General features: G+C 47.9%; 2 protein-coding genes and 1 long non-coding RNA gene across 5 annotated transcripts; 1 reads left to right on the top strand and 2 right to left on the bottom strand.

The window, feature by feature from the left end:
• Positions 1–4,013: 4,013 nt before the first annotated feature.
• XKR5 (XK related 5) lies at positions 4,014–24,393 on the bottom strand. Of its 3 annotated transcripts, none has more exons than XM_037893869.2 (7): positions 24,113–24,393; positions 21,294–21,477; positions 16,472–16,653; positions 13,744–13,953; positions 12,862–13,031; positions 11,880–11,991; positions 4,014–8,478 (listed from the first exon to the last, which is right to left on the bottom strand). In XM_037893869.2, the coding sequence occupies exons 1-7, from the start codon at positions 24,168–24,170 to the stop codon at positions 7,166–7,168; spliced, it is 2,229 nt and encodes a 742-aa protein (XP_037749797.1). In that variant the 5' UTR covers positions 24,171–24,393; the 3' UTR covers positions 4,014–7,165. The 3 variants fall into 3 exon arrangements, with proteins under 3 accessions (XP_037749797.1, XP_037749799.1, XP_037749798.1); XM_037893871.2 differs by lacking the exon at positions 24,113–24,393 and adding an exon at positions 23,027–23,572 and having other exon boundaries at positions 4,075–8,478; XM_037893870.2 differs by lacking the exon at positions 24,113–24,393 and adding an exon at positions 23,351–23,572 and having other exon boundaries at positions 4,075–8,478.
• LOC122464900 lies at positions 23,542–36,073 on the top strand. The gene is made up of 2 exons (XR_006289316.1): positions 23,542–23,795; positions 35,210–36,073. It is a non-coding gene; the product is annotated as an uncharacterized LOC122464900 (long non-coding RNA).
• A 3,069-nt stretch (positions 36,074–39,142) lies between these two features.
• LOC122465286 (gallinacin-7-like) lies at positions 39,143–43,035 on the bottom strand. The gene is made up of 2 exons (XM_043544237.1): positions 42,981–43,035; positions 39,143–39,355 (listed from the first exon to the last, which is right to left on the bottom strand). Exons 1-2 carry the CDS (start codon positions 43,033–43,035, stop codon positions 39,216–39,218), a joined length of 195 nt encoding a protein of 64 aa, XP_043400172.1. The 3' UTR covers positions 39,143–39,215.
• Positions 43,036–60,948: the final 17,913 nt, after the last annotated feature.

Genomic DNA, 60,948 nt, shown 5'->3' with positions numbered 1-60,948 from the left:
TCAGAAGTGATGAGCACCTCCAACCTCCACTAAAGTTGGATAGGGTCAACTATGAAAATCAGACCCATGATTTGTAGTGTGACAATGTCCCTTTAAATATACAGGGGTCAGAGTGGCTGTCCTGGTGATTTTGGGATCCAATGTACCCTTTGTTAGGCTGGAAGGCATGCTGCATTTAGATTCCCAGTGGGAGAAAATCAATGCTGAGACAAAATAGGAAGATGATCAGCAGGGAGCTTATTTATTTGTCCAGTTTATAACGTGCCCATTGCGATCTCTAGCTGCATGTACCAAAGATATAACCCCCTCTAGATTAATAGGTTTCAACTGACAACAATTAATGCCAGCAACAGACAAAACATTTTGTGCACAACCGGTAATTCCAACCCCCTCTCCTCCAAGTTTGTTACATGCAGCTGGGAAATCTTCCAGTCAAAACTAGGCACTTAGAATGAACTAAATATACATCAGCTCAAGATATTCGGCCTGTCTTTTTTGCTTTGTGTTGGTACAACACCTAGCACAATGGGGTCCTGCTGCATGACAGGGGCTCTTAGGTTCTACCACAATACATATAATCCAGATCGCCCTAAATTCAAATGGGGGAGTTTGGTTCTAAGAGCTTGACCCAGAGCCAGCTGTGCATAGGGTATGTCTACATTACAATCACTCCGAGCGACTGCAGTTTGAGTGGTCACACCCAAGCTAGCTTTATTCGAGCTGTGGCAGGCAGCAGAGCAGCGAAGCTGTGGCAGCATGTGCTTCAGCACAGGCTAGCCCTGCAAGTAATTAGCCAGGATTCCTGGCAGGCTTGTACAGCTCACGTTGCCGCGGCTTCACTACTCCCATACTCTAGTGACATGTCTATTCCAGCTGCTCTCTCACCCTGCGATTGCAGGGTAGAATGCAGTCACTGCCCCCACCTTGGCTGTAGCATCACCGCAATGTTATCCTCTAATGAAGCTGCATAATGGGACGGGGCCGAAAAGGCTGGCAGTGCCCTTTCAGATATGCTGTCCCCTAGGTGCACGTGGCTGCTCAGCTGAAGCATGAAGAGATCCTTCTTCGGGTGTAATTGTGCAAACACACCCTGGCTGAATTCTGCTGGCTCTAGGCAGAGTATGGCACTACTCACCAGGAGCAGAGGGGGCAGAATCAGCCCTTAGTGCAGGGATCAGCAACCTTTGGCACGCGGCCCGCCAGGGTAAGCCCCCTGGCGGGCCGGGACGGTTTGTGTACCTGCCGCGTCTGCAGGTTCGACCGATCGCGGCTCCCACTGGCTGCGGTTCGCCGTTCCAGGCCAATGGGGGCTGTGGGAAGCGGCGCGGGCCGTGGGATGTGCTGGCTGCCGCTTCCTGCAGCCCCCATTGGCCTGGAACAGCGAACTGCAGCCAGTGGGAGCCGCAATTGGCCGAACCTGCAGACACGGCACGTAAACAAACGGTTCCGGCCCGCCAGGGGGCTTACCCTGGTGGGCCACGTGCCAAAGGTTGCCGATCCCTGCTTTAGTGCATGCTATCATGAGGATTTCCATTAATTTCCCATTAACAGGCTCAGTAATGAGTTTGCAAAATTGGCCCTGCCACAAGCCCCCATGGATGAAGCCTCCCTGAGACATCAGCAAATCCCTCAGTCTGGCAACCCAGAAAGTGAGTGTCCAAAAACCAAACTCCTCAGTAAAATGGCTTTGCTCAGGCTCTGGAGTGCCAAGTGTTTACACTTCCTTTGATATACAGTAACCAAGCAGAAAGAAAGAAGAGCCCTGGTGTTGCAGCCTGGATTTCAATGAGACGCCAAAGCCAGCTGGAGCCAGGTCAGAAAACATTCCACTGAGAAGAAATGAAATCCCACAGAAAGCTCTCCCAGCGATGGAGCCAGGCTCCCAGCAGACACTAAGCCATAGGAGATCACTTGTCCCCACTCACGCATGCGGGAGAGTTCCTTGTGCATCTGGGAAGACAAGCCAGGTCCTGGACCAGTTATTTTCCCAGCTCACTATCTGTATTTCTCATTCAATTTAAGGATGATGTCTACCCTGGGATGAGAGATTCAGGCAGGATCCTCACAAGCCATTTACCTCCCAACTTTGGCCTCCACCAGGGAGGAGGCAGTGGGTGGGGCATTTGGACAGGTGATCTCTTTTAGAGTGGGCTCCATGTCAGCCCCGGTGGGATAGAGGGGAACAGCTTTTTGTTTAGCACCACCACCACACAGTCCCTGCCCCAAGGTGCTCACACTATAATATTCAGTGGATCCGGCAGCCCCACGGCTCCCACGCTAGTGGGACAGAGGCTGCATTCACAGATCAAACCTATGAACTGATTGGGCTGCAGCCTGGGGTGGGGGGGGCGTATTTTGCTTCCCCCTAACTCTGCACACATCACCCTTTTAATACCAGGCTGATGAAGCTTCACGAGCATCCCCCATCTTCCCTTCAGCTCTGGGTTTCATCTGCTTGTAACCTAGACGGCAAGTTCTTTGGGGCAGAGGCTGTTTTTTAAGTAAGTGTTTGTACAGCACCCAGCACATCCTGGGGGGTGGGGGGAGTACATTACTGTAATATACATAAATAATAAATGGGTGGGGGGTGATTGTCAAAGCAGCCCAACTCCTATTGCAAGTCAGGGGGAGATGGGTCCCTAGCTCCCACCTGCTCCTTTGAAAGTCTCCCCAGTAGCAAGACGCTGGTGAAGCGAACGCCAGCCTCATATAAAGCAGAATCCCCTGCGTGGTAAAACCGTTTACACTGTACAAGCAACAATGACAAAGTATGTCAATGCTGTAAAGGGGGGCAGATCTCCAACTGGAGGTGGACACCAACCTCCTATGGATCCCATGGGGGAATTATAAAGGCAGTTCTCTGAAGAGGACGGATGGTCCAGCAGTTAGGGCAGGAGTCTAGTACGTGGGACATGAGCTTTCAAGTCCCTGCTCTGCCACTGTGTGAGACCTTAGGCAAGTCACTTAGCCTCTCTGTGTCTCAGTGCCCCACCTGTAACTCGGGATACAGTGCTTTCCTGAAAAATACTTAAGAGTGTAAGGCAGACATTATGGTAAAGGGAACTATATGAGTAGCTGAAATAGACTGCATCGACTCATCTAGGAAAGCCAGGACATTCTGAACTAAGGTAGAAACACTGGGTCAGAGTCACCAGGCTGGGATGAAATTGGCTCACATGCATTAACTCCCTCAGCGGTGTCCAGCAGTCGTTGCACAGAAAATCAATCAACGGCTGCATTATTCAGATACAGCGGAGCTAAGCTAGAATCTGGCTTACCTCCAGCTCTCCTTGCTTTTGTTCAGCTGAGGATGGTTAAAGTTGCAACACAGTATGTGTGTTGGCTTTTTGTTTGAAGGTCCAGCTGTGCCTGGAATCCAGCAGACCTCTTCCATGCATCTTGTCGAACTTTCACTATATTGCACATGTCAGCAGGGGGGATTTTAAGCACATTATGGATCCTCACCTTGAACCAGATACTATAGCGACATCAACTGGAGTCTAGAAGGGCTAAGTGATTCTCCCAAGTTCCCACCCACATTCCTACCCCTTGCTGACCTCCAAGCTCCTTTCACAGTGGCTGCAGGCACCCACCTCCGCTTTGCCTGCAACTAGAGCAAAATGCTCCCCTCCCCCCAGGGAGAAGCACAGGCCTCTGGCTATACTTAAGATACTCATCGGGCCCCCATCACTCTAGTAGTACATTAAATCCCACCAAATGAGGGTAAATGCATCCTCATCATTGTATCCACTCATTATACTCCACACCTGAACATAGCCATCATATGAACATACCCCCATATCTCAATGTCTGTACTTTGACCCGTTAGCCTTTTACCCCCAATCGGGGAGACTGCAGATTATGTATTCCTTACGCCACCCGTTCCTAAACCGAATTTCGCACCCCTTGATAATCTGTACCTTATTCCCTGATAACCAGAAACTTCTATGCTTAAACTCTGTACCGTTTTCTTTTTACTTCAACAGCATCTTAATAAAATTATTAAATCTGAGCGCTTTAAACTCTCAGGTATTTAACTTCTTAACACCCCTGTGAGGTAGGGCTGTACGGTTATCCCCATTTACAGATGGGGAACTCAGGCACTGAGAGACTAAGTGAGTTGCCTAAGGTCACACAAAAAGTCTGGGGCAGAGAAGGGAATTAAACCCAGCTCTGAAGCCCTAGGCAAGTGCTCGAACCATTGGGACTGATTCGCCATGCTTCCCTAGGCTGCAGGAGATGCAGCCACACCCATTTCCATCACCCCTCCTTTTCATTAGCCTTGTTGGGCAGGGGGAAGTTGTGTGATGCAGGAGAGCTCCCTGCAAAACCTCCTTTCTCCTCATTGAGAGAGACTCTGGCTGAGCTGTTCAACATGGTCATACTCGCATTTCCTTTTCTGGGGCAAAATGTCAGCTTGCGAACGGCTGAATTTCTCAACCAAAAGAACGTTGTTTTGCGAAACAAAACAAACCAATAAGCACATATCAAAAATAGAGAAAAATAAAATGGAATCTAAAACCTGAGATTGTCTCAAAATTGTTTTCTGGTTTTTGAGCCTGCTCTAACCAGAAATAAGACACATGGAACCAAGGCGGGGCCCTTCATTGACTATTCTAGGTGTGACTCTTTTGTGTTTAGAGACAAATAACCTTTACCTCCTTTTCTACAATGGAAATGGAAGGATGGCGCATTTGCATCGGAACTGCCGTTAGTTGTTGTTTGGTGTAAAGCTATGCAGTGGCTTGTTTTCCAAAGGTGAGACGCAGCAGCCCAAATTACATTTCTGGGGATACAGCACCCATCAATTAACACAACACATCCAAAAACTCAGACAGTATTTGCTACTTTTTGTGTTTTTTAAAAACACCAGTCAGTCAGAGAAACTGTAAAAGGTAAAAGCTTCATAAAAGCTGAAGGATGGAGTCACTACCATGCCTCCGTAATATATCTGCTGATGTAGGGTTAGTGAGATTAGAACTCACTACAATCGTCTCTTTCCATACCGAGCGCATCCAAAATGCTCTTTTATGGTTACAAAAAAAAATAAAATCCAGAGTTAGTTACACGGGAAACTAGCTTCAATGTGACATTAGCACCCAACCATTAGTTAAATACAGGAACATCCATCTTGTGAAACCTGCCCATCTAGGCATCTCCAAGCTGTTAAAACTAAATCAAAATAGGGAAGGGAGCTTTTATTGCTCGCCCGGTCAGTAAATCAGGGCTCTCCTCCTTCCCACACTTCACTACCAGCTCCCTCTGCTGGGTGTTATTGACATCTCACTGACAGCAGGCCATGCTAGCAGGATAATTCTGCAGGTTGTAGCCAATGCGAGTGGGTTCGTGCTCAAAGACCAATGTGACTTCACTTCTTTTGGTAAATGAGGAGGGAAATGAATTTGCCTGGGCTTGAAATAAATGACTCCAAACATTATTGTTCTGGCTAAGCGAAGCAACGCCCAATTCCATCCCCACCTGTTCTCTGTTCCTGCTTCAGCTGGGCTGGAGTCACTGCCTGGAACTGACAAACCATCCATTGTAACTGAATGCTCAGGCATGGCAAGGACATTTTGGGGGGCCATTTATTCACCCTGTTATCTGTGTCTGTGCGTTGGGTACTGGCAAGCTACAGACTGGGACCCAAGCCAGCAGCTCGCTGACCAGCCCTCTCAGCTGTAGTGCAGAGTGTCCCTTTAAGGGCACGCCTGGGTCCAGCCAGCCCTGCTCCAAGGCTCAGCCCCTCAGTTTCCCCCCAACGGATCACGTGACCAAGCGGGAAGTCAGCCCTGGTTGGAGTTGGGGGCAGGCAAGGTCTGTGCTCAGTCTGGGAGACAGAGGAATTGAAGCAAGATCTAGAGTGAGGCCTTCCCTAGGGAGCTGGGGAAGAGGCCTGGAGACAGAGCAGTTGGGTGGAGGACCAAGGAGAAGGCTGGAGAGAAAGCCTGAGCAGAGGAGGCCAGCGTAGGAAGCGGCTCCGGGACAGGCAGGATTCTGCTCCTGATTTAGAGTATGTCTACACTGCAGCCGGGAGCGAGCCCCCCGGCTTGGGTAGGCAGACTCGTGCCAGGGAAGATCACGGTGCTTTGTTGTGAACTCGTGTTTGCCCTGAAAGGGAAAGACACTTGCTTCGGGCAGAGGTCAAGGTACAAAAACCACCCAGCCGCCCCGGCAGCAGCTGTTCCTCCAAGCTGGGGAGAAGCAAGTAGCTGGGGAAACAACCCTCTGGAACGAGGGCTGCTAATGGCCAAGTTTCAAGACGTTGTCACAAATACATAAGAGGCACCCTGCTTTAGTCGGTTAGTAAGATCTTAAAATGCCTGATTTAACATCTGTACCTTCCCTTTGCTGCAGGCAGCAGAGCTAGGCCATTGTCGCGGAGACTACAGTTCCTACTGCTGCAGCCTATCCTCAGTCCTAGAGTCAGAGCCAGGCAGAGAGGCTGGCATTGCTAGCATGCTCTGTGCAAGCCACTCGGCCAGTTTCCCATCAACCACCTCTCCTTTCCCAAGTAGTTAATGCATTAGAAAAACGTTTGCATTTTTGCTCTGATGCACTTTTAAGCTGTAAAAGTGACTGAAAATCATGGCTGGTGCTGGATATGTGCTCGTTCCCGAGCAGTGGAGGATTCCATAGCCCACTGTTAGTCACCTGAGACAGTCCCTTGCCCAGTCCAGTGAATGCCTGCCATCGCAGGATTTCACGGCTAATGGAACACCCCTCCTGGCCCACCCACTGAACCCCAAACATACCCAAGTACTATCATCACAACCGCCATTAAGCAGCAGAATCGTTGCCCCAATACTTAAAGCAGGTTCTGCTACTGCCAATTTACTATGCAACTCCTGCCATCGTGTTCCCAGATTGCAGAAGAGCGTGGCCATTTTAGAGGGAGCAAGCGCACATCTCCAGAGTTGGACTCTAGCAGGAGCGGTAAGAAACAGCACACAACTGGGGAGCTACTCTGCATGATACAGCACGTGGATTCAGGAAGGAGGAATCTAGCAACGTACTCACAGCAGAAAAGGTTAGAGCTCCAGACAGACACGAACTGGAGCTGTACGCTCCTATGGCGACTTAAGAGTAAATTATTAACAAGATACCAAGGGACTAGACTGGACACCAAACACAGGGCCCCAGTTGGTTAATTTACAGTCTCATTCCATTACAACTGCTCCATCAACCCCGTCAGTTTTGTCCTCTCTTTTGCCTCCCTCAATCTGCAGTCCTGGCTGGGGGGGTCAGCCTTGGGGGTGGACGTGTAGCACGGTTCCTCAGCTGGCCTTAGTCTCCTCTTCACAGCAGCAACCCAAGTCCCAACGGATGTGGTGCCCCCGTGGTTGCACTGCGCCTTCCGGACTCCCTCCTGCTCAGTGAGCTCCGAGGTCTCCTCGGATGAATTCAGTGCATTGCACTGATGGGTGCAGCAGAAGGACGGACTGCTCTGCAGCAAGCCAGGAGTGCCAACACCCAGGATTGGACTGATATTAGCCATGGTGATGGGGAAGCCATCTCCTTTACCTACAGTGTTGTCAGGTACAGGCCTGAGCCTGCTGTCCTCCACCAGCTCCACAAGGCCATCAGCCACACAGCTGGCTGCTCCCCCACCTCCGTTCAGAGATGCAGTGACTTCTGCATTGGCACTGAAATACAGAGTGGGACTCTCGTGCATCTGAGCTGTCCCTTCTGGGTGCTCCACAACGGCTTCCAAGTCAGAGTTGCCGTTGGCACTGCTGTTTGGAGCGAGAGGAGCGGACACGCCTCCCGCTTTGTCTGCCTGAGCTTCATGTCTGCTCGTCAAGCCTGTGCAGTCGAGGGCTTTTGCTGTTGGCCTGTGCTCCTCTGGCAGGGTTAGCGGCGTTCTTACAGAGTACGTATTGTGTTCGCTGCTTGCTAAAGTGAGGTAAGTAGTCTCCTTTCTGCTCAGGCTTTCTCCAGCTCCGTTCTCTTCTGCCTGAAACCTCTGTCCTACCACTCTGGCTTTAGGAGTTCCAGGGCATTTTCCCATTGAAGAAAAGCCAAGATTGGTCTTCGGCCCAAGCATGGCACTGCAGTGTTTGCTTGCCACCAATCCTGAAGGGTAAAGCTCCCCAATTCCACCATCTCCAAAGGCTGCGTTGATCTTGGACACATCCCCAGTTTTCAAGGCTAGCTTTACCAACAGCCAGTGATGATGGTTCACCCAGCTGTCCTTCACAGAAGTATGACCTTCAAGTTCTCCTAGTGAGATCTCACTGTGTGCTCTAGAAGCAGGCCTGGTACGCACCACCTTTGAGACTTCTGCATTTGAAGAGACAATGTCCCCCTGACCTGAAATTCCAAAGCTCTCTCCAGCTTCGTTTATGGACCGGAAAGTGGATCCTTCTGTCCCGTTATACTTTGCAGTTGTGATGCTGCAAGATTTCTTCAGGAAACTCTGCCAGATCTCTGTGGATTTGGGGTGTAGCAGACTATAATAGATGACCAGAGCGGCAGAGCCTGAAAGAGAGCAAAGGGAAACAAGGTGACATTTTTGCCAACACCCCAACATTGTGGCATATAGTGCGAAACAGTTAGGGATACTGATGTGATTAGGTATCTAAGCAGTGGTACCATTGCGGATATTCAGTGGAGTGCAAAGTTGTTGAGGTAGGGTCTGTTTTACAATTTAAGTGTTTTCAGTTGCTTATGTAAAGGACGCAACTGTAGCTGTGTCATGGGGAGGGAAAACGCACCAGTAGCTAGATGCAATCTGGCTGCCGGAATCTATACGAAGAATGCTTCTGGGAGCATCAATACCACTTGCTAGGTCCGTCACTTGATGGGTTCATGTGCAGAGATAAGCAGTCCCTAAGTACTAGGAGGTGATATGTGAGGGCAACCATCCACCTAAGACAAGGATCCAACAGGAAACTTGAGCAGAGCTAAGCATCTCTGCACCACCGCTACCTAGTCAGAAGGGACGTCACTTGGTTTTAGACCCAAATTTAGCACTCGTTCAAGGCAGATTTACTGCTTGCCAGTGGAAATTATTCCAGAGTGCTTACTCAAGGCATTTTCTTTAAATCAGACTGAACTGCTTCTCCAACTCTCACAGCCTTCCAGCCTTCCGGTTGTGCTGCGGGGAGTTCCTCATTTTATTCGGGCCACCAACGTCCTTTGTCACTGGCAGATCGAGGTTAAGAGCTTGTGGTTAGCAGAGGATGTAGGAGGACAAGGCGTGGGTGGCCGAATAGCAGCTCAGAAATAAGAACATACGCCACTCCTAACTCCAGTCCAGAAAACACTTCTGCATCAGGTTTGGTGCACAGCCATCGGGAGGCCGGGAAGAGGGTTGGGTGAAGAACAGCCTCAAGCTCCGCAGTGCTCAGTATGCAGAGAGACGGTGTTAGAGCAACACCTGGCTGGGAGGCCCGATGAACAGGAGCTGCTGGGAACTGGGGTTGTATTGCTGGAAAAAGGCATTCAGAAAACAAGCTGGCGGAAGGAACACCAGTGGATTAGTGGTGCCATCGTGCAGTGAAGCAGCAACGCAGAGCTGCTTCTAAAGAACAGCTCCTTGTCAGCCCAGGAATAGAGAGCCCCAAAGGAGACGTCTAGGGCAACGTTTTCAAAGGCTCCTAAGCGACTGAGGCGCTTTTGAAAACATTACCCCCAGACTCGTTGAAAAATAAAGCCAACGGCAGGAGAGAAGTTAATGGAATCAGTTAGACGGCACGATTCCCTCTGAGCCGCATCTTGATCAAATGCAGGATCTGCTCCATGCCAGGCAGAATATTGCCCAAGTCCCAGCCCCTGGCCTGAGTGGCAGTGCATGGAGTGATGACGGGGGGCAGGGAAGAAAAACAGCAACTGTGGTTTAGTGAGGAGTTAGGTGCTTGATGCTTCCCTCCCACAGTAAAGGAAACGACTTCCCAAGGAGATGCTGACAAGGTTGGAGCCAGGCTCCCTCTACAGTGGAAGGGTGCGCAGACTTGGAGAGTGGGATGGGGCAGGGGGGGAAATTGGCAAACCCCCAAGGGTCAGCAAGGAGAGCCGAACACAACCCAGTGGATATAAGGACAGCCATGGGGCTTCCCCCGCAACTCTGCCCATGGCAGCTGGTCCCTCCTGAGGTATGTGGGAGGGAAGCAAGTGCATTAACTGCTCACTACCATGGACTCGGGAGTTACAGCCTTGGAGAGAGGAAACCACTCACGGCTTCAGTGGCTGCTTCCCAGCTCGTCCTGTGCCCCTCCTACCCCTGACTCGAGTCCCAAGGTCACTGCAAGCCTGGGACCAGTCCCTTGGGGGTGGAGAGCATGTTGTGGAGAAGCCAGTGCCCCCAAGGGTGGAGAGGAACACCAGGCACACGCTGAGCTGCAGTAAGTTACAATAGGGGACAATATTGTGGTGAGCAGGCACAATGCGAGAGAATCAAGGCTAATGTTTTCCCATGCAAGTCACTACATTGTTGCAAAGAATCATAGAATATCAGGGTTGGAAGGGACCTCAGGAGATCATCTAGTGCAACCCCCTGCTCATAGCAGGACCAATCCCCAATTTTTGCCCCAGATCCCTAAATGGCCCCCTCAAGGATTGAACTCACAACCCTGAGTTTAGCAGGCCAATACTCAAACCACTAAGCTATCCCTCCCCCCAAGGATAGTTATGCCCAACATCCTTCACAAGGCAGGGCCGCATTCAGTCCTCAAGCACATGCACCTGCCTTAATGAGAGCCACAATCATCTGCCAAGGGCCAAATCTGATCCCGGAAAGATCACCCACATTTCTGCATAGTCTTTCATCAACGTACTCTCAGCCAGAAGAAAGGAACACACCTTAACAAGACCAATCCCTCTTGCACCCCTACTCATTTAACTGGCAAGTGTTTCCTAACAGTGATCCTCCACACTACAGCACTACCAATCCCAAGCGCTCAAAAACCATGAGTCAAGCCCCCAAAATCACAAGACTTTTTAAAGTCAATCATAGCATTTGCTTCCTGGTTTTGGAGCCTTCAGGGTGCACTGCAGTCACGTTTTCAAGCATCCCTCTGCTACCATGAGGGCTAGGAAGTCACCCTTTTTAAAAGGGAAAGCCAAGATTGACTCCATGTTAGGAACCGGGGCGCAGGTGGTCTGGCCTACTGTCAGAGCATGGGGGTTGGATCTAGTGGGCAGGCATCCAGGCAGGGAATGGACGCGAAGAGTCGGAGCTGGCGTTTACTCCCAAGTACGAGAGCCAGGAGGCTGAGCCGAGTTAGGGCCAGGAACCAAAGCTGAGGATCAGAGTCAGGGTTGGATATGAAATGCCAGAGCCAAGGGTTGAGCCAGTCAGAAGTCAGGGGCGGGGTTCAAAGCCAGGGTTGGCAGCCCATGGTCAGGAGCAAGATGAAAGGGCAGGAACCAGGGAGAGGCAAGGATCAGGCACGAAACAGGATCAAGGCAGGAGCTAGGAACAGGTCAGGAGTGGAGCAGGAATCAGCACCAGGCTTAGATCAGGTTTGCAGGAGACAGGCAAGAGCAGGGTCCCATGTGGCCGCAACAGAAAGTCTTCACAGCAGGTTGGATGGCCCACTCGGGCCACTTCCTGGCTTAAGTAGCAGATGTGAGCCAATCAGGCGGCTGCAGGCCTTTAGCGCTCAGACAGAACTTCCCGTGGGGCCTGACTTTCCAAGTTCAGCGAGATGGTGGCCCCGAGGCAGTGTCAACGATCCAGAGACCCCGGGTTCTAGACCTGCACCCTCAGATCCTTCCACTATGACTCCATGAACCAGAGCTTCCAGAAAAGATACTGACCCTCATGAGAAAATTGTGAGAGTTGGCAACACTATTCTAGAAAGGTTCTTACAGCGCTCTCATCAGCAGAGCATCTGAGCACCTTCTGATTCACAGCGCGAGAAAGCAACAGATCTTACCAATCACGAATCCAGCCATCACAGCCCCCGTCATAAACAGGCTATCCCGCCGCACCCCCTGCAGGAGATCTGTGGCCAACATCAAAAGGAAGATGTTCTCTATCAGCATTATCTACAGGGCAAAGGAAAGATAGTTGTCACTCAGAGCTGCATGTGCACGAACTGGTTGTAGACATGCCTCCTACCGTGGAGGGAGTTAAATGACACACGTGAATAAGTTCTAAGCTTTACCTATTTATTTTGCTCTCACTTGCTATCATATTCTGAGCTCCTGCTACCATTCTGGCCTTCTCCCCCACGTAGGTTTTGAATAGAAATGAAACATGGCTCTTTGCTTGTGACAATAAATTGCAAGTTTTTAATCGTACCTTTTCTGTGCCAAAGCATCTCCACACAGCAGCAACATGGAACAGGTTCAGCACAGATCTGGGAGCAACGCCAGACACCTCAGAACCAGCCACGCGCACGTGTTTCCCACTAACAATAACAGTAGCAGCCATTATTGTATTTAGAAGGAGCCTCCCAGAGCTGCCAATCTGCCCCTTTCATGAGCACTAAATTCACTTCGTCTTTATAACCTCTTCGATTCTAGAAAAGTATCCACTCCACTGACTGTAGCAGGGTTTTTCAAGTGGAACTGATGTTGCCAACATAAAAACGTAGCTAAGCATGATGCTAAAATAAGGATAGTCAAATCTCATGCCTCAGGGCAATAGAAGGGTCGGGAAGTAAGTGCCACCCCAGGGAGCACTGCTGTTAGAAGTAGGAGATAGGGAAATGGCTCACCTGAAGCATTAGGTGAAGGTCACAGCTGGAAGCCCCTGTTACTGTTCATTATGGCCAGACTCTATGGGCTACATTGTAGGACACACAGAAGCAGCCATGGCCTTTACTGCACAGGTCTTATGGTTAGATTAGTTCTTAATAGTTTTCGTTGTTAGCGACTGTGACTCTAAGAGCCAAGAGGAGATCGAGCACTTACCACATAAAACACAGCCACTCTGTACCTGGAGGGGCCGGCCTGGACATTAATGTAGCAGAAGATGTACACAGCCCCCACCAGGAAGTTGAACAGTCTCCAGTGACAGGAACTCACTATGATGTCAGTTTGCTGAGACACCAACCAGAAGGACATCACCAGCCAGTGAGCACCTGGGTGGGGAAGGCAGAGAGTAAAAAGCAAATTAGTTGCTGTGGTGAGCTGAGGGGGGAAGCTAGCAAATCTCACAAGCATCAGCAGTTAGGGACCGCTGGCAAGAAGCCCTGAAGGTGGATGGAGAAATCAGATCACTGCCAGGATCGATGTGCAAAGGAACAGACTCTCTTCCTTACACCATGTCCTGCGGGGCAGCACAGGGAAAGCTTTCCCCGTGTCGTACCAATCCTGGATGGGAGAGGGATTGCAGACCCTAGGGCTATCAAGCCAACACTGTTCATGAGCTGTGTATTTACTGAAAAGATGAACCCTGGATTCACTGACACTGAGGGTACGTCTACACTGCAGAGCAAAACCTGCAGCGCTGATTCTCAGAGCCTAGGTCAACGGACTCATGCTTGCGGGGCTAAAAAGAGCAGAGTGGACATTAGGGCTTGGGCTAGAGTCCGGGCTCTGAAACCCAGCGAGGAGGGAAGGTCTCAGAGTCTGGGCTCCAGCCCCAGTGGGACTATCTACTATTTCTAGCCCCGTACCCCAAGTTTACTGACCCGGGCTCTGAGACTCAGCGCTGTGGGTCTTTCTTTGCACTGTAGACATAACCCTCCTCTGTGAGAGAAACGGGAGCATTACGCCACCTAGTGGCTGTTCACAACAGGTGACACAGGAGACTATTAACTGCACAAGCATGCACAGAAAATCTCATCTTACCTGCTGCAACAAAAACCCAGACAGGATAGACTCTGGCAAAGAGCACCAGGGCCACGACCCTCGTTCCTAGCATTCCTGTCCTCCACAACAGCTGGCACAGGAGGGCCGCCGCTGGCATGTAGAGATGACCTGGTTTCATTAGGCATGTAAAGCGGCTATAAGAGACTAAAGACCAGGAGAGGGAGAGCAGGGACAGTCCAGCACTCACACCTGCAAATGAAAGAGGAGGGACATTATTCAAAAGGCACAATGAGGAGTCAGAAATCCACGGCACCTGCATTCCACAGGACAGATGGTTTTCACTCCAGCTGGAGCACTTTACCAAATGTTCCTCTGCTGACCTGTGTTTGTGCTCCGCTAAACCCTCACCTCGATTTCTCTCCTTCCATCTCTCCCCAGTTATCAGTTTTACTAGGACTAAAAGTATCTTTTGCAACAGCCATTAAAAGACCATCAATCCACTCACAAGTGTTCTCATGCTAATACACACCAGTGCATCAAGCACACCTTCTTATTATTGGCAGGATACCAGGCTGGATCGACCTTTGGTCTGACCCAGTATGGCCACTCTTATGTATGTTCTTATGTTCTACTTCATCAGTACTATCACAGTTTCAATGTAACTGCACCTCTATTTCCACACCCATGGTCCACTCCAGGGACGTCCATTCAGGTCTCCAGCCATCACCTGTCTCTGGGCAGGGACCCTGCCCACTCCTTTCTGAGCTGGGGGTTTTAAGGCTGCACAGCTCCCTGCCTTACACTGCGATAGCCTCAGCAAGCCAGTCTGCCTAACAGCCAGGCCCTGGGTGTTGCTTTCTCTCTGAGGGTGATAAACAGTGTATTGCCCTCAGTTACCACCCAGCTCCTTCTGAGCAACTGTAACGCCGACAGACCCCCGTCGTCGGCGGGCGGAATCGAACCTGGGGCCTCTGGAACTTAGTGCATGCGACTCTATTGCATGAGCTAAAAGCCACCTGGCTGTTAGCTAAGGCTATAGAGCAGACTCATAGTCTCTCTCTAAGTGGTCTCAGTGCCACTAGATGGGACAGAAAACCACACACTGGAGGTGTGCGCGTTACACAAGCATATTTATTCTTAAGGTAAAAGCATTACAAAGAAAACACTATATAAATAATACAGATTTAAAGCCACACGAAACATACCAGGAGTCACCCATCCATCTTATGGGGCTCTCACAGGCCAAAGTCTTTCCAACCCTTCTGCGAGGGTTGGGCCCCTCCTTGGACAGAAGATCCTGTCCTTTACTAATCAGAAAGAAGCCCGAGTCTATTTAGGCTCATTCTTTTATACGAAAAACCCTTTCTTTGTTCCCTAGTCTCTGGAAAACCCAGCCTGAGCCAGTCTATGCAACCTCCCCTCTCCTCCCGAACTGTTTAGTCTCAGTGACTCGCCTTAACCTGCCCCGCCTCCAACCCCATTTTTAGTTCCTGGAGGCACTGTGGGTACCCCTCCTCAATGGAACAGAATACACTCACACAGAAACCATTCATAAATGTAATACAATGGCCCCCAAAGATACTGCATGCAATTGCCATCGCTCTCACAAGTACATTCCATTGCACACCATAGCAGTTTAGAGAACCTATGGGGAAACCTTGGTCTGTGAGAGAGGGACTCGTGGGACTGATAGCTCTGGAGAGCTGAGTCTTCTATTCCTGCCCCCACGCACACAGGAGGAATACCACAGCCAGTGGCAGGGCAAGTTTATCCCATCCTTCCATACCCCTAGTCTGGAGGAATCAGCAGTTCCTCTAGTAGGGTGTTTCTAGTACTGAATTGCAGTGCGACCTTGGGCAACTCACAACCTTTCTGTGCCTCAGTTTACCTATTTGCAAAACAGAGCTGATACTTGACCTTTATAAAGCGCTTGAAGAGCTACAGATGGAGAGTACTAAGCACCATGGTTATTAATTCTTCATTGTCATTCAGTCCGTGGCTTCTCTTGTAAGACTACCCCTTACTGTCGCTGTAGTGACTTCTCTCCAATGGGCTGAGAACACTAATTTTATCTTTTCGGTGGACGATCATCATGCCAGAGCCAGATTCTAACCTGCTGGGGAGTTGGAACACTCTTTCTGTACAAGGACAGAGGCTCTATGTTCCATTGCAGGATGGATTTGCAGGGAGATGAACTGGTTAGTCCATCTCAAACAGCAAAGATTCTATGCCTACCCCAAGATCACTCCTCGAGCCATCACACACCCCAACAAACCTAGCGATTAACTCCTCCAGAGATAAGACAAACACGGGCCTCCGGACTGTTCTCTGTCCTGCCCACACATGGAACCCAAGTCAGATTCCCAGGGTTTCTGCTATGGTATGAACTGGCCACTGAGCAGAGGGCTGCTGAAGAACAGTCATGCTGCAGCTGGATTGAGGAGCGAAGCAGGCATGCTCTGGGTTTTCTCTGTAGGAAGGAATGCATCCACTGCGTTGGGGGGCACAAGACAACAGTTGGGAAAAGATGGGGAACTCTTGAGAGAGAAGGAAAGACACCAGCCTTTGCTGCTAAGTAGCTCAAGAGGCTAATTTTTAAAAAGCACCGTTCTGAATATGTTTTTCTCCAGTTAGTCTGCAATAGGGTCCTTCATCCTGAAAGTCCACTCCTGCTACCTGTGCCCATCTACCCTGGGTAGACTAGAGGACAAGAGTCCATCACACACATCCATCACCTTCCTTCCACATCTAAAGACTCCCCACTTACCTGGGACAAGGCCAGTCGGTTCCACCACTACAAAAACGTAGCTCTGTAGCAACAGGTGGGGCAAGGTCTGCAGCAGGGCTTCCAAGAGCCGCAGAACTGCCAGGTCCCCCAGCTGCATGAGGAGATCTCCAGCAATGGAGCTTCCTCCAGGCTTCGCAGCTGTCCACAGAGCGTCCCAGTGCCTGAAAGAGTACACACCACAATCAGGGCTCTTCGGGGCAAAGGATCCGTGCCTGATTCTGATCCCACCTCCATCAACTTTATAGCGTGACTCTACTGCTTTCAGCAGTTACTTCTGATGTACACAGGTGTGATCTAGAGCAGTGGTCGCCAAACTTTTTGGATCGCGCCCCCCCAGGGCCAGCTCTAGGGAAGCGCAAAAAAAAAAAAGAAAAAGAAAAGAAAAGCTGCCATCGGCGTGCCGCTGAAGATGGAGCGGGGAGAGCCGAGCTGCCGCCGAAGGATCAAAGGTCCGGGAGCCCTGCTGCCGCCGGGCCAGGAGCACTCCTTCGGCGGCACTCCTCCTGCCAAGCACCCCCAGGGATGGTCTTGCGCACCCCACTTTGGGGACCACGGATCTAGAGCAGTGGTTCTCAGCCAGGGGTCCGGGGCCATGAGCAGGTTTCAGGGGGTCCGCCAAGCAGGGCTGGCATTAGACCTGCTGGGGCCCAGAGCAGAAAGCCAAAGCTCCACCACCCGGGGCCGGAGCCCGGGGCTCCGAGTCCCGCCACCCGGGGTTGAAGTCGAAGCCTGAGCAACTTAGCTTCGCAGGGCCCCCTGCGGCATGGGGCACCAGGCAATTGCCCTGCTTGTTACCCCCTAACGCTGGTCTTGGCTTTTATATGCAGAAAAACAGCTGTGGCACAGACAGGCCGTGGAGTTTTTATAGCATGTGGGGGCGGAGGGGGGCCTCAGAAAGAAAAACGTTGAGAACCCCTGATCTAGAGGAGAATCAGGCCCTTTGGACCCTATGCAGTCATTTCCCCTTGTGTAAAATGATAACATCCTGATCCAGGGGCATTTCACAGCCAGTGTAAATGACTACAAACGGTTTGATGTCACGGAAAATCAGGCCTCTTGGCTTTATGCTTCCGTGTAAAGCACTTAGCACGTTGCTGGTGCTAGACAAATAATTCTGAGCAGGAACTGTAGAGGATAAAGTTATTAAATACACACACGCACACACTACTTATACACACACTCTTGAGAGTTCCCTTCCAGTCGCTCCGAGTGCATTACACTTGAGAAGGCTGCTCCTCCACCTCCAGAGCCACTATTTGATCCGGTTCAACACATGAACTTTAGCTAATCTGTTAACACAGACATAATTTGAATCAATGACTTGTACTGACACCCACCAATGTAATTTATTTCACAGCTTGTAATCTTTTAGAGGTGTTTATTTAAGGTAGATACTGGGGTTTTGCAATAAACCCTATGCACACAGCCATCTGGCAGACTGGCCCTTAACCAGAGGCTGTTTACTTTTATACTTCGGGCATGTATAGCCATTCCTAACAGAGACACTGAATTTAGTGAACTAGGGAGGTAAGCTGTTAACCAGTATGACTACTGCTTACCAGTTAACTGGCCTTAACTGTCAACCCCGTGCCAGCAGGCCACAGCGGCCCCATGCCGCCCGGCTGGAGCGGCCCCAGCTGCGCCATCTGGCCGGAGCAGCCCCAGCCGCTTAATCGGTTAACCATTTAAACACAAGATTTTGTAATCGTTTAAATGGTTACTTTTTTTTGACAGTATTTACATCCCTAGAATGAACAAGCGTGCTGAGAAAACCATAACCCCTTCGGTGCCATCATGAAAGGACAGTGCAAAAATTGACAAGTCCAATGTTTAGCCTTCTTCCTCCAACGCCCATCTGTTTGCAAAGGTTTACACAATGGGTGTCTGTCTCTCTGTCACGCAACTAGAATCCTAATCCCTCAGCACTAGGACCAGTCAGCTCTACCACTGTGTTGCACCAAGGCCTTGTCTACACACAGAAATTTTACTGGTTCAACTACAGGTCAGATGTTAAACCAATGCAATTACAATTGTGCAACGCTGTGTGTGCATCACGTTGTTTTCATGCGCTTCTATTTTAATGGTTAACAGTGTCCCCAAATTATGGTATCTCAAAGGCTTTTGCATGGTTTGTGACCGTGGTTAGGTCCCACCTACATTACAGAACGGAATAGTTTTGCAACCAGTTCCCTAGACTAAGCAGTTGTTGTAATACAGATGTGGTTTGGTCATTTAGTCCATTTAGTCCATCTTCTTGCAGTGTCGAGCACCATCCCCTGCAATTTATTCTCCAGCGCTTTGTCCAATCGAGCTGTAAAACAGCTCCAAAAGGGGGTGCTTCCACCACCTTATTTCACACCCTCATTTGTCAGGTCATGCTCTAGTTCAACCACAAGTTATTGGGCTAGACGCTGGAATCGCTGGGTGAGATTCCATGGCCTGCATTATGCAGGAGGTCAGACTAGATGATAACAGTCCATCCTGGCCTGAAAAGAAATCCGTGACAGTTTCTCCCCAATCATCTGCTGACATTATTAAATGTAACTGCATACGCTCAAGGGCAGAGATAAGAAGTTCAGCTATGGAGACAGCTTCTAGTTTCAAACTTCTGACAGTGACTAATTGCTTTAAGAAAAGCACATTGTGTCCTTTGAAATATCTATTTACAATAGCACTATTATACACTTTATAGGAGCTTCACAAACCAACAGAGAAAACATTATTGAATTAAAAAACCCATATTATTGGCATTAATCACAAGTTACATATAAAGTGCAAATCAATTTTGTGAGCATTAATCGAGCATCTTCCACTCCCGTTCCCAGCCTCCCAATGTAATCTGGACAAGATCTGAAAGATTTTTAGGGTCTTCAACTAAAACAAGAACAAAAACAAAGCAAAAACCCCAGACAAATAAGCCTTCCTTCCAACAACAGGGATAACGGACAGTCCCCTAGGACTTTTTTCCACTACTTGGGAAAAGAGAAGCATTCTCAGCTAGTATCAACATATTGGACCACTCGAGCTGAATAACAGCATTAAGGGTGCAATGTGTCTTTTCATGTCACCAAGGTGCCAGAACATGTCAGCTTTCCCATCATCTTACTCTCAGGTCCCATCTTCGTCCATACAGTAGAACCCCTATTTGATTATCCCCTATTTTATGGGGGATTGAGTTCATAAAACTGAACATCCCAAGATTCCAGGAGGTATGGTGCATAGGTTAATTCATTAATCGCTTACTGATAGTTTATATAACGAATGGTAACAACTGGATTCAGTGCACTTGATTTTTCTTTGAGCGAGAGAACTGCACCTCATCTTTGCCACCAAATATCTTAGTCTTCTCAAACTTGGGAAATGTGGTCTAGATGAAACTATTATAAGACGGGTGCACAACTGGTTGAAAGATTGTACTCAAAAGAGTATTTATCCATGGTTTCATGTCAACCCAGGACGGCTAGTAAGGTTCTGCAGGTGTCAGTCCTGGGTCCAGTACTAGTCAATATTTTCATTAGTGACTTGGATAATGGCTTGGAGAATGTGCTTATAAAATATGCAGATGACACCAAGCTGGGAGGGGTTGCAAATACTGTGGAGGACAGGATTAGAATTCAAAAAGACCTTGGCAAATTGGAGAATTGGTCTGAATTCAACAAGATGAAATTCGAAGCGCAAAGTACTTCACCGAGGAAGGAAAAATCAAAAGCACAGCTATAAAATGGCTAGAGCCCCGTAGGGATACAAAATTTATATCTGCAGATGCAAATATCCACTCATATAAAGTGGCAAAAAAGGAGTGCAACAACAGAAGTGTTGTATGCAAGACACAGGAGGAATACTTAAGCGGATCACAAATTGAGTGAGAGTCAACACGATGAGGCAACTGACCGTCTCTACTCAGCACTGGTAAGACCTCAGCTAGAATACTGTGTCCAGTTCTGGAAGCCACACTTAAGGAAAGATGTGGATAAAATTGGAGAGAGTCCAGGGGAAAGCAACAAAAAAGATCAAAGAATTAGAAAACCTGACCTATGAGGAAAAGTTAAGAAAACTGGGCATGTTTATTCTTTTGGAAAGAAGACAGGTGGGGAACCGGAGAATCTTCCAATATGTAAAGGGCTGTTATAAAGAGGATGGTGATCAATTGTTTTCTAGGTCCATTGAAGGTAGGACAAGAAGTAATGGGCTTTATTTTCAGCACGGGAGATTTAGGTTAGATATTAGGAAAACGTTCTAACTATTAGTTAGTTAGTAGATAAGATCTGGACTAGACTTCCAAGGGAGGTTGTGGAATCCCTGCTACTGGAAGTTTTTTAAGAAGAAGGTTGGACAAACACCTGTCAGAGACAGTCTGGTCTACTTGGTCCTGCCTCAGGACAGGGGTGTGGCCTGGATAACTTCCTGAGGTCTCTTTCAGCCTAACATTTCTATAATTCTATGTTGGTTGAAGGATCAGAGTCACATACAATAGCAGAAAGATGGTTCAGATAACCAGCCATTCGTGAGACCAATGCCCATAAAATCAGGGGTTCTACTGTAATTAGAAACCAGGCTCGTAACTTTCTAGAAGACAGTGTTTACTCACAGTTCTGTGGTTTGAAGTCTCAGTTTACCATAGGAAAATCCTGATCCTACACTGCAGAAAGAGACACCTAATACAACCCCAATGGTTCTCCTTGCCACATAAAACACTCAGGCACGCATGCACACACTTTCCATGCAAAGTACATATATTTGTCCTCAGAAGATTAGATCTCAAGCCTCCTAATTCTTCAAAGGCTGTGAGTTGTTTTCTCACCGCTTCCAAATCCCCAGCTTCAGCATGTGGACGATCACCAGACAGCAGCAGCCTCTGTGCCCATCTGCCCTGAACCAAGAGAAGCTCAGGATCTGAACTATATAGTCAGGCAGAAGCAAGGCAGTGGTCAACCAGCACCAGAGATACCGGCCAGAGAGAAGATAATGGACGATGGTGCAGACCCCTGAAAAAGGGAAAAGAAACAATATGATAGATGGTGGCACACATGGTACCTCTCCCACCTCAGCTCTAACAGTGCACCAGCCTTTGTGGCCCAAATCACATCTGACCACAAGCATCACCACTCTTTCTCCCATGCCACTTCTTATGCCTGAGGGCAAAGCTCCCCATAAAGATCCACAGAGGCACTACATTCAACTCCTTCAAACTCACCACTCCCGCAATAGCTACCCAATGCTCAGCAATGGCTATGCAGCTCCTGTGCTGCGACCTGTGTTTGTTACACTGAGCATAAGATCTCACTGTTACCTTGTGCTCCCTCAGTCTGTATCTTTTGCATCCATCTAGCACCGGGATCGGCAACCTTTGGCACGCTGCCCATCAGGGAAATCCGCTGGCACGCCGGGCCGGTTTGTTTACCTGCAGCGTCCGCAGGCTTGGCCGATCGCAGCTCTCACTGGCTGCGGTTCGCCATCCCCGGCTAATGGGGGCTGTGGGAAGCAGCGGCCAGCACATCCCCCGGCCTGCGCCGCTTCCTGCAGCCCCCATTGGCCAGGGACAGCGAACTGCCGCCAGTGGGAGCAGCGATCGGCCAAGCCTGCGGATGCTGCAGGTAAACAAACCGTCCTAGCCCGCCAGCGGATTTCCCTGACGGGCCACACGCCAAAATTTGCCGATCCCTGGTCTGTAGTCTTATATTTAGATTACAAATTCTCTGCGTGACCATCTTTTTCATCATCTGCTTGCACAGCGTAGGGGCCCCGATCCATAGATGTGGCCTCTAGGCACTACCACCATACAAATTAATAATACTAATAAGATCTCTGCTCTTAAAGCAAAAGAGGGTTTGGATTAAGTTTTCAGTTTGGGCTCAGCTCTATACAGAGAGAGAGGTTTTTTCCTTCCTTAACACTTTTGAAATCTTATTTCTAAGTGCTGGTTAACGCATAACATAACTATGCATGTTAGCGTCATCTTTGTAATAAACTATCCTTTGCTATGTGTGCATCCAGCACAGCGGTTCTCAATCTATTGAACATTGTGGGCTGCATCCAGTACTACCTGTATGGCCCTGAGGATGTCACATAGGCCGCAGCTGTGTATTGACTGGGCCGCAAGTGGCTCACGGGCCTGCAGGTTGAGAACCACTGATCCAGCACCTGGCACAATGGGGTCCTGCTCCATGACTGGGGCTCCTAGGTGCTATGGGAATACAAATCACAAATAGATACTCTCTCCTCAATTTAACCAAAGCCCTTTAAACACGTAGGGGCTTGTTTTCTGGAGGGTGTGTGTAAAGCAATGAGTAAAATGATAACCCAGAGCTCTCCTATTGCATCTTCATCAGTAGATTGCACAGTGCTTTAACCCGGGGGTCAGCCTCATTATCCTGCCTCTTCCACCGGTCTGCCTAAGGTTTAGCAGACTGGTGGTAGAGGCAGGAACCAAATCCAGGTCTCCTGAGTCCCAGTCTAGCGCTTTATTCACATAGGCCACACATTTGTCCCCCCCAGAGAAGTAGCAATCATTTCTGTCTGCCCTTTCGTAGTCACCTGCTGTCAGGGATGGATCTAGAATAGCTCAGTGGGATGCCCAGGAACAGCTCAGGCCAATCCAGATCCTAACTTCCCAAACTCTGGGCTTGCTCAGGTCCAGGATTCTGGTGCAGGCCAGTCACTGAAAATAAGGGAGAGCTGGCCCTGGGACCCTCCCTAGCCAGCAGCCCTGAGGCAGGGGCATCAGCCTGCCCAGCACAGGGTGAAGCCTCTCCCATGCACCTGCCTTCTCCAGTAGGGGCCCGAAAGGCAGCAGCTAGGGTTGCAGATTCAGGCTGGAGGCATTCCTGGAGGTTTACTGATTTCATCCCATGCCCTAACCTCTCATTAAAGATTCCTCTTTAATTCCTGCAGGTGCCAGGACCGTCCTGGAGAGCTGGCAACCCTGGCGGCAGCTTCTCCCACTGGGGCAGCCTGCAGGGGAAAGGGGGGCTGGCAGCAGGATCGGCGGCAGAGCCCGGCACGCAAAGGGTTAAAGATTTTAAAAACGAGGCGCGCGCGCGATCGTCCCAGCCGCGCTCTCCGCCTTGCTGCGCCGCAAGGAGACGGCCAGAGCCGGGCCCGAGCCCCGCACCGGTTCCCGTGCCAGGGGCTCAGCCCTGCACGCTCTCCCCCGGCCCCTCGGTGCAAACCAGTCGGCCATGTGCATGCTCCCCGTTCAGTCGTGGGGCCGGGACAAGACAGCTGCTCCGCAGCTCACAGCGGCTGTTCGCAGGAACGGGGGTGGGTGCAGCTGGGGGGTGGGTGCAGCTTTGCCGGGTGCCCGGTGACTGTGTGCGTCGTTCCGCTGGCGAGTTGCATGGGTGCCCACTGCGCGGCGGGGGCAGCTCTGGTGGGTGCACAGCGGGTGTGTGTAGCGCCATTCAGCAGTGGCAGGCAGAGGCGTGCAAAGCACGAGGGACATGCAAGTGCGCTTGGGGGGGGGGGGGGGGGGGGGCGGCACAGTTAGTGGCGCAGCCCCCTCCGGTTAGTTGCAAGGGTGCAGGCAGCGCGGTAACACGGGGGTACGCTGCGTTGGGTGCCCGCTGCCGGTGCAGCCCAGCTCCTCAGCGGCAGGTCCCGCCGGGCCCCCGGGAGACTCACGCGCGCCCTGTTCCGCCGCGAGCAGCAGGAGCGAGAGTCCCGCGAAGGCGGCGCGCATCCTCCTCCTTCTCCCGGGGCGGCGCCCTGCTCCGGTGCAAGGACCCCGGAGCAGCCCGGCTCCGCTCTCCCCGCCCCTTCAAGGGCCGGCCGGCCAGCCCCCGCCCCAGGCCTTCGCGTCCCGCCTTCGCAATGCTCCTTCCCCGTTAGCGGCCGGGGAGGTCGGTTCGGCCAGCGGTGCAGCAGCAGCTGCCTTTGCAGGAACAGCCGCTGGCTCCCCTGCCAACTTCCTAATGGCACAAATCCCAACAGTTTTGCCCCTGACCAGCCTCCCTCCCTGAGACCCCGCCCCTTCCCCAGGGCCCTGCCCCTGCTCACTCCATCCCACCCCTTCAGTCCTCAGCTCTCCCCCCCCCCCCCCCCCCACTTTCCCTGGGCTGGGGCAGGGGGTTGGGATGTGGGCTCTGAATTCAAAGCAAAAAAGGTTTCTCTCACCATATGCGAGCAGCAGTCTGGTTGGATTCCTCCAGCCAGGACCACTCCCCCAGTTCATTTGAGCATAAGCTTGCGTGAGCTACAGCTCACTTCATCCGATAAAGTGAGCCGTAGCACACGAAAGCTTATGCTCAAATAAATTGGTTAGTCTCTAAGGTGCCACAAGTACTCCTTTTCTTTTTGCGAATACAGACTAACACGGCTGCTACTCTGAAATCCCCCAGTTCAGTGGTGCTTCCTTTGTCTTTCAAAGGAAGGCTGTAAATAGAGATGAGGGAAAAGAGGTGATTTGGGGCCTCTGTTCCTCATTTTTATATCTTTTTATCTTCTTTGAGAATCATCTCCAGCTGGAGTTCTGGTGACAGCCAGTCTGTTTACATGGGAAGTAAATTTTCCCTTTAAGCCCTTCTGCTTGCCAAAGAATGGCCGCTTAACCAGGTGATAGTCCATTTGATTTTGTTGACACTTGCCTGCGGTGTCAGTTTGCCTTTGTATCTGAGGAAGTGGTTTGTGCCCGCTTTTCTAAACCTGGAGCATGTCTCACAGTAGAATATTATAACTTTTACATACAATGTTGCTACACACTTTTACCGTGACAATAATGATCAGCAAATTATGAGTTTTCAAATGATACTTTCCAGGGCATACTTTGTACAAGATTTATTATAGTTTTGTAAAAAGGATGAACACGAGGGTACAGACTGTCACATAGGCCCGTAAGCCTAACTTCAGTACCAGACAAATTGGTTGAAACTGTTAGGATATAGATATTCAGGCCTGTCTGTAAAGGCCTGTACTTTAAGAATTTAGGGGTATTCTTATTACTTGGCTAGTTCTAGAGGTATAAAAGAAAGAATCAAAATCACTGTCTGCTGGTGTAAGGGCCTTCTTTTACTGTGACAGTTTGAGGCCCTGTTCTTAGGCTAAGGCCTTTGGCTAAGCAGCAGAGGCAGCCATAAGCCAGGAAGCGAACAGTCACATCCTCACATTCCAAACTAGCCACATTGAAAGAAGGTGCTATTGGGCTGTTAGGAATACAATCCTGTCCTGAATACAATCCTGTCCTGATAATTCCTATCACCTCCAAAGAAAGGGAAGTGCCTAGAAAATGTAAAAGGAAACTTAGTTTGATAGCATCCTGTCTGGCAAGAACTCACTTATCAATAGCTGGGATGTGAAATCCTCACTTCTGTATTGTTTTCCCACTTTGCTATTGTTTGTCTGTATAATCTCTGTCTGGTCCTGTGATTGTTTCTGTCTGCTGTATAATTAATTTTGCTGGGTGTAATCTAATTAAGGTGGTGGGATATAATTGGTTAGCTAATCATGTTACAATATGTTAGGATTGGTTAGTTAAATTTCAGTAGAATGATTGGTTAAGGTATAGCTAAGAATATTACTATATAAATTAGGGGCAAACAGGAAGTAAGTTGGGATTCGAAAATAAGGAAAAAGGAACTTGTATTTAAGCTTGCTGGAAGTTCACCCCAATAAACATCGAATTGTTTGCACCTTTGGACTTCGGGTATTGTTGCTCTCTGTTCATGCGAGAAGGACCAGGGAAGTGGGAGAGTGAAGGAATAAGCTCTCTAACATCTTGGTGCCGGGACTTGGATACATCGCATTGGATAGGTGAGTGGCAGCCTGTAAGTCCCCCTCCCCAACAGTCCGCGCAGCTGCTTGGAGGGGGTATGGCGAACTCTCGTGATGGTAGTTGCGGGTTCTGGCAAGCTGGGGTAACGGATTTTTTGAACAAATGGATAAGGAAGAATCAGGGCCCATACCAGGTGCAGGGGTTCACCTGGGATGAGATTGAGAAGGAGATGGGAGAGGTTTTGGGAGACCCCAAGGGAAAGGAGTGTAGGAAAAAGGGAATGGTATTACAAGGTTTGTGTGCTGGGATGGCATACTGGGTAAAAAGGGAAGCTGATCTCCTCCAACACATTAAGGATTTGGAGGGGATTGTGGATCAGCAACGCATTTTAACAGAAAAATCTGTGTTAGCAGTAGAGGTAGCAGATTTGAAGGCACGGGATGCTGCACGGACAGAGGAGTCTTGTGAGGCAATCTGGAGAGAGAGGGACGAACTGCTGGGGAGAGTAGGAGACTTAGAGGAGGAATTGTATCATTGTAAACATGGGGGCAATGGACTTGGGGACCCCAAACCATCCGCCCCACTAATGGAACTGAAGGAGACACCTCCACCACCCTACCCTGAAAAAACACTGTACCCACCACTGCCAGTGGATGTTGTAAGCCGGCGATCCACAGTTACAGCCCCTGCGAGAGAGGCTACCCGGGAGGAGCTGCAGGAGGCAGGAATAGTGGCCCCGGTTGCGGGGTGGGGGGACCAGGCCCCACAAGTAGTAGAACAGGCAGAAATCCGCCCCTTGTCCCTGAAGGACCGGGAGGCAGTACTGGGTCGTTTGGGAAAGGTACCCCGGAATGATTGGGATCAGTTTGTGCTGTGGCTAGTGGAGGTGGACAGGGAGATGGAGGGTCTAACTCGTGAGGACCAGGTGATCTTATGGCGTAGTCTTTTGGGACGAGGTACCTTGGGAATCGATGTGGCAGGAGTGGCACACACATTTCTAATCCCCGGACAGGTGGCAAAACACTTGTTTGGGGTGTATTCTCGTACTGCGGGGATGAATAAGATGAAGCGAATCCCTGGGGAAACAGGGCGGGATACACTTAATCGCATACAGGCATGGGCACGGTGCTGGGTGAATCCCCTGGATGGTCCATGGGTGTTGCCACAGGCAGGGGCACCGGGACCTGGTGGGGGTGTGGAGCAGGGTAGGGGTGTGGAATTGCTGGAGAAATGGTTGGAGCTGAGCAATCCGCAGTTCGTGGGGCATTTAAGGTTGCAGCACCCTGAACTTGCTCCCAATCAGCTACCCCAGTTTCTGGAACAGGCAGATGTGTGGAGGCAGATGCATCAGGGGGAAGAGCCAGTCCATGCTATTACTGCGGGGGATCAATACAAGGTGGAAAGGAGTGGGTCAGCCTGGAGAGGAGGAGGTAGAGGGAGAGTTCGTGGCTTTGGGAGGGTAGTCAGGGACGAGCGGGCAGCTATAGAGCAACAGATCCAGAGACTGCAGGCTAAACTGACTACCCATGATTTTACCAGATCAGGGGGAAAGTGGTCCCGGAGACCAAGGGACTGGGACTGCCTGAAATGCCAGACACACAATTTTGCATGGAGACAGGAATGTGTTCGGTGCCAGGACCCCCGGTCCCCCCATGAACCAGTGGGAGGGACAGAGGTGGGTGCTGCAACTTAGGGGTGCCCTGGGAGGCGTCCTGTCCATGTTCTCAGTTTAGGACGGGATGCATCTGGTCGCCCCACGCTCCAGGGGGCAATCGAAGGGAGTCCCATGAGGGATTTTTTGATAGACACTGGAGCAGCCATCAGTTTAACCACATGGGGGCAGGGGAGACCCTCAGAAGGGACTGTGACAATTGTAGGGGCAACAGGAGGGGAGACACAGTTAACCCTGAGGCGGGGACAAATCAAAGGAATCTGGGGGGAAGGGGAGATTATGTGGGGTTGTAATGATATGCTTAATCTGTTGGGGGCAGGAGATTTACACAAACTGGGACTTGTACTGGATTTAGCCAATTGGGTGTGTTTACTGGGGCAAACGCAGGACGGTCAGGGCTATACCATTCCCATGGGGATAGCCACTATGACCATTAAAGCAGCACATGCCCTCCCACCACCCCCGGCTGGGTGGGAACACATCCCTGTGTGGGCGAAGGATAACCTGGATTGTGGTAGGGGCAGCATGGAGGTACTGATGGAGGGAGGGGACCCTCCCCCACAGAAACAGTATCCTATTCCTCGGGAGGCATTGGCAGAGGTGGGGGCAACTATTGGGGAATTGGAACAGAGGGGACTGATTCGGGCAGTTGCATCCCCTTGTAATGCTGCTGTGTGGCCCGTGAGGAAGCCAAATGGTACCTGGCGCCTCACTGTGGATTACAGGGCACTAAATGCTCTGGCCAATTCGCCAGCCTCAGTGGTGGCAGCGTACCCTGAAATGTTGGCCCGTATTGGACCCCAATTCCGAATTTTCACTGTTTTGGACATAGCTAATGGGTTTTGGTCTCTGCCACTAGCTACCTCATGTCAGTATAAAACTGCATTCACATGGGAGGGCAGACAATTCTGCTGGACAGTCCTACCCCAGGGATATAGGGACTCCCCTGCAATTTTTCACAGATACATGAAACAGGCTCTGGAGGGGGTGGATTCAGCAAGGTGCATACAATATGTAGACGACCTGTTGCTAATGTCAGGGACAGAGAAAGAAGACAGGGAACTAACTGAGCAGGTCCTGCAAGCTTTGGCAAGAGCAGGATTGAAGGTCAATGGGAAAAAGGCTCAGATGGGACAGACAAGAGTGACCTACTTAGGAGTGGAAGTGTCTCAGATGGGAAGGGAAATCGATAAGGGACGGGTGCAACTGATTCAGTCCCTGCCACTGCCTACGGATGTTAAAAGCTTGCAAAGTTTTCTGGGTCTAACTGGATTTTGCAGGGATTTTGTGGCCAATTATGCAGAAATAGCCCAGCCTCTATTTGACCTAACCCGAGCCTCAACTTGGGAATGGTCAGAAGAGTGTACTGAGGCAGTGAGAGTGCTAAAGGAAAACCTGGCCAGTGCTCCAGTGCTGGCCTCCCCGGATGGGGAGAAATTCTTTTATCTGTACCCTTTGGTATCAGACACTACCATTGGTTGTGCATTAACACAGGAGTATGGAGCAAAGGACCGACCTGTGGCCTTTGCCTCTCGACTTTTGAGTGCTGTGGAATTGAAGTACGGATGGTGTGAAAAGGTGCTGTTGTGCACCTACTGGGGGGTAGGGAAATTTAAATACCTTACGGGAATGCAGAAAGTAATAGTCCGATCTCATCATGACCCCCTGCGGCTGTTAAACATGCACACTATCTTACAGGGACAAGTGAGTGGGCAGCGTATTGCTAAATGGTTGCTGGCTCTACAGGCAGAAAACATTACAGCAGAGGTGTTAAAGGAACCCACAGTCTGGGTAGCTGGATTACATCTGGCTGGCACCCCACACCAATGTGAAGCCAGCCCAGGTAAAACCCAACATCAGGTGTTTCGGGCGGCTAACCCCAATCAGGTAAAAGAGGGGACACTGGTATGGTTTTTGGATGGAAGTTGTAGGTATCAAGGGGGACGGAAAACTGCAGGCTTAGCTGTTGTGGGAATCAGAGGCAATGAGACAGTCAGCACGATTGGTTTCTCACTAGAAGCAAAGTCAGCTCAGGAGGCAGAACTGGCAGCCTTGCTAACAGCTTTAAATGAAGTGGATCCCAAATTGGAGCCAGAATGTTGGGTGGTGGTAGATTCAGATTATGTATTTCGTGGTGCCACATTAATGCTGAGATGGTGGGCAGATAATCATTTCAGGGCAACAGACGGCTCCACAATCAAGCATGCTACCTGGTGGAAGCGAGTGGAGGAGCTGAGTCACTGTTTTACACGGATCAATGTGGTAAAGGTAAAGGCACACAAGAAAACAGGACCCCTAAGCAAAGGAAATAATCTGGCTGACGTAGAGGCCAAGGCGGGCTGCAACAGAGGCACCCCCATGGCCCTGGGAGCCAGAAGAGAGAGTGCCTGTAGCAGTGATAACAAGAAGCGGGGTGGATACAGATCGGGGAGGGCGAATTCGAGAGTTGCAGGAATCCGACCCAGGACTGGAAGGCATCATGAAACTTGGGGACAGGCATGTGCCAAAGGTGGAACTAATGGAAGGGATTTGGTGTGTCTTAACAATTGAGGGACCGGTAATGTTGTGCCCTCAGGGAAGTCGGACGGCTTTCTTAAGCTGGGTGCATGGAAGCTTGGCAGGGGGACACCCTGGGTTTGAGGAGGCACTGGGAACTTTAAAAAGGTTGTGCTGGTGGCCAGGAATGGCAGCTGATTTAAAATCACATCTGGAACGTTGTTTGGACTGTGCCAGGCACAGCCCACCTCACAAGGTGCTAAGGGGAGAATTAATGAGACAAACCCCAAGGGGACCATGGGAAAGAATACAGATTGATTACACAGGACCCTTACCACCTGATCACAGGAAAAACCGATTCATGTTGGTGGTAGTGGATGCTTTCAGCCGGTGGGTGGAAGCTTTCCCCACAAAGTATCAGACTGCCCGGGTAACTGCTGCAATACTGGTAAATGAGGTATTCACTCGCTGGGGGGTCCCAAAGGTGATTGACTCAGACCAAGGAGCTGCTTTTCGGTCAGATCTGTTAGGGGAGCTATCAGCCCTCACTGGAATCACACAGTTGTTCCATATTGCTTATCACCCCCAGGCTGCGGGGCAGGTGGAACGCATGAACCGCACCATTAAAAGTGAGCTAAGAAAGGGAGTGGAAATCGGAGGAAAAAACTGGTCACAGTTACTGCCCTTTGTCTTAATGAGAATAAGGGCCCGAGAATCAAAGGGCACAGGATTTTCTCCATATGAAGCTCTCATGGGAAGGCCTATGGAACGGTGGGAAAATCTACTTACCCCAGTACCTGGGGAAGTCACTACACATGGCTTAACACAAGAATGGATTTTAACTTTAATCGAACATGTAAAACAAGTACAGCAGGCGGTGGCCTGGCGAGACGAGCAAGGAGCAGCAAGAGTCAAAGCATGGTATGACCTGCCTGGGGAGCGTAATCTACCCATGGTGGGAGATCTAGTGATGTACAAGATTCCAGGTCAACACCATCCATTCCCAGCTCCTAAATGGAAGGGCCCCTATCTTGTCCTTGACCAATTAGGGCCCAGTCTGCTATTACTGGGTACAGAGAATGGAGGACGGGAGTGGGTTCACTGCACGCAAATAAAAAGGTACAAACAGGGGATTGGGAAAGGGGACGTGTAAATTTTGTTATGTGTGTATTACAGGTTAATTCAAAAAGGAGAAAAGGATGAAAATTCCCTGGCCCTGGATGGAACAATTACTAGTGCTAATCACAATTGTCACATTTACAAATTCTATTCAGATCCCACGATGTGAAGTGTCAAAAGGAGGAAACACATGGACGGCTACACATGCAACCTGTGGTAATAAAGCTAATGAAGACTATGAGAATCTCCCCATAGAAAGATGTACCACTAATACTCCAACAGGAATTTGGCAGTGTCGGTATATGGTTTATGGATTAGATGGGGGAATCCCAACCAAGTGGAGAATATCAAATTTATCAGGAAATATCGCATGGTACTCCCTGGGTGCTGCCATGATTAACGATAGTGGAAAACACAGTTACCCAGCTATGTGGTTTGTTACAGAGGGTCCAAAGAATATAACCCTCTGGTCCCCTGGAGCAAATGAACCCTCTTGGGAAAATAGGGCCCCACATTTAGGGTGTGATGTTACCATATGTAACCACAATGGTACTTCCATGGAAGATAATCCCCGAGGGTGTGATTGTTATGTACATATTACATTAGGTGTAAAATCCCCTTTGGGACGCTGGGTGTACGATGAGTTAACCATTTTACAGAATGTAACCCTACAGGTGATATGGATGCCAAGTTGGAAGAATCCAAATTTAAAGTGGCCACAGCCTGGAGCCAAGAATATTCCCCGACGAGCAAATGTCTGGGAGCCATTGTGGGAGCAGGTGCAGCCAGCACTTTTTAACGTGTCCTTTCACTCTATTACATGGGTGGTACGCCCCAAGGAATGGTGGGTGGACCAAATCCATCCTAACTGTAGTATGTACATAAAAGGATTGAAACAACAATTCAATGCATGGGTGAGGGGACACACCTGGAATCGTCGTCGGAAAAGGGGATTGTGGGCAGCTGGGAACACTATGCTGGGTACATGGAATCTGGGGGACGAGTGGGTAACCAAACAATTAGTAAGCCAAAATGTGAAATTTCAACAACAAATTAATGAATTAATGGCACAGCATCTATCAGCAGTTGCCACAGGGTGGAGGACAGCAGTAGAGGTAAACCTGCAGTTAACTCATTGGGCAGGGGACCTGGTGACATGGGTAGAGGATGGCTTCAGAAGACTAACATGGGGAGAAGTGTGCGTAGGTATTCAAAATGCTCAGTTAATAATGTTAATGGATATTATGAGAGATGCTTGGTCAGAACAATGGCCTTCAGTATTAAATCGGGAGGCTAGCCCATATCTATCCACAATTGCAAAAACATACCCATCTACCTGGAAAATAACATCCCCGACCTGTGGGGAGAGTTCTTGTGTAATTGTTACTATGATACCATGGGAAGGAAATGCAAATAAGGTGGTTCCCTTGACCCCTATGGGAGTAAGTAGGGAAGGGGGAGCACGTTGGGAGCCACTAGGGAATAGGTGGGGGGGATGGAATGGGGTAAACTGGACTGTCATCACATTAAGCAGTTGTATATCCAGAGGAGGAATATGGATGTGCCCCTCTCCTATGACTATGGAGGAGCAGGATCAATGGCCTATTGCAAAGGGGGGGCATTTAGGGGTAATGTATATGGGGTACGATGTATTCTGTTGGGAATGTATCCAATCCTGCAATATAACACTAGGAGGCAAAATCCTTCCAGTGTATGACAAAATTATGAGCTTCTATACACTGCCACCTGGACTATGGTGCACCAATGGATCAGTGGACTTAATCGTTGTAAACAATCAAACCAGCACCTACTACCCCATACCGTACCAAGTAGTTGAATTGGTTTGGACAATACCAAATTTCACTGTGGATATTCAGTGGACACACAATATGGACAAAAGTACACAAAGATTACAAGAGCAACTTGCTGCAAGCGCCAACAGTTGGACACACTTACAATACACACTACAGGATGGCGCTGACAAAATTTTAACCTTATCAAAGGAGGAGAAGCAGTGTTTTTGGTGGTGGCCAGGATGTTGGACCATACTGCAGTGGTCAGGACTCTCGGTGTTGCTGTGGATTATCATAGCAGCTGTTGTATTGTTAATTATATGTGTGTTACATTGCATATGGAAACGATCAAGGGGGGCACAACCCCCTAGAGAACAGCCACTAATTATAACCTATAAGTAATGTAGTAAGCCCCCCCAAGTGTACTAGACAACCCGGACCCAACCTTCTCGGGCCCACTATACTGGGAAGTCTGGAACACTAATTGGAATAAGTGTAGTATGCCCGTACGAGAGAAGGTGCAGGGCATGGTACTACACAAGGGGCAGTGGGACAGATGGAGCATCGACACCTTCCACCTTGATGCCTGGCCCTATCAGGAAATGTGTCGCCATATGTCCTATGCTTTTCCAGGGATACCTGGGCAGGAGGATCCCAAAAGAAAAGAAAAGAAAAAAAAAAGGGGTGGAGTGTTAGGATATAGATATTCAGGCCTGTCTGTAAAGGCCTGTACTTTAAGAATTTAGGGGTATTCTTATTACTTGGCTAGTTCTAGAGGTATAAAAGAAAGAATCAAAATCACTGTCTGCTGGTGTAAGGGCCTTCTTTTACTGTGACAGTTTGAGGCCCTGTTCTTAGGCTAAGGCCTTTGGCTAAGCAGCAGAGGCAGCCATAAGCCAGGAAGCGAACAGTCACATCCTCACATTCCAAACTAGCCACATTGAAAGAAGGTGCTATTGGGCTGTTAGGAATACAATCCTGTCCTGAATACAATCCTGTCCTGATAATTCCTATCACCTCCAAAGAAAGGGAAGTGCCTAGAAAAATGTAAAAGGAAACTTAGTTTGATAGCATCCTGTCTGGCAAGAACTCACTTATCAATAGCTGGGATGTGAAATCCTCACTTCTGTATTGTTTTCCCACTTTGCTATTGTTTGTCTGTATAATCTCTGTCTGGTCCTGTGATTGTTTCTGTCTGCTGTATAATTAATTTTGCTGGGTGTAATCTAATTAAGGTGGTGGGATATAATTGGTTAGCTAATCATGTTACAATATGTTAGGATTGGTTAGTTAAATTTCAGTAGAATGATTGGTTAAGGTATAGCTAAGAATATTACTATATAAATTAGGGGCAAACAGGAAGTAAGTTGGGATTCGAAAATAAGGAAAAAGGAACTTGTATTTAAGCTTGCTGGAAGTTCACCCCAATAAACATCGAATTGTTTGCACCTTTGGACTTCGGGTATTGTTGCTCTCTGTTCATGCGAGAAGGACCAGGGAAGTGGGAGAGTGAAGGAATAAGCTCTCTAACAGAAACTATAATAAAGAACAGAATTATCAGACACGTTGTTGACCATAATTTGTTGGGGAAGAGTCAACATGACTTTTGAAAAGGATAATTATGCCTCACCAATCTATTAGAATTATTTGAGGGGTCAACAAACATGGACAAAGGTGATCCAGTGGATATAGCATACTTGGACTTTCAGAAAGCCTTTGGCAAGGTCCCTCACCGAAAGCTCTTAAGCAAAGTAAGCAGTCCATGGAGCTTCTGGGACCTAAAGCATTCCTCTCACAATATATGTGAAATTCAGCTTTACAAAGTATCATTTTTTGGCCTTGAGAATCCATAAAGATTTTTCCTGTGTTCATGCACTGAACCGTCCGTGAATTACTGAGACAATAACATACTGTTTTATGTGTGCTTGCAGGTCCCTCAACCTCAGCTGGCTATTGTACTTCGGCAGCTCGGGCACCCGGCAGCAGAACCTTGGGTCTTCATTTCATCCTGGATCGGTCAAAGAGGAAGGGCTTCCGTGATCAAATTATGGTTGACAATCTGGACAGGGCCAACAAGCAGGTGCAATCTCAAAGAAGGAAGGATTCATGGCAAGTTGAAAGCACAGGCAGGCTGCAGAGCTTGAGGACAAAATGGCAGCGCGGGAGCTGACACGTGCATCTTGGTTCCTGAAACAGGAACGTGAGTTGAGTGGGGAAGACAGAGTGCAGTGGAAAGTCCCTGTTTGAGAGGCTGCTTTCACTGGTGGCCACTAGAGTGCAGGCTCCTGCCTCGCCCACTCCACAGCCTGAGTCCCCTCCAAGGTACCGTGCGCTGCAGACCAGGAGCGCTTTGCACAATTCCTTGCTTGGCAGGTGGCCCATGCAACTGGGACTTAGCAGCTGGACAGGGCAAATCTACCCCCTGCAGTCCTCCACCCCGATCCAGGCCCCATTCCCCCTGCACATGTCCACCCTTATGCTGACCGCCCTCCCCCCCTGCAGAACTCCACCCCCAAGCAGTGGCACCCAGTGCATGCTAAACGCACATGACCGAGAAAGCAGAACATGCCAGAGGACACGCAAACTTAGGGGATTGTTTTGGTGGCATTGGTTTCACTGTTTACGCCATGCAGTGTTTGGTTTATGCACTTTGTTTTATTACTGGTTTTGTGCTGGTTTAATATATGCAGACATAGCATTGGCAGGCAGGCCAGCTGCCATTAGAACACCAAAACAGCACCACCACTCCCCCGTAATACATCCATGTTCACAAATAAAGGCTTTTATTTAATTAAGAAAATTAATTGCCATTCTTACATCACATTATATAACATGTACAGGAACTCCTCACTTAAAGTCGTCCCGGTTAACGTTCTTTCGTTGTTACGTTGCTGATCAGTTAGGGAACGTGCTCGTTTAAAGTTGCGCAATGCTCCCTTATAACCTCGTTTGGCAGCTGCTTGCTTTGTTCACTGCTTGCAGGAAGAGCAGCCGTTGGAGTTCGCTGGTGGGGCCTTGGAACCAGGGTGGACCGGAAGCCCCCCATCAGCTCCCCTAAGTTCCCTGGGGGGCAGCCGCTCAGCAGGCTAGCAATTGCCAGGCACTTCAACTGTCCCTCCCCCCACTGCCATGTGCTGCTCCCGCCCTCTGCCTTGGAGCTGCTCCCGGGGGCCTCCTGCTTGCTGTGCAGGGGGAGGGGTAGGAAGAGGGGGGCTAATGTCAGGGTGTCCCCTCCCCTCGCTCCTGTCCCCCACTCCTTTACCCCATCTTCATAGAGCATGGGGGTGGGGACACGACAGGGCTCAGGATGGAGGGAGCTTGGTGGCAGCAGCTGCTGTCTCAACTTGCTGATCTACTTAAAAAGGCAGTGTACTTAGGGTGGGGTCAATGTACTTAAAGGGGCAACGCGCATGTCTCTCTCTCTCTCTCACACATGGTGTGTGTCTCTGCTTCTCTCTGCCATGCTGTCTCCCCTCCCTCCATTCGTGCCACCTTGTAGAGTGTGAGGCTACATTAACAACAATGTTGAGGGCTCAGCCGACTGCTAGTTCCTCATTTAGCAGTAAGGCATCCCCTGAGAAATATCCCACCCTCTGACTCCACCACCTCAACCAAGCTTCACAATCATCATTGCTGTGTACAGTATTAAATTGTTTGTTTAAAACTTATATTGTGTATATTTATTTATTTATATAAAATATAGTCTTTTGTCTGGTGAAAAAAATTTCCCTGGAACCTAATCCCCCCCATTTACATTAATTCTTATGGGGAAATCGGATTCACTTAACATCATTTCGCTTAAAGTAGCATTTTTCGGGAACATAACTACAACATTAAGCAAGGAGTTACTGTATTTTGAATAATAAAGATAAACACATGGTAAGGCACAATAGGGAAATTATATCCAGATACAATCTCTCAATACATCTATGTACAAGAATCCATAACATAAATGCAAAACACGCCCCGCCCCCTGCATAAACAGTCATCTCATGCATAAGAAAAATTCTGCATATGGTTTCATAAGCCAAATGTAGTGGGGCACCTGCCCCACTCCATGAGAAAAAGGGCTGGAAGAGGCCAGAGAGGCTGCACAGACCAGCAGCCAATCAGCGAGTGCCTGTGGGGAGCCAATTACGGCCAAGAAAGAGGCAGCCAATCAGGACCAGGCTGAGCCCTGTATAAAGGCTGCAGCAGGGAGGCAAGGGCAGTTTTTTTCCTGACTAGCAAGGAGGGGAGGACTGTCTTCTGAGGAAAGGAGGTAGCACCTTGGCTGAAGCAGTGCTGCACAGGCTTGGGGGAGCAGAGCTCAGCTCAGGCCCAGTTATCTGCCAGGCTGTGGCCCCTGCTAAAAAGGGTTGAGAAGGTGCGTGGGGCCAAAGGGGAAGTGGCCCAGGGAAGATAAGTGGACAAGAGGGGAGAGAAGGAGGGCAGAGAGAGGCTGCTGCTAGTGGGCCCCTGGGTTGGGACCCAGAGTAGCGGGTGGGCCTAGGTCCCCCCCCACCCTTGCACTGTACCTGGCTGTGGAGGAGTGTGGCCAAGACAGACTGCAACTTACCCTTGAGTGAGGGGTTAGACTTTGGGGTTGTGGACGGTCACTGAGGCAGGTGCAAGCCGAAGGACTGCTGTTAATCCCCCCCCTCCTCCTGAAGGGGGTGAGAATGGAGTAGTGGGCAGTGTCCTGAAGTGGATGCTGCCGAGCAGGCAGTAATGCAGGTACCAAACCAGCAGAGCAGACAATGGGCAAGACACCACGCACAGAGGGTGCTCCACAGCTGACAAGAGCTAATTCCTGGAGCAACTAGCAGGTGGCATTGTGGTGTGAGTCAGTGTGCTCTTACACCCAGGCAAAAGAGATACGTGGGGTCCTCTAGTTTAACAATGGGAACAATAATTCAATTTATGGCAATGCCATTTGGTGGGAATAATGTCCCAGGCTGTCCAAGAATGCAGACTTCTGATTGTTGGAAAACTCTGGCATCGTGAACTTTTCCAGTGCAACCCCATGTTGGTGTTCATAAATTGGCATCTGTGGTCCATGAGGGCTTGCATAATACTGGGGTAGGACCCATTGTGGTTTATGTACTCGTGTGCACCCCCATTTCACAGGTGGAGCTAAGGCCCAGATCCCCAAAGGCATTTAGGGTGCTAACTTTCAATGATTGGGGCCCAAAGAGACCATAAGACCATATCTACACTATGAGGACTGTAGTGGCATAGCTACACCACCGTAGTTATGCTGGCATAACTCCATAATGTCGATGCATCCTGCAGCAACGGAAGATTTTCCTGTTGATGTAGGAGCACCATCTCCCCGAGTGATGGTAGCTAGGACAATGGAAGCATTTTTCCATCAGCCTAGCTCTGTCTACAGTGGGGGTTAGGTCAACATAGCTACAGCGAGCATGCGTGGGGGCTCGGGAATGAAAAATCCACCCCTCTGAACGTCATAGCTGTGCTGAGCTAACTTTTTAAGCTGTTTACTGGGCCTAAGTGACTTGTCCAAGGTCACACAGGAAGTCAGAGCAGGGACTTGAACCTGGATCTCAGAAGTCCCCCTGTGAATGCATTAACCACTGGACTCTCCTTCCTTTCTGGGTATTGGATCACGCCCATCTCCTTAGCCCTCCCTCCAATCTAGCTAGGCTGTAGCTGAGACCCTGCTCCCACTTAGCAATATGGGAAGGGCAGGGCGGCTGCAACTCCTGATATCTCTTTCCAAGCCCCCAGAGGGTTACGACTCCCAGGTTGTGAACTGCTGTCTTAGAAGAGCATGGCATGGTACATACTGGGTGCATCTATATATAACGATAATTTATTAAGGGAACAATGAAACACCAGGCTTTGGGACCCTGCTGCACCATGGAAGCACAGAATCATCAGCATTGCTTGGGACTGCTCCTCTGCTTTTCTTTGCTTCCCACTTCAGCAGGGTCTCTACACTTTCAGTTTTCGATCATCATCATCATTGAGACAGCAGTTTCCCATCCCGTGATGGCATCGGCCAACATATGTTTCGACGTGGTGGCACAGGGTATGTCGGCACACGCCATTCAGTCTCCTGCATCGTCCCGTGCCTGTGAAGGGAAACAAGTGTGTCAGAATTCTCATCTCATCGCTACTAATGCCCAGTCCCAGGAGGCAGAACGTGGTGGTGAGAATTAGGAAACTAGCTAATCCTTGGCTGGCCACAAGGATGCTCCAGTGGAGAAGGAGGGGGATTGGTTGGGAGGCCGGACAAGGTCAGGATTCTTAATATGCTAAATTTGATCTGTCAAGACGAGGTCTAGAGGAACTGATCACAGAACTAAACATTAATGGTAATTTTAGGTAAGTGATCATGACTAGGTCACATTTATGATGTGCAAACTGAACAAAGTCCATACCAGTGATATATACAGTTGGTGCTTTGAAAGTGCCCATTTCACAAAGCTGAACACAATTTTGAGCCAAATCAGCTGGGAGGAAGAATTTAATCAGAAATGGAATGATAATTGGGAATTGTTTCAGAACATTTTATTAGGTGCCCAAAAAGCCATAATCCCACAATCCAGGAAGGCCATATTGGTTAAAAAGACAACATAGTTTAGAGGGGAAATGAAAGCAGCTTTAAATCTATCTAATCTAAACAAATGGAATACAGGGGAAGTAGATAGTAATGTATATAAATTAGAAGTTAGAAACTGTAGAAAATGAAGAAGGGAAGCAAAGGGACACAAGGAGAAATCTCTGGCCAGCAGAGTTAAGGGAAATAAGGAGTTTCTAAAAAATATATTAGGAACAAACAGAATCCTAACAATGGTATTGTCCATTACTAGATGGAAATGGTAGAATTATCAGTAATCATACAGAAAAGATAGACATGTTCAATAAATATTTCTGTTCTGTATTTGGGGAAAACCTCATGATATAGTCATATCATAAGATTACACTCTTTCCATTCCATAGTATCTCAGGAGGATGTTAAACAGCAGCTACTAAAATAGCTTTTTAAATCATGTCCGTATAACTTGCATCCAAGAGTTTTAAAAGATCTGCCTGAGGACCTCGCTGGACCATTAATGTTGATTTTCAATAAGTCTTGCAACAGTGGGTAAGGTCAAGAAGACTGGAAGAAAGCTAATGTGCCAATATTTAAAAAGTGTAAACAGGACAACTCTGATAATTATGGGTCTGTCAGTCTGATCTTGATCCCAGGCAAGATAAATGGAACGGTTGATCTGGGACTCAATAAAAAATTAAAGGAGGGTAATATTGTTAATGCCATTCAATATGGGTTTATGGAATATGCATCCTGTCTAACTAATTTGATTTTTTTTTTGATGAAATTACAAGTTTGGTTGATAAAGTTAATAGCGTTGATATGATAGACCTCTGTAAGGCATTTGACTTGGTTCTGCATGACAAACAAAAAAGATTAACATGGCACACGTTAAATGGATTAAAAGCTGGGTAACTGATAGATTTCAAAAGGTAATTGTAAACATGGATTCATCATCAAACACGTGTGCTTCTAGTGGCATCATGCAGGGATCAGTTCTCGGCCCTATGCTAATTAATATTTTTTTATTAATGGCCAGGAAGAAAACATAAAATCATCATTAACGATGGCAGATGACCCCAAAATTGGGAGTGGTAAATAATAAAGAGGACAGGTCACTGATACAAAAAATCTGGATTGCTTGGTAAGCTGGGCTCAAGCCAACAATCTGCATTTTAACATGGCAAAACATAAATATGTGCATCTGGGAACAAAGAATGTAGGCCGTATTTACATGACGGGGACTTTATCCTGGGAAGCAGTGACTCTGAAAAAGATTTGGGGGTTGAGGTGGATAATCAGCTGAAAATGAGCTCCCACTGCAATGCTGTGACCAACAGGGTTAATAAAGTTTTTGGATGCATAAACAGAGAAATCTCGAGTAGGATTAGAGAGGTTATTTTACATCTGTCTTTGGCAATGGTGTGACCCCTGCTGGAATACTGTGTCCAGTTCTGGTGTCAACAGTTTAAGAAGGATGTTGATAAATCGAAGAGGGCTCAGAGAAGAGCAATGAGAATGATTAAAACTTTAGAAAACATATAATGATAGACCCAAAGAGTTCAATCTATTTAGCTTAACAAAGAGAAGGTTAAGGGGTGACTTGATCAGACTATAGCTGGGGTGGCCAAACTTACTGGCCCTCCGAGGCGCACAGGACAATCTTCAGAAGCTCAAGAGCCAGAGCGCACCTGTCAGGAGCTGGGACTCAAGGCTTCAGCCCCACTCCTGCTAAAGCCCCAAGCCCTGGCAGGTGCGCCCCGCAGCTCTGAAGCCCTGAGACCCTTCTCCTCACTGGGCAGAAGCCCCTATCCCATAACCCTGCTGAAAGGCAGAAGTCCTGAGCTCCCCCCATCCCAGTCTGGTTGGTGGAGAATTGGGGGGGAGTGAAAGGGGCTTGCAAGCTACACTTTCATGGTAAAAGAGCCACAATTTGGCCACCCCAGTCATTAAGTATTAAACATTTGTTCCCTGTGTAGGTAATCTTCTCTTCAGAGAAGGTATAACATGATCCAGTGGCTGGAAGTTGAAGCAAGACAAATAGAACTTTGCTAATATACACAGGCTAAGGAAGAGGCCCTGTATGTCTCCATATTTTCAGGATAAACATCACTTTAAGATAAGAAGTTCTTGAGTTTCAGCATCAGTATTTGGGGACGGGGGAACCCAATAACCAAAGTTAGCTGTGTGTGGTGTTTTTTTTTGTTTTTTGTTTTGTTTTTTTTCCCCAAGCCTCCTGAATGGAGGTTTCAAATGGGTATGATCAAGGGGTTTGAAATGTATCCCTGTGCTGGAGAATGCCAGTGTCTTCCCTTTCCCTTGCTGTTATTAAAGCTGTGAGTGATACATGCTGGACAGAGCGGGTGCTCTCCATCCTTACCTCTCATCCATTTCCCAAAGGTATAGGGGGTTTGCAACGTACCAGGGCCCTTCTTTCTGCCTCTAACTCCATAATGATAAAAAACAGTGGGTCTTACCAGAGGAGTGGTTATGATAATAAAGGGGGCAGAGCTAGGCCTAATATATAAGGCTGGGGTTAGCTCTGAAGTCAGAAGGAGGGACCAAGGTGACTAACCTCGTTGTCTGGTTAAAGCCATCTACCCATGCTGTACGGTTTGTTATTTTGCTTGCCTATATTTTCTAAGAAGTTAACTTCCTATAATTACTTCATTCAACATCCTCTTCCCATTATAGAGACGCTGTGACTATGAACCTTAGAAGGTTTGGGTAGGTTATTTAACCAAACTGGTTCTCCCATCTCTGCTGGCAAGTTGCCATCGGCCAGTGGTTTAACCATGATAAAAATAATTGAGGCCAAATCTTCAACTGGGTAAATTGGCATAGTTCTGATCACTTTGATGGAGCCATGCCCATATATGTTAGCTGAGGATCTGGACCATAATCCTGATTGTCTGTGACCTGGCACCTCATAGTCATTTACGCTGCTGCAAAGTGAGTGTAAAATGCCACCAAATCAGAATTCTCCATGCCCAATTGTAGTAGCCTTTGATGCCTATATGTAAATGATTGCACAAGGTGCAAGGCAGTGGAGAATCAAGTCCATTGTTTTGAGGATCAGGATTCAGTTCCTTGGTCAATCATTATTTTGTCCTTCTCTTTCTCCCTGCTCTTCATCAGACCTATGATATGTTCCATCTTACCTGAAGTGCCTTGGAAGAAGTAGAGAACAAGAAAAAGAAGGTAAAGGACCTTCATGTTGGCTGGGGTTCAGCTGGGATGGGCACCTCACTGGGGAGAAGAGAAGCAAAGGCAGAATGAGCGGGAGATTCTTTAGTATACTAATGTGGCTGAGAGCACGCACACCCTGTCCCAACTTGCCAAGGCACGGCATATAAAATGTTAAACTTACCCCCAGGCCAGCCTTCCTCTGTAAGACACCGAGGGTGCGTCTACACTGCAAAGAAAGCAACCCATAGTACCTAGTCTCGTAGCTTAAATCAGTTGACTGGGGCTTGAGAGGCTCTGGTGGCTGATCTAAAAACAGTAGTGTAGACATTCAGGCTTGGGCTGGAGTCTGGGCTCTGAGACCCTCCCCCCTGGCTGGGTTTCAAAGCCTGAGCTGCAATGGTTACGTTGCTGTCTTTAGTATGGTAGTGCAAGCCCCACTAGCCTGAGTCTGACTTCAGAGGCTTGCCGCTGAGAGCGTGTAGGGGTAGGCTAAGTGGGACTCTGGAAAGAGGTTAAATTCCTACCTCTGCCACAGATTCCCTGTGTGAACTTGGCCTGGTCACTTAATCTCTTTGCACCTCAGACACTCATTTGAGAAAGGGGGTAATTATACTTCCTTTTGCTTTGCCTGTTTTGTCTATTTTGATTGCAAATTCTTTGGGGGCAAGAATTGCCTCTTTCAGTGAGTTTGTACAGTGCCTAGCACAACAGGGCCTTGATCTCAGCTGGGGCCTCTCCCACAATGCTAACAATAATTCAGTTAGAAAGCCTTTTTCGATGTTTTATCATCTCAGACTGGCTAAGGCAGAGGTGGGCAAACTACAGCCCGTGGGCCACATCTGGCCTGCAGGCCCCTCCCCTGGTGTTCCCACCCCCGCAGGCTTAGCGTCCCAAGCCACTGGCGCAGCACGCTGGGCAGCCCAGGCACCGTGATGGGGGGTGGGGTTGGATAGAGGACAGGGGAGTTCAGGGATATGGTCAGGGGTCCGGGGGGGGGTGGATAGGGGTCGGGGGTTCAGAGGGGAGGGAACAGGGAGGCTGGATGGGGCAGGAGTCCCGGGGGGGGGCAGTCAGGAATGGGGGAAGGGTTGGATGGGGCGGCAGGGGGCAGTCAGGGGTGGGGGGATCCGGGGATGGTCAGGGAACAGGGAGTGGGGGGTGGGGTAGGAGTCCTGGGGGGGTGCCATCAGGGGGTGAGAAGCAGGGGAGGGGGCGGGAGTCAGAGAGGGGGCATGGGCCGGGCCAAGCCTGGCTATTTGGGGAGACACAGCCTCCCCAAACCGGCCCTCCATACAATTTTGGAAACCCGATGTGGCCCTCAGGCCAAAAAGTTTGCCCGCCCCTGGGCTAAGAGGTGCCAGCTAGTCCTCTCTAATATGACCTTGCCTCCCTCCAGCCCCACCTGCAGGCTAGATGACACTAATGCCTTCTCCTTAGGCCTCGTCTTGTTGCCCACCATGGCATCAGCAACTCCCTGCCTCTTAAGAGGAGTCCCAGCACAAGAGCTCTGACCTAGCTTGCTGCTTTACTTCTGGATGCAATGCAAGATGGTGGTGCCAGTCTTTAAAGCTCTGTTTGATCTGGACTCAGCTTTCTGGGGCCACCCACCTCACCTCTTACACCCTCAAGTGATGGTCGTCATCAGCTGTGACACTCTTGTTGTCCATATCTAGAGTTGAGCTCACTTAGCAACAGGGGCCTTGTCACGCAGCCTCCATATTGGTTGGCCAGATTTGGCAGCCTTCAAGCTGACCTCAGACCACAGTGTGTATGTCTGAGGGGTGCCACCCCTAAGCAGGATGTGACAGGTTGTGTCTCTGGCCTGTCGTGGCTACAGAGAAGTAGGAGATCTGGTTAGGAGAGGGACCCACATATCTGAGGCCAGCTTGGCCTCCAGCCATCAGGCCAGATGAATGCTGGTGCTCCCACCTCGCTCTGCTCCCTCACAGCCATGTGAGTTCCACACGTCCCTCTTGTGTCTTTCAATACATTTGTTTTATTTATTTAACAAAACAGGTTTAGGGTTTTTTTTAAAGGTTTCAGAGTAGCAGCCTTGTTAGTCTGTATTCGCAAAAACCAAAGGAGTACTTGTGGTACCTTAGAGATTAACCAATTTATTTGAGCATAAGCTTTCGTGAGCTACAGCTCAGTGAAGTGAGCTGTAGCTCACGAAAGCTTATGCTCAGATAAATTGGTTAGTCTAAGGTGCCACAAGTCCTCCTTTTGTTTTTTTTTTTAAAGGGGCTGGGGGCCATTCGGGGTTGAAGAGGGGGAAGAGGAAGGTATTGTTGGGGGTTTGAAGGGGGAAAGATCGTGGGGTGGGAATTCCTCACAGATTTTCCTGTACATCCCTCTCTGTCTAGCCCCATTGCTGTAGCATCAGATCCCCTTTCCCTTGTTCCTTTACCCCGAGTTCTGTCTAATAAGACCCAAGGCTTTGGGGGACCTCCTGGGGGACCAACCGCAAGGGCACTCACCGGAACGCAGGATGCACTGCCTTAGGCAGCGGCAGTGACAAGACACTATTACTTTCTTTGCCCTGCCCCTTTGAGCTTCTGCCAACAGCCTACTTCCCGGTGCAGCGTGGCCTGCTGGTTCCCGGCTGCCTCAAACTGCCATGGAACCTCCACCGCCGGGTCCCTGTGACATCGGGCTCCCGGCTGTGACGCCATGTTAGAACCTTCTGCCATGTCCCTGGGTCATCAGCAAAAGTCCTGGCTTTGCAGTGGTGATGATGATGATAAGGAACACTTGCAGGGGGGTTCCTGACTCGCTGGGTGGAAGCTCACCTCAGTGGAGATGCCTGTAAACCAGTGATGTCCTGTTTAAGCTTTCTGCACAAGGATGAATTCTACCACTCTGTTATTACTAGTAGTGATACTTCATCTTATCGCCAGTGCCCTATGTGCTCCATAGCAAGCTTGGCCTGAACTCTCTGGCTCTCCAGCATAGCAGACTGAAGCTGCAGCCTCCGATAAGCTCAAACACAGAGGGATTTATTGGATGAAATATGAAAACGGATAATCTAATTGCAATTTTGTTTTGCATTATTTAATTCAATGTTAAATTTTATTTCCTTTTTATACACTGCTGTACCTCGTTAGGGCCAGATCCTCAGCTAGTGTAAATAGAAGTCAATGGAGCTATGCTGATTTGCGCCATCTGAGGTGCCAGTTGATTTTTCATTTGTTCTCAGCGTGCTAAGTGTTTCCCAGATGCAGAAGAAGGGACTGTCGCTGTCCCTGCCCCAACAAACTCACTGGATTGTCCACCCAAAATAGAGTGGCCTAGATAAAGATCACCACTAGATGGCAACAGCAATAGGATATTTGTACAGTTGCTAAAGGAGTCCAGTCATTCAAGTGTCCTCTGGAAGCAACAGGCTGTCATGAATGTAGTCTCCAAAGCTTGCAAATCCATATGCCAGTTTACACCAGCGGACGATCTAGCTTTCTGTATGTGGTTCTGTCATTTTGCTTTCACTCTCCAGCACTGCAATCCATCATCAAGGTAAAACACTCATTACCCAGCATACATATTTAATAAGAAAAAAAAGAATCCCAACCCAGACCTTGTATGAGAAAAAAACAGGCTGTTTAAATAAAATCTAAACTCATCAGGGAAATTGTGAAAGCTATTAGAAATCAACTCTAAAGTTCAGCTGTGTTCTTTGATCTTTGTTATTTCTCCCAGCCTCTATATAGAAAGACAGCTAGTCATACCAACACACTTACACGCACCCCTCTTCCTGGTTGTGAAAGAGAATAAAAGCATTTTCTGCTCAGGGAGATCCCCAGATCATATTAAGATTTTGGAATCTCTGTAAAACTACCATATTGGGGTCCTGGTCCATGACGAGGGCTCTAAGGTGCTACCGCAACACAAATAATAAATCTTACTTTGAAAACTTTACTCTGTGAATAAATATCCTTAAGCAACATACAAGTGCACTGGCCTTAGATTATCACTGCTATACATATGGATAATAAACTCACTCACACTGCATCACCAACCACAAGCATTCGAAGAGCATGACTCAGGCTTCCTAAAGTCACAAGATTGGCCTAAAAATCATGAGATTTTGGGGTGTCTTTTTATTTACCTTCGGTTTTTTTCAGCCTTTACAGAGCACCCAGTTCATGATTTCACACTTGGCAAAGAGTAAACAAGAGTGAACAGCAGTGTAAAATGAGGAACTAAGTCCTGACGTGATGCTCAGGACACCATGTGTTCAGAATTGGGTGCCTCCAGTTAAGCACCTCAATCCATACTCAGCCACGTAAATGAAAGGCATCTGATTTTCAGAGGTGTAGTGTCCCCCTGGCTCCCCTTGGCATAGAAGGGAATTATGGGTACTCAGCACCACTTTTATTTAGGTGCCTGCTCACCAGTACAGGTGACTCACTGGAGGCATCCATGTTTGAAGGAGTTGGTCCGAATCACTTAACAGCTGCTTAAAGGAACCTGCTCAGCCCTTCAGTATGGAGAAGCCAGAGAAGACTCCTTTGTCAGCAGGATGAACTTGGAATGATTGTTTTGGTTGTATTTATTATGAGTAAAAACCCACATGGAATTTAGCTGTGGATGTGGGAATCCTGACATGAGAGACAGTGGATGGGGGAAATGTATAGTTAGAGGTGCACTGCAGAGGTACGATAGCTCACACACCTATCTAAATATCTTTTGTCTCCACTGATCATGGAGGTTGCATTTGCCATGCACATAATTATAATGGTCCCTTTAATGTTAAAGGGGAGCCACCAATTTGAAATCTAGTCAGTTTAAAATAACAAGTTTCAAATAGTTTCAAGGGTTATCCCTGCCCTGGGCCCACTCGAGCAACTTTTGTGGTTTTACAATGACATTTTCCTCTCTTCTGTTGCTTGGCAACCCAGAAGGAATCATGATGCTGACAATACACAAAGTGCCATCAAATATTCCAAGAAATAAACTGGAAAAAATATTTTCCTATTGTAATCTATTTCAGATATAGTCATCTTAGGTGCTATATATAGCAGAAGAAGGCAAAATAAAAAATTAGTGTCATTTTTTAAATGGATGGTGCCCCTTTAAAACTCTGCAGTAAAATTTCACAGCACGTAAAATAAACTCCTGGGGATACAATTTGCTAGGCATATGTCTATGCTCACCTGACTGGTTAAATGGTGTTGTGTTTGTTGACCAGTTCAACGACTGTGTTTTCCCTGCATGTATGAATATACACAAAGAACCTTATATACACTTTCCTTTTTTTAGAACACATCTTGTCAGATACTGTCATATATCGGAAAACTCAGGGCAAATGTTCATTTGCGATATGTCCTTTCTTTACAAAAGCCAATGGAACCTGCTACAATGGAAAAGCAAAGTGCTGTAGACCTTGCCTGTAAAGAATCTGTTGATCTGCAGGAAATCAGAATGGGGAACATCATAGCATGGCAGATATTTATTATTCTCTCCTAATTAAGGCATTTTAAAACAAAAAATAGTGTTTATTGAATAAGATTGTGAACCTTGCTTATGTAAGTGTGTGTGGGCATGGAGATGTTTGTGGGGCCAGCACGGAAAACAAGTAAAGCAAGCAGCACCATGGCCCCAGGCAAGCACCACAATTCCTAGGCCGGTTCTGGTTCCTTGTCTGATGATGAGAGTGGGAGGGACGGCACCTCTTGTCTTGCCCTCCCTTTCTGTCAGGCTGGAAGCCTGCAAATCCCAAGGCCAAGTGTGTGTACAGCATGTATGCGTATATCTGTGAGAGTGGGTGTAGGGAGGGGGGAATCCGTAGTTTGTTCACAGGTATGTTTTTGTAGGTGTTAAGCCAGTCAGAGCTGCACCCACTTTTGCTAGAGCTGAATCGTCTCGATTCCATCACCATGCCAGTCCTTATCTCTGTGAATATTAAGGTGAGGAACCCCTCTCCTCAGCCAGGGGTTGTAGGTGCTGGGAGTGTAGTAGGTAAAAGAGGTTTCCTTTTCGATGTCATGGGTGAAAGTGTGAGGTGTTCCCCTCTGGAGTCAATCAGTGTAGCGCAGTGGGGTGGGAGGAGGGGGATTACCCCTTCAAATCAGTCTTTGGCCACTAGGCTTTTTGGGGGGCTTTAGGATCGATACCAGAAAATCCCACCCTGTTCCAACCAGAGTCATCAAATTCAGACACTAGTGAGAGGCCTGCAATGTCCAAGTCTGGTGACCATTCACATCTCCTAACACCAGGGCTCAGAGCCAGCAACATTTAACCCCCGACAAGGCTTCAGGGTCCCTCCCAGGCCTGGTCTACACCTAGAAATTAGATGGACCTAGGTATACAAAACAGGGCTGTGACTAATTCCACATCCTGTGCAACATAGATTCATAGATATTAAGGTCAGAAGGGACCATTATGATCATCTAGTCTGACCTCCTGGACAATGCAGGCCACCGAATCTCACCTACCCACTCCTGCAATAAACCTCTCACCTATGTCTGAGCTATTGAAGTCCTCAAATCATGGTTTAAAGACTTAGACATAGTTAGGTCAACCTAATTCCCACTGCAGATACAGCTAGGTGGATAGAAGAATTCTTCTGTTGACCTAGCTACTGCCTCTTGGAGATACGGATTACCTACAGTGATGGAAATACCCCTTCCACCAAGGGAGGACGTGTATACACTACAGCCAGAGGTGAAAGTAAGCTGGTTTGGCCCGGTCCGGCATACCAGTAAGGCCGCTTAAGGGCGGGGGGGGGGGGTGCAAAAGGGGCAGCTTCCTGGGGCCCGGCAATTTAAAAGGGCCTGGGGCTCCTGGCAGCGGCCCAGGCTCTGGCTGCAGCATGTGACTGCGTCTGGTGGGGAGGGAGGGCACCGCCTCAGGCAGGTGTTTGGCAGCTGCTCCCCCAGAGCATCAGGGGACAGGGAGGATGGTAGCAGCAGAATGTCCTCTCCACTGGGTGCAGGGCTTGGCCCTTGACCTACACTTGGTTTCAGCACTGATGCACAAGCCTTGCCCTGGAGAAGGCCCGTTTGTTTCAGCAAGGGGTGGGGGAACTGGGTCAGACAAAATAAGAAATGCTCCCCTTACGCCCATCCCGGTCTTCTTTTAGATGCCACTGCCAGCTGGACCAACCCTCTGCTGACATTTGAGAATGTTTCTGTTAATCTCTATGTCTGCCCTTTTCCCCACACCTCCCCCAAACACTGGTCCATCCTGAGGAGATGGGGGAAGCCTGAACAGTCCCCATGTCCCTGCCCCTCCCCAAAAGACCCATGTCTCACCCTTATCTTCTCCCTTGAAAGGAGGCCCAGCCCCTTCTGCTGTCCCCATCCAGCATCTCCAGGAGATAATAGCTTGGTCTATTCACCCTCATGTTTTCTCAGAAAGTGGCAGCCTGAGCCCCTCCTCCCTCCCCGGCTATTTTGGATAGCTGGACAGCTCCCCCTTCCACAAATTTAAGCTACCGGTATATTCTGGGGAGCAGGAGGCTGGTCCTTAACTTCACCCCCATCAAGAAGTAGGAAAAGATGGAAATGGAACTTTTGAAGTGAGATATGAGATCAGGGATTTGCTAATACTCTGTTGCACACTGGACATTTCAGCACTGGATTATTTATTAAAAATGACCCACAAAGGAGAAAGTAACAGTGATATTGGGGTTGGGGCCATTGTACTTCCTCAAAAGGTATACATAAAGTCTGAACGGTGTAGGCTTTGTTTTTATGTTTTCTGTGTGTGGCCATGGTGTGATTTCAATATGTCTTTCCCCGGCTTGGTTTTTTAGCATTAGAAGTATCAGGAAAGTCAAGTTTGATCTTCCCTATTATTGCTGGAGATCAGAGAAATAGATGGGAGCTTCCTTAGCTTTTAATTACTAACAACAAGATGAGAGCAAGGTGATGAAATGTAACAAAGAGAGTTTTTCTCCCAATTCCTTATAAAACATTTGAATTAAATATATGTTCATAAAAAACACACAGTAAAGTGTTTTAACTTTTTTATTGGCACCTGTGATATATTCTACTGGTTCTTTCTTTCTTTCTTTCTTCCATAGCACTTTCTCTTTCTCTGGCCTAATTGGATACAAATGAGCTTTTATCTGAAGATATCAGAATCATAGAATCATAGAATCATAGAACATCAGGGTTGGAAGGGACCTCAGGAGGTCATCTAGTCCAACCCCCTGCTCAAAGCGGGACCAATCCCCAATCAAATCATCCCAGCCAGGGCTTTGTCAAGCCTGACCTTAAAAACTTCTAAGGAAGGAGATTCTACCACCTCCCTAGGTAACGCATTCCAGTGTTTCACCACCCTCCTAGTGAAAAAGTTTTTCCTAATATCCAACCTAAACCTCCCCCACTGCAACTTGAGACCATTACTCCTTGTCCTGTCCTCTTCTACCACTGAGAATAGTCTAGAACCATCCTCTCTGGAACCACCTCTCAGGTAGTTGAAAGCAGCTATCAAATCCCCCCTCATTCTTCTCTTCTGCAGACTAAACAATCCCAGTTCCCTCAGCCTCTCCTCATAAGTCATGTGTTCCAGACCCCTAATCATTTTTGTTGCCCTTCGCTGGACTCTCTCCAATTTATCCACGTCCTTCTTGTAGCGTGGGGCCCAAAACTGGACACAGTACTCCAGATGAGGCCTCACCAATGTCGAATAGAGGGGAACGATCACGTCCCTCGATCTGCTCGCTATGCCCCTACTTATACATCCCAAAATGCCATTGGCCTTCTTGGCAACAAGGGCACACTGCTGACTCATATCCAGCTTCTCGTCCACTGTAACCCCTAGGTCCTTTTCCGCAGAACTGCTGCCTAGCCATTCGGTCCCTAGTCTGTAGCTGTGCATTGGGTTCTTCCGTCCTAAGTGCAGGACCCTGCACTTATCCTTATTGAACCGCATCAGGTTTCTTTTGGCCCAATCCTCCAATTTGTCTAGGTCCCTCTGTATCCTATCCCTGCCCTCCAGCGTATCTACCACTCCTCCCAGTTTAGTATCATCCGCAAATTTGCTGAGAGTGCAATCCACACCATCCTCCAGATCATTTATGAAGATATTAAACAAAACCGGCCCCAGGACCGACCCCTGGGGCACTCCACTTGACACCGGCTGCCAACTAGACATGAAGCCATTGATCACTAACCATTGAGCCCGACAATCTAGCCAACTTTCTACCCACCTTATAGTGCATTCATCCAGCCCATACTTCTTTAACTTGCTGACAAGAATACTGTGGGAGACCGTGTCAAAAGCTTTGCTAAAGTCAAGAAACAATACATCCACTGCTTTCCCTTCATCCACAGAATCAGTAATCTCATCATAGAAGGCAATTAGATTAGTCAGGCATGACCTACCCTTGGTGAATCCATGCTGACTGTTCCTGATCACTTTCCTCTCGTGTAAGTGCTTCAGGATTGATTCCTTGAGGACCTGCTCCATGATTTTTCCGGGGACTGAGGTGAGGCTGACTGGCCTGTAGTTCCCAGGATCCTCCTTCTTCCCTTTTTTAAAGATTGGCACTACATTAGCCTTTTTCCAGTCATCTGGGACTTCCCCCGTTCGCCACGAGTTTTGAAAGATAATGGCCAATGGCTCTGCAATCACATCCGCCAATTCCTTTAGCACTCTCGGATGCAACTCGTCCGGCCCCATAGACTTGTGCACGTCCAGCTTTTCTAAATAGTCCCTAACCACCTCTTTCTCCACAGAGGGCTGGCCATCTACTCCCCATGTTGTGATGCCCAGCGCAGCAGTCTGGGAGCTGTCCTTGTTAGTGAAGACAGAGGCAAAAAAAGCATTGAGCACATTAGCTTTTTCCACATCCTCTGTCACTAGGTTGCCTCCCTCATTCAGTAAGGGGCCCACACTTTCCTTGGCTTTCTTCTTGTTGCCAACATACCTGAAGAAACCCAAGGGTAAAAGACCCAGGGACATCCCTAAGAAGACTAGGGTCAGCATTGTGTTTTTTGCTTGGGGTGGGGCAGGGGGAAATGACTCAGACTTGTTGGGGAATGAGGGCTGGGCTGAAATCAGTGGAAGTTAGGAGCCTACATACCTTTGAGGATCTGAGACTTGGAGACCACTACAGCTCCTAAGAAGCTCTCTATAGAACAAGGAGTCAGGAAGAATGATAACAGTCTACAGCTATTCAGATGGGGCATGCACCAAAATGATCCTGAAGAGGAGAGAAGAGGAATTACTTGCAATAGGGTCTAATTAGGAGGAATGGGTTGAAATTAAGAAAGGAAAAATTTAAACTGAATATCAGGTACAATGTACTGCCAGTGAGATCGCTCCAGCTGTGGAATCCACTCCTGGGGTAATGGAGTCTGTATAGCTCTAGGCTTAGATTAGATTGAACATGGATACACGTACAATAGAAAACAATCCCACACTGGCATTCTGGGTGTGGATGCTTTTGCCTTAGGTAGTTCCCTCTTCAGCCCTGCACACCAGCTAGCACAGGGAGGTGTTTCTGGTCTATTTGACCTTGGGGATTGCCTCCATCTGGGTACAGGGATCTTCAAGGTTCAGAGCCATAAGAACATAACCTAAGAACGGCCATACTGGGTCAGACCAATGGTCCATCTAGCCCAGTATCCTGTCTTCAAACTGTGGCCAGTGTCAAAAGTAATGAACAGAACAGGGCAATCATCAAGTGATCCATTCTCTATTGTCCAGTACCAGCAACTGACAGTAAGAGGCCTAGGGATATCCAGAGCATTGGGTAGCATCCCTGACCATCATGGCTAATAGCCATTGATGGATCTATCCTATATGAACTTATCCAATTCTTCTTATAATCCAGTTATAGTTTTGCCCTTCACAACATCCCCTGACAAGGAGTTCCACAGGTTGACTGTGCATTGTGTGAAGAAATACTTCCTTATATTTGTTTGAAATCTGCTGCCTAATAATTTCATTGGGTGACCCCTAGTTCTTGTGTTATGTGAAGGAGTAAATAACTCTTCCTTGTTCACTTTCTCCACACTAGTCATGATTTTATAGACCTCTATCACGTCCCTCCCTTAGTCATCTCTTTTCCAAGCTGAAAAGTCCTGGTCTTTTTAATCTCTTCTCATATGGAAGTTGTCACGGTTCCTTCCCCACTCTGAACTGTAGGGTACAGATGTGGGGACCTGCATGAAAACCTCCGAAGCTTACTTTTACCAGCTTAGGTTAAAACTTCCCCAAGGTACAAACTATTTTACCCTTTGCCCTTGGACTTCCACTGCCACCACCAAACTTTATCTGGGTTCCCGAGAAAACGTTGTTTGGAAATGTCTTTCCCCCCAAAATCCTCCCAACCCTTGCACCCCACTTCCTGGGGAAGGTTTGGTAAAAATCCTCACCAATTTGCATAGGTGACCACAGACCCAAACCCTTGGATCTTAGAACAATGAAAAAGCATTCAGTTTTCTTACAAGAAGACTTTTAATAGAAGTAAAAAAGAATCACCTCTGTAAAATCAGGATGGTAAATACCTTACAGGGTAATTAGATTCAAAACATAGAGAATCCCTCTAGGCAAAACCTTAAGTTACAAAAAAGACACACAGACAGGAATATTCATTCTATTCAGCACAGCTATTTTCTCAGCCATTTAAAGAAATCATAATCTAACACATACCTAGCTAGATTACTTACTAAATTCTAAGACTCCATTCCTTGTCTGTCCCCAGCAAAAGCATCACCCAGACAGACACAGACCCTTTGTTTTTCTCCCTCCTCCTAGCTTTTGAAAGTATCTTGTCTCCTCATTGGTCATTTTGGTCAGGTGCCAGCAAGGTTACCTTTAGCTTCTTAACCCTTTACAGGTGAAACGATTTTTCCTCTGGCCAGGAGGGATTTTAAAAGTGATTACCCTTCCCTTTATATTTATGACATAAGTTGTTCCATACCCCGAATCATTTTTCTTGCCCTTCTCTGTATCTTTTCCAATTCTCTAATATAGCTTTTTTTCAGATGGGGCAACCAGAACTGCAAAGTGTGCTTGTACCATGGATTTATATAGGTGGCATTAGGATATTTTTTGTCTTAGTATTTATCCCTTCCCAATGGTTCCTAACATTCTATTAGCTTCTTTGACTGCTGCTGCACATTGAGTGGATGTTTTCGAAGAACTATCCACAATGACTCCAAGATCTCTTTCTTGATTGGTAACAGCTAATTTAGACCCCATCATTTTATATGTATAGTTGGGATTCTGTTTTCCAGTATGCATTACTTTGCATTTATCAACATTGAATTTTATCTGCCATTTTGTTGCTCAGTCACCCAGTTTTGTGAGATCCCTTTGTAGCTCTCCACACACTGCTTTGGACTTAACTATTTTTAGTAATTTTGAATTGTTTGCAAATGTGGCTACCTCACTACTGTTTACTCCTTTTTCCAGATCATGTATGAATATGTTGAACAGCACTGGTCCCAGTACAGATCCCTGGGGGACACCGCTATTTACCTCTCTCCATTCTGAAAACTGACCATGTATTCCTAGCCTTTGTTTCCTGTCTTTTAACCAGTTACTTTTCCATGAGAGAACCTTCCCTCTTAGCCATGACTGCTTACTTTGCTTAAGAGGCTTTGGTAAGGAACCTTGTCAAAGGCTTTCTGAAAGTCCAAGTAAACTATATTTATTGGATCATTCTTGTCCATATGTTTGTTGACCCCCCTCAAAGAATTCTAATAGTTTGGTGAGGCACGATTTCCCTTTACAAAAGCTGTGTTGACTCTTCCTCAACAAATTGTGTTCATTTACATGTCTAATAATTATATAGTTTCAACCAATTTGCCTAGTACTGAAGTTTACTGGCCTGTAATTGCCAGAATTGCCTCTGGAGCCTTTTAAAAATATTGACATCACATTAGCTCTCCTCCAGTCACCTGGTACAGAAGCTGATTTAAGTGATAGGTTACATAACACACAGTTAGTAGTTCTGCAATTTTATATTTGAGTTTCTTCAGAACTCTTGGGTGAATACCACCTAGTCCTGGTGACTTATTACTGTTTAATTTATTAATTTGTTCCAAAACCTCTTCTATTGACACCTCAGTCTGGGACAATTCCTTAGATTTGTCATCTAAAAAAAATGGAATGTGGAAATCTCCCTCACATCCTCTGCAGTGAAGACCGATGCAAATAATCTTCCTTGAGTGCTCCTTTAGCACCTCAATCATCCAGTGGCCCCACTGATTGTTTGGCAGGCTCCCTGCTTCTGATGTTCTTAAACTTTTTTTGCTGATAGTTTTTGTATCTTTTACTAGTTGCTCTTTAAATTCTTTTTGGTCTAATTAGGTCTGCTTAAATATACTTGATTTGTCAGAGTTTACGCTCCTTTCTGTTTTCCTCACTAGGATTTGACTTCCAATTTTAAAGGATGCTTTTTTGTCTCTAACCATGTCTTTTACTCTGTTGTTCAGCCATGGTGGCATTTTTTTGGTCCTCTTACTATTCTTTTTAATTTGGGAGGTACATTTAATTTGAGCCTTTATTATGGTGTTTTAAAAACGTTTTCATGCAGCTTGCAGGCATTTCACTCTTGTGACTGTTCCTTTTAATTTCTGTTTAACTAGCTTCCTCATGTTTGTCTAGTTCCCCTTTCTGAAGTTAAATGCTGCTGTGGTGGGCTTCTTTGGTATTTCTCTCCCCCCCCACAAGGATGTTAAATGTAATTATATTATGGTCAGTATTACTGAATGGTTCAGCTATATTCACTCCTTGGATCAGATCCTGTGCTCCACTTAGGACTAAATCAAGAATTGCCTCTTCCCAGGACTAGCTGCTCCAAGAAGCAGTCATTGAGTTCCTAACCTTAACTGCACTTGCTGGCTGATTCACAGCTAACTTCTGACACAAGTAATTTCTGAGTGCCTGGTACACATCTGGTCCCTCTGGAAGTGCTCCTGGGATGCCCAGCATCCCTTCTACCATGCCCCCTTGTACAGCTCAAGTCACTGGGCTCTCAGACAATTTGGGCATGACCGAGGAGGTAACATAGGGGAAATTCTCTGGCCCATGATATCGAGGAGGTCAAACTAGATGATCTATTGGTTCCTTCTGACCTTAAAATCTATGAATCTATGAAATCTATGGACACCAGCTTTAAAAATCCTGTGCCATCTCCTCCTCACCCCACACCCTGCATTGAATTCCAAATGTGCTCACCAAGGCTTTTGAAAAAAATGGTCTAAGTGGCTAGGAAATGACGTCTTGGGCTCCAACAGGCTCTTGCCCTGCTGAATGCCCCACAGCAAGAGATCATATGGGTGCAGCTGGCTCTCCCACATGAGCCTGCCGCCGTACCAATATTAGCAGCCATCATTGTCTGACACACCCATGGCTGCAACCAAGCATTCACACCTAAAAGAACTGCTTGAGCAATAATCCCTCACTGACCTCGGGAGATAATTGACTGAGTCTTCAAGTGATGCATCCCAAGCTCAAGGTGAATCAGAATAACAACTTGGAGAGTGGATGTGGAACTGTAGCCCTCACACCCACTCCACCACCAGCACAACTAAATGTAATAAGACTAGAGCAGTGATTCCCAAACTTGGTCCGCCACTTGTGCAGGGAAAGCCTCTGCCGGGCCGGGCCGGTTTGTTTACCTGCCGCGTCCGTAGGTTCGGCCCATCGTGGCTCCCAGTAGCTGCGCTTCGCTGCTCCAGGCCAATGGGAGCTGCTGGAAGCGGCGCGGGCCGAGGGATGTACTGGCTATATGTAGTGAGCATAGAAATCAAAGTTGGTTACCTAAGAAATAAAATAAATTTGCAGTCTAAGTTCTATAGACTAAACAGGATTTGAATCAAGCAGTGTCTCACCCTGATAAATAGTACAAGGAGGTTAAGATCTTCAAAACACAGGCTGGAACTCTCCATCAGCCTGGGACCACCCTCCCCAGTTCAGTCTTTGGCCTCCAGATGTGTTTCCAGGTGTTGAATTGTAGGGGGAGAGAGGCCAAGTGATGATGTCACTTTCCCTCTTTTATAGTTTCTTCCAGCTTTCTGAAAAGATCCATTGCTATGGTGTGAGTCAAGCAGGTTCCATTGCCTACATGTTCCCTCTGAGGAGTCTCCATTGTATACAGATCTTGGGATAGTCCTTGGGCATGTGGATTCCTTTTAACAGGCCATCAGCACATCTGGCAACTCCATTGTTGTACCTGGCAGGCTGGTTGTGGGTATTCCCAATCTCACACCATTTTTCAGTAACACACTCATAGCATAACTTCCCATACAATGATAACACATACAATCTAACAGGATATTCATGTTCAACAGATCAAGAGTTTTAAACTGATACATCACAAGGCAGACTTTGTATAAAACATATCAGAATTATATGACAGTGGTGAATATGGGAGTTCCAGGGTGATGTTTTGAGGCAGGGTGACACAGCCTCCCAGATCACATAAGCCTAAAGCTCAGCCCTATTCTTGTGGCAGTTCCATGCTAGCAGCCCCTGGTGAAAGCAGGGATCTCTGTGCAGGCTCAGTGAACCAGCCAGGAGAGTAGCCCTGCAGCTGGCAGCATGGCCACTGCAACGTTAATATGACTAAGCGGGGTACTTCTGTGTATTTTATGGTATACCCAGCCGGTAACAAGAAGAACAGGGATAGAAAGGGCTGCAGATTTGCAGTGAGGCCGAGTTAACTTTACTGTAGAAAACTTCAGTAAGTTTAGAAAACTTAAACTTAAAAGATTAAAAAAAAAAAAAAAAGCTGAGCAATGTTAATGACATCACCAAGATTTTTTCAATTAATGGCCTGGATTTTGAAAAGGGGGGAAATAAGAGGATAAAGGCCAGATTTGCAAAGGTTTGCAGGTCGATGCCGATATGTGCCTAGTGTGATTTTCAAAAGCATCTAAGCAGGTTAGGTGCCTAACTCCTTCATAAGCACTTCTGTAAAAACCACTAAGACCCAGATCTTCAAAGGGATTCAGGCACCCAACTTCCATTGAAATCACTGGGAAGTGGGCACCTAAATCACTTTGAGGGTCTTCAGTCAATGGAGTTAGGCACAGCGGAGCTGAAGTCAATGGGAGTTAGGCACAAAAATACCTTTGCGGTGCCTATCTGCATCTGTAGGTGCCTAAATACTTTTAAAAATCTGTCCCCAAAAGCAGGGCTTAAATTCAGCTGGAGCTGTCTGGAGCAGAGCTCCGATAAATATTTTCAACCCCCTTGAAGTTTTCATAGCATGTTGGGGGTTGGGCGTGCGGGGGCTCCAGGAAATACTCTATGAGAATTTAAGCCCTGCCTAAAAGTCTATACCAAGCTGCTATAAGGACTGAAGGTACCACAGGGTTTTCAACTCCTTTAAATCCCTAAAGTGGGCTGGTGGGTTTTTAATTGTATTGAAGTGACCACTTCTGATAACATGCATGAGTCACCTACTGGCTGGTGTGTATTACACATCCCCCTTTGTGCTCCAGCTACAGAAGATGTGAGTATGTTACAGGGCCTGCCTACAGAGCCTCTTTCAAGCTGCAGAGACTCATGCATTTAGCTCTGGAGGGCCTGGGTTCAATGCTCAGTGTGTTGGCCAAGCAAGCAGCTGTAACACCTGCATGCTCGGCCTGGTCTCAGTTCTAGGAACACACACGTGAGCTCTGTCATGCTCAATGAGGCTCAGCACATGAGTGTTTGAAGGATCTGGGCCCAGATGTCCTGTAAGAGCTTTCTATGAAATGCTGCCTTGTGCCTGTTGTATCTGCAGTTTTCCCACGTTCATAATTTCAGTTTTCACTCAAAAGTTATTCCTACCAGGTCATTCTCGATGGACCCTTTCGTGTGGATGAGGACATGCATCAACTTTCAATGTGCTGCCAGTTTTGACTGGTTTGAAAATACTTTTATACTTGGGAAAAAGTCATCCTTATTTCTGTTCTGTGATGGCCTAAGCTTCTAAAACATGCGGCTTTTGTGTGTCACACAGCTCAGTTGAGTAACAGTGACAGCTACTAGCTAAGCTAATCACAAACTCCTGCTAACCACATCTCTAGGTCTTGTCGCTTCCCCACACTTGGTCCTGTCCCCACCCCCAACAACACAGAATAATAGAATCATAGAAATTTAGGGCTGGAAGCGATCTTGAGACGTCATCAAGTCCAGCCCCTGGTGCTGAGGCACAATCAAGTAAACCTAGACCATCCCTGACAGGTGTTAGTCCAACCTGTTCTTAAAAACCTCCAGGGGTGGGTATTCCACAACTTCCTTTGGAAGCCTATTCCAGAGCTTAGCTATCACCATGATTAGAAAGCTTTTCCTAATATCTAACCTAAATCTTCCTTGCTGCAGATTAAGCCCATTACTTCTTGTCCTATCTTCAATGGATGTGGAGATAAAAATAGATCACAGTCCTCTTTCTAACAGCCCTTATCATATTTGAAGACTATCCGGTCCACCCCTCAGTCTTCTGTTCGAAAGACTAAACTTTTCCCCGTAGGTCACGTTTTCTAAACCTTTTATCATTTTTGTTGCTCTTCTCTGGACTCTCTCCAACTTGTCCATGTATTTCCTACAGTGTGCTGTCCAGAATTGGACACAATGCTCCAGTTAAGACCTCACCAGCGTGAAGAAGAGTGGAACAGTTACATCCCATGTCTTACAGACAACACTCCTGTTAATATCTCCTAGAAGGTATTAGCCTTTTTTTGCAGCTGCATCACATTGTTGACTCATGTTCAGTTTGTGATCTGCTATAATTTCTTAGTTCCTTTTCAGTAGTACTACACCTAGCCAGTTATTTCCCATTTAGTACTTGTGCATTTGATTTTTCCTTCCTAAGTGAAGCCCTTTGCACTTGACTTTACTGAATTTCATCTTGTGGATTTCAGACCAATTCTCCAATGTATCAAGATAGCTTTAAATTCTAATCCTGTCCTTCCAAAGTGTTTGCAATCGCTGCCAGATTGGTGCCATCTGCAAATTTTATAAGCATACTCTCCACTCATTTTCCAAGTC

The sequence above is a fragment of the Chelonia mydas genome, chromosome 3 (assembly GCF_015237465.2).
Source record: "Chelonia mydas isolate rCheMyd1 chromosome 3, rCheMyd1.pri.v2, whole genome shotgun sequence".
In the NCBI taxonomy this organism is placed as follows: Eukaryota; Metazoa; Chordata; order Testudines; family Cheloniidae; genus Chelonia; species Chelonia mydas.
This window is presented reverse-complemented; position numbering and strand designations above follow the sequence as displayed.

Bases quoted from the DNA above. Each gene is read 5' to 3' on its own strand.
- LOC122465286 (XM_043544237.1), bottom strand. From the start codon at position 43,035: ATGAAGGTCCTTTACCTTCTTTTTCTTGTTCTCTACTTCTTCCAAGGC. The intron at 39,356-42,980 runs GTAAGATGGAAC...TTCCCTTCACAG, and splicing joins CTTCTTCCAAGGCACTTCAG to GCACGGGACGATGCAGGAGA.
- XKR5 (XM_037893869.2), bottom strand. From the start codon at position 24,170: ATGCGCGCCGCCTTCGCGGGACTCTCGCTCCTGCTGCTCGCGGCGGAA. The intron at 21,478-24,112 runs GTGAGTCTCCCG...TCCCTTTTTCAG, and splicing joins CGCGGCGGAACAGGGCGCGC to GGGTCTGCACCATCGTCCAT. The intron at 13,032-13,743 runs GTAAGATGAGAT...TTCCCCACCCAG, and splicing joins CTGGGTTTTTGTTGCAGCAG to GTGCTCACTGGCTGGTGATG.